This window comes from Solanum dulcamara, chromosome 7 (assembly GCF_947179165.1).
Source record: "Solanum dulcamara chromosome 7, daSolDulc1.2, whole genome shotgun sequence".
Lineage (NCBI taxonomy): Eukaryota > Viridiplantae > Streptophyta > Magnoliopsida > Solanales > Solanaceae > Solanum > Solanum dulcamara.
This window is the reverse complement of record NC_077243.1, coordinates 35,917,268-35,989,356: the sequence shown is the minus strand read 5'-3', so window position 1 is coordinate 35,989,356 and position 72,089 is coordinate 35,917,268. Positions and strand designations below refer to the sequence as shown.

General features: G+C 38.2%; 1 long non-coding RNA gene across 2 annotated transcripts; it reads left to right on the top strand.

Moving 5' to 3' along the window:
- The first annotated feature begins 53,234 nt into the window (after positions 1-53,234).
- Positions 53,235-55,881, top strand: LOC129896629 (uncharacterized). 2 transcript variants are annotated; one of them, XR_008768008.1, is made up of 3 exons: positions 53,235-53,608; positions 54,139-54,183; positions 55,698-55,881. It is a non-coding gene; the product is annotated as an uncharacterized LOC129896629 (long non-coding RNA). The 2 variants fall into 2 exon arrangements; XR_008768007.1 differs by lacking the exon at positions 53,235-53,608 and having other exon boundaries at positions 53,617-54,183.
- The last annotated feature ends 16,208 nt before the right edge of the window (positions 55,882-72,089 follow it).

Genomic DNA, 72,089 nt, shown 5'->3' with positions numbered 1-72,089 from the left:
ATTAGGCAGTACTAGTATTTCGACGATAACTATTCCAGGTTTTCTTGAAGTAGTGGCTTTGTCCCCACCCTATATCCTTTGTTCCTTGAGATGAATGGAAGCTGCACCTTTTATTCCTTGGGGTGAATGTAGGTTACACCAATTATTCCTTAAGTTTGCCATCCTCTTCCCTTAAGGGTTCCACTATTTTTGGGGCGACATTGTGTACACGCATCATTTCTTTGTATCTTAAGCTCCATGCTCTTACTGGGTACTCAACGCAGGCTTTTAACTTAGTCAACGTATACTAAGTGTGCCTTACTAGTGGTCCTACTTTATCCCTGTATAATTGTATCACCCCGTTCAATTCATACTTACATATCCCCCTTTTTGTTCGTACTCATATTCAGTTCCTAACATCTCTTTGTGGTGCTCCTATTCAAAGCTCTTTCCCCCATTAGTCGGTGGAGGACTATAAACTATTATCGTAAACCATTTTCCAACCATTATTTGAAGAGACTAGAATCTCTTAAACATCACAGTACTTCTTTTAATACTTGACCTACCTGGTCTCCTTCTGGGTTTATCCTCGAGTTATGAACAACTTATTTAATTTACAATTAGGAGTTGGGGGCTTGGTACTTTCAAAATGAGGGAAGCTCAATTACTGGACATCTTACCTTTCAAACTGAGCTTTTTTTTTTCTACAGCTTAATTACGGCTGGAGATACTGTGGTCTGAACTGTACTACTCAGACAAACTTTTGTTTTTTCGTAATAAACTTCCCCAAGTAAAATGGATGTCCCTAATCGACGACATGAAGAGTACCTCTTACAGCTTTAATTTGGCATAATATGGGTACTCGGTATCAATTTCCAAGACATGTTATAAAGCTATGTCTTATCCCCTTTTTCTTGTTCTAGGAACATTTCGGCAGAGTTTCCTCTATATTTTTTACTTATCCCAAACCTGCACGCAGAAAATACCAACAATGCCTCACAGGGCCAACACATATATATTTGTATCATATCACAGCCGCATAGGGCTTTCAATATCATCTCATATTATAGCCACACAGGGCTTTCAATGTCAATAATAATATAAAAATACTGGACTTACCTCGTATGTCCAACTTCAAACTGCATCTGTTGCACTTCTTGTCTGCTTTCCTTTCAGGTTTCAACTTTACATTTCAATCACATGTCAATACCTTACAAAACAGATCTCTTTTAGGCATTTACTTTACTTACCAGCGTGCTTCGTAACTTCCCATGTCGTCAATTACTTCCTTTGTTGGTATCGTCCTTCTGTTAAGATCAACGTTAGTATAAGGAATTTTCCTATGACTTGGATCTGAAGCACGATCTCAGATATGGAAGAAAATTAACATCCTAAATGTCCTTTAGCTTCCTGTTTATGGATGTGGCGCGCAACACATCGATAATCAAGAATCTACTAGACACGGTCTACAGACACTCCAAGGACGAACTGCTCTGATACCACTTCTATCACGACCCAACCCCGTAGGCCACGACTGGGGTCGGACCTAGACCCCCCATATACCTAACTATCAGTTGTGGTCAAATTGAACTGTAAATAAAATAATATCATGTAACAGAGCCCCATTGGGCGATAACATTTTCATAACCCTGTAGCTTTTTTCGTTTTTGTCGTAACATAAAAGGGCATGCAAGACGACAAGGCTGACATAACATAATAATATATACCATACATCATGTAGACCCAGTTGAATCAAACTGATATACACAACCCACATATACATGTTTGCAGACCTCTAAAAATATTAACGACAACATGTGGCCGGACAGGGCCTCCGCCGTATCCTTGAATAGACAAAACAATTTTAAACATCAATGGTTAGTATCAAAAACTAGGCTCCGATACAATGGAGCCTCCTCTAGCTGAGCTGAGCGGAATCCTAGGCTGACGGACTCCAAAACCTGTATCTATACCTGCGGGCATGAAATGCAGCCCCCCGAATAAAGGGGGTCAGTACCATATATGTACTGAGTATGTAAAACATAACATAATACAACTGGAAGCATATCTGAGATAGAGGAACAAGAGATAAGATATCAAATCAGAAACTTGTACCTGTACTTTGTGAATTACAAAAACATGCATGTTCGAATCATATCATATAGCCGGCCCTTTCGAGGGTCTAGTGAATCACCTCTGTAAAACCATCATGGCCCCAGTGTCATCACTACCTTATTACAATACATCAACATATATATATACATACGTATCCTAGCCCTCTAGTGAGGGGCTCGGTGGATAATGCAGTGAATTATGCACGATTACTATTCTCGGCCCGGGACTCAGTGAAAGAAGTGCTATAGTATACACGAGTAGAGTAGTGAGTAACTATATGCAATTTAAATCATTATCAGAGACTTGACAAAATAAGATAGATAAGCTTTTGTTTGAGGACCTGAGTAACGCTTTAGTCATCTCGAGTGTCCTCTAAATGCCATTATGGGCTGCCTCAAAAGTAATCTCGGGGACCCTATACATGTATCAACATAGGGACAAATCATTTATGGAATCAAAACACTTAGTCTCGTATAGTCTTTAAGACTTGGGGCCTGTACATTTGGTACCTCTTTAACATATAGAAGTTTCCAGGGAAATAGTTCACTACTATCAAAGTTCGATATTCAAAAGTAAATAGGAGATATTAAGAATGGAGTTACTCTGGAGCTCACATCATATTTAACTTACCACTAAGACATGCCAGAAAAGAAAGAGAGTAAACTCTATATAGTATGTACTTTCCTTCAGGTGGTCATTAAGTACAGATCTCGTACCCAACCCATCCTAGGGCTCGGTGAACAACTATGGCATCATAATCTCATTTTCATACCAAGTACATATCAAGATAAATGAAAGATAGTTTCCCATACACTACTCTTTAGCACGTAGAAGCCTTAACAGGCAATGCTTAATTCTTGTAGGGGTGTAAACACCTAACTGGAGTTAGGGATTATGAGGCGTACCTATAGTTCTGGGAATGGAATTATCCCCACATTCTGCATACAATTCACTTAAGGCTAAGACTTTCCAAAAGGAAAGAAAGATAGTTGTACGTACTTATACCAAAACATGCAAAGAGAAAGCTTTACATACCATTTATGAGTTACTCTTTATCCCGTTTGCCTCGTTGTCCATTGGACCTATTCAACATGGAAGTAATGCGAATATCAACCACTCTAGACTTTCCAGCACCTTCAGTTTCACCTTAGTATTCATGGAATCTATTTCCTTGTTCGTTTCTTTGACTAGTCCTTTAATTAGTTAAGGAGTTAACGAAAATTAGGCAACACCTCCCCTATAACGTGCCCTATCTAAATTTCCAATCACACCCCTAATAACTAAATCCAACCAACAACAACAACCTGCAACATATATACAAGAAATTCACACTAACATTACACAATACAAACCCCAAACAACTCACTCAAAACTATCAAAATGTGAATTTTGGACAGCTTATTGTCTTGCATTGTCGCTTCGTTCCGAAGGGGTAATTGAGGGAAATAGGATTTATATCCTCCATGAAAGTTATAGACATGTGTCTTAGGGTTGCATACAATTTTGAATCACTCCTACATCAATTCCGTATAAAAGGATATACCCAAAATACCAACAGCAGTCCGTGTAAGATTTCCAAAACCAAAACCTAGGCAGTACCTCCTCTATACTTCATCACCCTTTTTTGAGAAGATAAAAGCAAAACTGGATTTTAAAGGCTAAATTAGAGTTATATACCTATGAAATATATTTCCAAACCATATTTAATCACTTAAAATGAAGCTGTACACAAGAAGTTATACCAATATTACTAACAACAGTCCCTTCCAAAAATGGGTTTGTTAACTAGTTCTTAACGTTTTCTCTCTTTGTTCTTTAAACTTTCTCTCAAGTTCCAAGCTGAAGAATTAATTCTGTAGACATCGTAAGATACAAATATACACCTCCATGGGGCTGAGGAACATTGTAGATAACTAATTCACGAAGGAAAAGTGAAGAACTCACCTTTAATTCTTCTATACCATGGTTGCCTCCTTCCCTTCTTCTTCTCCACGTTTTTCTCTCTATGTTTTGGGCTGATTTTTGGATAAATAATGACTTAAGAGTCATTAACATACAGATATATGATTCCTTAGGAAGTGAAACATGTCAGCCCCTAAGGGTGACACGTGTCAAGCCCTTATTGGACTATAAGTCCACACTGCCAATAGGGGGTTGCCACATGGTGGTGGGGTCCACCTCCCCCAAGCAGGTGGGTCACTTACTTGAACCCAAGCAGGTTGGTCACCTATTTGCTTGAGGTGCTGCCATGTGTCACTCTCTCATTGGCTACCACGTATCTTTTTTTTTCCTTCCTCGTGGGTTTGCAATCTCGTCTTATCTTAAGAGCCTATGTAATCCGTGCTATGCAAGCTTGGTACGTACTCAAATAGCTCAAGTGTATAAGACTTCTAAATTAATAGCTTATGTAGGTAAATCGAGTCCTACGACTCATTTCTTGGTCTCCAACTCTTTCTAGACTCTCCTGACTCTATTTCCAACCTTCTCTACTATGGAGTATCACATTCTCCCCTCCTTGGAGTCGTTTTTCTAGTGTCTGGATTGTGCGGATCTCCTGGACACTTTTAAGAAGACTAGGAACACGTTTCAAGGTTTAAAAGTATGGGGTGTAACATTGTTGGACAAGGGTTTTATAAGACCAAGTATTTCACCATAGGGTGCTCTTGTGTTATTTGTTAGGAAAAAAGATGGGTCACTCCGAATGTGTATAGACTACCAGAAATTGAATAAGGTCACCATAAAGAACAAATATCTAATCCCAAGGATATATGACTTCTTTGATCAATTACAAGGAGCAATCTATTTTTCTAAGATTGACCTCCATTCCAGTTATCATCAATTGAGGGTAAGAGAGTGTGATATTTCCAACACGGCCTTTCAGACAAGGTATGATCATTTTGAATTTGTAGTAATATCGTTTGGGTTGACAAATGCTCCAGCTATATTCATGGATTTGATGAATTGCATTTTCAAGCCATATTTGGATATGTTTGTAGTGGTGTTTATTGATGATATGTTGATTTACTCTCGGAATAAGGAAGATCATATGGGTCACTTGAGGATTGTGTTGCAAACATTGAGGGAAAAGAAACTATTCGTTAAATTTAGTAAATGCGAATTTTGGCTATGAGAGGTTGCATTTCTTGGCCATGTGGTGTCCGGTGATGGTATTAAAGTAGATCCAAAGAAAATGGAAGCAGTTAAAAATTAGCCTAGACCATTATCTCTTTCGGACATTAAAAGCTTTTTGGGCTTAGTCGGATACTACATAAGGTTTGTTTAAGGGTTCTCATCTATTGCTTCGCCTTTAACTAAGTTGACATAAAAGAAGGAAAAATTTTAATGGTCGGAAGAATGTGAGAAAAGTTTCCAAATATTGAAAGATCGTCTTACGTAAGCTCCTATTTTGACATTGCCCAAAGGTTTAGATGGGTTTGTTGTTTATTGTGAAACTTCACGTGTTGGTTTGGCATGTCTCTTGATGCAACATGGTAAGGTTATAGCCTATGTCTCTAGGCAACTTAAAGTATATGAAAGAAACTATCCAACCCATAATCTTAAACTTGTTGTGGTTGTGTTCGCATTGAAAATTTGGTGCCATTATCTTTATGGGGTGCATGTTGATGTGTTTACTGACCACAGAAGCTTGCAATATGTGTTTATTCAAAAGGACTTAAACCTCTGACAAAGGAGGTGGCTTGAACTCCTAAAAGATTATGATATGAGCATATTCTACCATCCAGGTAAGGCAAATATTATAGATGATGCTCTTAGTCGGCTGCCTATAGGTAGTGTCGCACATGTTGAGGAAGGTAAAAGGGAATTGGTTAAAGAATTCCATAGATTGGCATCTTTAGGTGTGCGTTTGGTTGATTCCAATGATGCAGGCGTTCTTATACATAATGTTTCAAAATCATCTCTTGCGGCAGAAGTCAAGGCCAAGCAAGACAATGATCCAACTTTGCTCAAATTGAAGAAGTCGGTTGCCGAAAAGTCTGTTGAGTATTTCTCCCTAGGAGAATATGGGGTACTATGTTACCAAGGTCGGTTGTGTGTTCCAAATGTTGATGGAATAAGAGAGTTGATATTGATTGAGGCCCATAGTTCTCGGTATTCAATTCATCCAGGATCCACCAAGATATATCCTGACTTGAGGGAAGTGTATTGGTGGAATGGCATGAAGAAGGACATAGCGAAATTCATGGCTAAGTGTCCTAATTGCCAATAAGTGAAAGTTGAACATCAAAGGCCGAGAGGTCTAGCTCAAGAAATCGAAATTCCTACATGGAAGTGGGAAGATGTGAATATGAACTTTGTCACAGGTTTGCCTCGTACTAGAAGACAACATGATTCTATTTGGGTCATTGTGGACCAAATGACCAAATTGGCGCATTTTCTACCGGTCAAAACTTCTTATGGTGCCAAAGACTTTGCTAAGTTGTACATTTGTGAAATTATGAAACTTCATGGTGTTCCTTTGTCGATTATATCGGATAGAGGAACTTAATTTAGTTTACATATTTGGAAGTCATTTCAAAAAGGTCTTGGCACTAAAGTCAAGCTAAGTACAACTTTTCATCCTCAAATAGATGGGCAAGCCGAGAGAACAATTCAAACCTTAGAGGATATGCTAAGGGCATGTGTGATTGACCTTAGAGGAAGTAGGGATGACCATGTTCCATTGATTGAGTTCGCTTATAATAATAGTTATCACTTTAGTATCCAAATGGCTCCTTTTAAAGCCTTGTACAGTAGAAGATGTAGGTCTCCAGTGGGGTGGTTTGAAGTTGGTGAGATGGCATTGATTAGTCCATAGTTAGTAATTAACGCAAGGGAGAAAGTAAGGATCATAAGAGAAAAATTGAAAATGGTTCAAAGTCGTCAAAAGTCCTATTCAGACACTAGGAGGAGAGAGCTTGAATTTGATGTGGATAATATGGTGTATTTGAAGATTTCACCTATAAAAGGGGTAATGCGGCTTGGTAAGAAAGGGCAGTTGATCCCTCTATATATAGGACCGTATAGGATGTTGAAGCGCATTGGCAAAGTAGTATATGAGATAGACTTACCACTTGAGTTGGCTTTGGTTCATCTGGTATTTTATCTGTCAATGTTGAGGAAGTTTGTGGGTGATCCAAATTCAATTGTACCAAGGGAGAATGTGAGTATTGAAGATAATTTGACTTATGAGGAGGCCCCGATTGAGATTTTAGACCGCCAAGTGAAGAGGCTGAGAAATAAAGACGTTGCATCTATCAAAGTGTTGTGGAGGAATCAACAAGTAGGGAGTGCTACGTGGGAATCAGAATTGGACATGATGAAGCGATATCCTTATCTCTTTTCTTTTACTCAATCCTAAAGGTACTAAGTTTCTCATGATCAAATCGATTAAACTCCTATGCTTCAGTTCCATATGTCATTCATATGCATGCATGAATCATGAAAATGATTTCTCTCAAGGACTATGTTTTATTTTAAGTACGAAGTTTACACGGTCTATGCATTTTTCAAAGTGTCCTCATGTCCATGTTGGGTTCATAAATCCTTTTTCCCATGTCTTTCCTATATTAGTTGAATCTCATTCGAGGACGAATGTTCCCAAAGGGAAGATATTGTAACATTCCTTAAAAATGCCCACAAAATACCTTAAGAATGCCTTGGAAATAGTCTGCTCATGTAATGCATTATCCTTAATCTTTTTGGAAATTCCGAGTTCGGAATATTGATCATGGATCAAAACCTATGGAAAAATGATCTTGGTGGATGTTTAGGACCCGTAGAATGGAAGAAGAATTTTCGAAGAATCCATAAAATAGTGTGGTCCGCGATAGGGCCGCATCGCGAACCTGGGGACAGTTTTTCGGCCGAGTTGGTCCGCGTCGTGGACTTGGGAAGCAATTCTGGCTGAATTGAGTTTTTTTAAAGGGGCATTTTAGACTTTTCCCAAATTATTAGTTAATGAACCTAGACGTTTTTAGGACCTAATTTAACTCTACAAATTAACCTAAACCTCTAATTCTATTCATTCTTCTACAATTAATCTATCAAATATTTTTCTCTCTACAAAAAAGCTCTCAAGGGTTTCCATTGAAGAATTCAAGCAAATTCACTGAATTTCTCCATCAAAATTCTCAAGTTCTTCCAAATTAATTGGTGTTCTCACTCAAGGTATGTGGGTATTGATTCATGGATCCTTTTATCCATGAAGCCCAATCAATTTCTCAAGGTTTTCTATCAAATTAAAGTATGGTATTTTATGGGTTTTGTGATCTCTATTCCAATTGCATGAATTTTGATCTCCATCCAAAGGTGTTGTGGTGAGTCCTCATGGACCGGGGACTAGTTTTAAGTTGGTTACTGTTTCCTTTTCACAAGACTTTTGTTTGTGTTGTATGTTGAAGGTGAGCTAAGGACATGTCTTATCCCCTGCCCATACTCATTGTTTAGAGGCATCTAGGTTGACATATGTTTGAGTCTATGTTGTCACAAAACATTTTCAAATTTGTATTCATGGTTTTAGACTCTCTTATGATGCTTCCACTTTTATATTTTACCTTATGTATGCTTATGATATGTACAAGAGGCTTGGTTGGAGCCCTTCAGAGTTTCGATCGCCGTGTTATGACTATGGCCTAGGTCGGATCGTGACACAACCCAACATGAAAATGATGACATCTTAAAATGCATGGAATGTGAAAACTTCAACTTAACATAAAATCGTAACTTTAAAATCAACTTTTCATGAACATGCATGCATATGAATGACATAGGAGGAACTAAATACATAAGAGTTCAACTGGCTTGAATAAGAACAACTTGCTACTTTAGGCCTGAGTAGACGGAAAGAGGTACGGGTATTATTTCATCATATCTGCCTCTGCCTCCCAAGTAGTACTTTCTACTTGTTGATTCGTCCATAATACTTTGACGGATGCAACTTCTTTGTTCCTTAGCTTCTTAGCTTTACAGTCTAAAATATTTACTGGAACTTCTTCATAAGTCAAATTCTCCTCAGCACTTAAATCTTTTAATGGAACAATGGAGTTTGGATACCCATGAACTTCTTCAACATAGATACATGAAACACCGGGTGAACCATAGCTTACTCAAGTGGAAGATATAACTCATAAGCCACCTGGCCAACACGTCTCAATATTTTGTAAGGTCCAATGTACCTAGGACTCAATTTCCCTTTCTTGTCAAAATGCATTACACCCTTCATGGGTGAAACCTTCAAATAGACCCCATCATCCACTTCAAATTCAAGCTCTCTTTTTCTAACATCGGAATAGGACTTTTGACGAGTTTGAGCCGTCTTCAACCTCTCTCTTATGATTCTTACCTTCTCCATAACATCGATAACCAAATCTGGACCAATCAAGTCTATCTCACCAACTTCAAACCATCCCACCGGGGACCTACATCTCCTCTCATACAATGCTTTGAAAGGAGCCATTTGGATGCTAGAGTGATAACTATTATTATAGAAAAACTCAATCATTGGCAAATGTTCATCCCAGCTCCTTTTGAAATCACTAACACACGCCCTTAGCATATCCTCTAAAGTTTAGATTGTTCTTTTGGCTTGAACGTCGGTTTGTGGGTGAAAAGCGGTATTTAACTTAACCTTTGTACTAAGACTCTTTTGAAATGACCTCCAAAAGTGTAAAGTTAATTATGTACCTCGATTCTATATGATGGAAAAAGTACACCATGAAGTCTTACCAACTCACGAACATACAACTTAGCATAATCTTTGATACCATAGGAAGTCTTAACTGGTAGAAAATAAGACAAATTGGTCATTCGATCTACAACAACCCAAATGGAGTCATGTTTCTTCTTAGTACAAGGCAAACCTGTTACAAAATCCATATTCACATCTTTCCACTTCCAAGTAGGGATCTTATTGTCTTGGGATAGACCTCCTAGTCTTTGATGCTTAACTTTAACTTATTGGAAATTTGGACACATAACTTCAAATTCTGCTATATCCTTCTTCATGCCATTCCACCAATACACCTCTCTCAAATCATGATACATCTTGCTGGAACCCAGATGAATCGAATATTGGGAAATATGGGTCTTTTTTAATATCAACTCTCTCAACCAATCAACATTTGGTACACACAAACGACTGTGATATCGTAGAACACCATCTCTTCCTTAGGATAAAGCCTCAATGGTTTTTTTGGCGATCGATTTCTTTAACTCAACCAACATTGGATCTTGGTCTGGCTTGGACTTAACATCCTCTACAAATGATGATTCCTAGCCATTATGAACGAGAACTCCTCCATTATTAGAATCAACCAAACGCACACCTAACCATGCCAATCTATGAATATCTTTAATCAATTCTTTCTTATCTTTTTCAACATGTGCCACACTACTCATGGAAATTCTACTTAGTGCATCAACAACCACATTTGCCTTACTCGGATGATACAACACACTCGTATCATAATCCTTCAATAATTCAATCCATCTTCTTTGCCGAAGGTTCAAATCTTTTTGCTTAAACACATATTGTAAACTCTTATGGTTGGTGAACACATCCACTTGGACACCATAAAGATAGTGATTCCAAATTTTCAAAGCAAACACAACCACCGCTAGTTCAAGATCATGGGTTGGGTAATTTTGCTCATGCACCTTAAGTTGCCTAGAAGAATAACATATTGAATCAACACACAATCAAGACCAACCCTTGAAGAATCACAACAAACCACAAAACTATCGGATCCTTCCGGTAAGGTCAAAATAGGAGTGGTAGAGAGATGAACCTTCAATTCTTATAAACGTTTTTTACATCTTCCGACCATTAGAGCTTTACCTTATTTTGAGTCAACTTAGTCAAAGGTGACGAGATTGATGAAAACCCTTCCATAAATTTCCTATAGTATCCAGCTACCCCTATGAAACTCCTAATATTTGAAGGAGATATTGGTTTAGGCCAATTCTTGACCACTTCGGTCTTCTTAGAATCAACCATAATCCCTTCACCGGACACAATATGACCAAGGATGGCCACCGCCCTTAACCAAAGCTAATATTTGTTGAACTTTGCAAATAGTTGGTTGCCTCTTAGAGTTTGCAACACAATCCCCCATGATCTTCTTCATTTGTGAGTAAACCAAAATGACATCGATGAATAGAATCACAAATATATCTAGGTATTGCTTGAACACCCTATTCATTAAGTCCATGAAAGTCGTAGAAGCATTGGTCATATTAAATGACATGACTAGGAACTCATAGTGGCCATACCTTGTCCAAAATGCCATTTTGGGAATGTCTCACTCCCTCACCCTCAATTGATGATAACCAGAACGAAGGACTATTTTGGAGAAGTAACTTTCCCCTTGCAATTGATCAAACAAGTTATCTATTCTCGGAAGTGGGTACTTATTCTTGATGGTTACCTTATTCAATTGCCAGTAACCAATGAACATACGTAGTGAACCATCCTTATTTCTAACAAATGATATGGGAGCACCCTAGGGAGAAATACTTGGCCTAATAAAACCCTTGTCCAACAAATCCTTTAGTTGATTCTTCAACTTCTTTAAATCCGCCAGAGCTATGTAGTAAGGAAGAATAGAAATTGGTTGAGTATCCGGTATATGGTCTATACCAAAATCAATCTCCCTTTCAGGAGAGACACTGGGTAAATCATCGGGAAACACATTCGGAAACTCATTTACAATAGGGATCAACTCTAAGATAGGGGCTTCGGAATACTCACCCCTAACTCTCATAAGATGATAAATACAACCCTTAGAAATCATCTTCCGAGCTTTAAGGAACGAAATAAATTGACCTTTAAACATGAAGTTTCTACCCTTCCATTCTAGGACAGGCTAATTTGGGAATTGGAACTTAACCACTAGGGTCATACAATCAGTAAAAGCATAACATGCATATAGCCAATCCATACCAAGGATGATATCAAAATCGTCCATCTCAAGCTCAACTAGATCACATAAGGTAACTTTATGGAAAACCGTTACCGGACAACACCTATAGACTTTTTTAGCCACAACTGACTCTCCTATAGGAGTATAAATGGAGAAAGGATCTAATAATATCTCGGGACTAACATCAAATCGCATGACCACATAAGGGGAAACAAAAGATAAATTTGCACCCGGATCTAGCAAAGCATAAACATCATAGTGAAAGACCTGTAACATACTAGTAAAAACATTAGGCATCTCCTCCACCTCTTGCCTACCATGAAGAACATAGAAACTATTGTTGCGTTGACCACCCTTTGGTTTCCCTTGGCCACCTTGAGAAACTTGGCCTTGAGGACGAGCATCCTTAACCTTGCACTCCTTAGCATAATGACCCAGCTTACCACACTGATAGCACATATTCAACCCGGTTAGACATTCACCCTTGTGGTTTCTACCATACTTCTTGCATGCGGGAGGAGCCTGGCCAATGGGAGCACCTCCTTGAAATTTAGGGTTGGGCACCCCATCTTTGTAAAACCTTGGATTAGTAGCATTAGAATACCCTTGGCCGGAGTACTTTTGGAGAAAACGAGAACGTCCACCACTTTCGGACTTCGAATGAGAGAACTCACCATCATTGGTCCTTATCCTTTTAGACTCCATATTTCTCACCTTTAGCGTCTTACTCTCTACTTTCTCCATGAGTCTAGATATATCTATCTCCTAGATTAATATAGCTATTTTCCACTCCATTGCAACTATATCTGATACACCCGATACAAACTTGCTCATACGAGCTCTTGAGTCGGCAACCATGAATGGGGCATATTTTGACAGTTGAGCAAATTTGAAGGCATACTCCCTCACACTCATACCCCATCACAACCCAACCTAGGACCTATTCATAACACGAAAATCGAAACTCCAAAGGGCTCCAACCAAGCCTCTTATACATATTATAAGCATACATAAGGTGAAATATAAAAGCAAAAACATCATAAGAGAGTCTAAAATCATGAATAAAAATCTAAAAATCTCTTATGATAACATAGACTTAAACATATGTCCAATGAGATTCCTTTAAACATGAGTAAGGGCGGGGGCTAATACATGTCCTTAGCTCACCCTCAATATACAATGCAAAAAAAAGTCTTTTGAAAAGGAAATAGTAAGTAACTTAAAAAAGTCCTCGGTCAATGAGGACACACCACAACACCTTGGGATAGGAATGCCTACTAGTTACGTAGATGATAAGGATCTTCAACCTCAACACCTACATTATGAGACAATGCAGGAAAAAAGTATGCACTAGTACATTGCAATGTACTAAGTATGAGGGCGTGATATGCAACGTAAATCATAGAATGCAAAGGTCAAGTAAAACACATGAAAAGATGGAATACGTAAAGTCATGAGAAAATCATATTGACCAAAGCATTTAAAAATATAAATTCTAAATCATAACATACTTGAGAGATCATACATATGTGGGATAGGAACCATAACTGACAATAAGACCATGCGAGCTATAACATAGAATCCGATAATCCCCACATCGAGAAGGGGGAGGCTACTTTGCTAAGGTAGACTCCTAATCATGAACATATGTTATTTGTGGATCCACTAGCTAGGCCATAAAGGCAACCTACGGTAGCACGTAGTTATGAGACAAAATACTTTATATAAGGACCCCTTGCTTCGAGCCCCCACCTCAAATCCACATTCGGTACACATTCAGTGCTAAGTCAAATCCCATGAAATACATACATAATATAAGATCATAATTTCAAATATCAGAGTCATGATCATAAGCTTCAAATTATAGAGTAGCTCATTTTTATAACATACTTGTAATGTGAGAATTGTCCTTTCATCATTACAATCATTTTTGCATAATTCATATCGCTAGGCCTTAGGTCACCTTGCTTCATAATTTGGATGAAAAACTATAATTTGAAACATACTTATAATTAATGATCATAATGGAAATACATAGTTATAATTCATACTTTGAAAATGCATGACCATAGCTTGGACTTTGAAATTAGGGTATGATATGAATGCATGATCAATTGACTTGAAAACATGCATGATCATAAACTTTATATCAGCCCACACATAATTCATATAGATAATATTCTTTAGAAGTATAAATAAAAATACTCATAATTTACATCATGAATCCTAGAAATCAAACTAGGAGAATTTATGGAAAAACTCTTCAATTTAATTCAATAACCATCAATTTATATCAAAATAGACTCATGATCATACTTCAAATCAAAATTCATGCAATTGAAATAGAAATCACAAAACCCATAAAATTTCATACTTTAATTTGATAGAAAACCTTCAGATAATTGATTGAGCTTCGTGGATGAAAGGATCCATGAATCATTACCCACATACCTTGAGTGAGAACACCAATTAATTTGGAAGAAATTGAGAATTTTAATGGAGAAATTGAGTGAATTTGATTGAAGTCTTCAATGGAAACCCTTGAGAGCCTTTTTATAGAGAGAGAAATATTTGATAGATGAATTGTAGAAGAATGGATAGATTAGAAGTTTAGGTTAATTTATAGAGTTGAATAAGGTCCTAAAAACGTCTAGGTTCATTAACTAATAATTTGAAAAAAGTCTAAAATGCCCTTAAAAAAACTAAATTTGGACAGGAAACCTTTCCAAGTCCGCGATGCAGTCCTGTCGCGGACCACTCAGCTAGAAAACTATCCCCAGGTCCGCGATGCAGTCCTGTCGTGGACCACACTATTTTATGAATTCTTTGAAAATCCTTCTTCCATTCTACAGGTCCTAAAAAATCCATCGAGACCATTTTCCCGTAGGTTTTGACCCCCTGATCAATATTTCGAACTCGGATTTAACAAAAAGATTAAGGATAATGCATTACATGAGTGGCCTATTTTCAAGGCATTCTTAAGGCACTTATGAGAATTTTGTGAGCATTTTTTTTATTTTTTTTATTTTTGAAGGATGTTACAATATCTTCCTCTTGGGAACATTAGTCCTCGAATGAGATTTAACTAATACAGGAAAGACATGGAAAAAGGATTTAGAAACCCGACATGGACATGAGGACACTTTAAAAAAATGCATAGAATGTGTAACCTTCATACTTAAAGTAAAACATAGTCCTTGAGAGAAATCATTTTTCTGAATTATACATGCATATGAATGACATATGGAACTGAAGAGTAGGAGTTTAATCGATTTGATCATGAGCAACTTATTACCTTTAGGCTTGAGTTAAAGGAAAGAGATAGGGATATCGCTTTATCATGTCCGATTCCACTTCCACATAGCACTCTCTACTTGTTGATTCTTCCACAACAGTTTGATAGATGAAACATCTTTATTTCCCAGCCTCTTCACTTGGCAGTCTAAAATCTCAATCGGGACCTCATCATAAGTCAAATTCTCTTCAATACTCATGTTCTACATTGGCATAATAGAATTTGGATCACCCACAAACTTCCTCAACATTGACACATGAAATATCGGATGAACCGAAGCCAACTCAAGTGGCAAGTCTAACTCATATGCTACCTTGCCAATGTGCTTCAATATCCTATATGGTCCTATATATCTAGGGCTCAACTTCTCTTTCTTACCATACCGCATTACTCCTTTTATAGGTGAAATCTGCACATACACCATGTCATACACATCAAATTCAAGCTCTCTCCTCTTAGTGTTCGAATAGGAATTTTAATGACTTTGAGTCATTTTCAATCCTTCTCTTATGAGCCTTACTTTCTCCATTGCATCAATTACAAAATCTGGACTAATCAATGCCATCTCACCAACTTCAAACCACCCTACCTAAGACCTACATCTTCTCCCGTACAAGGCTTCAAAAGGAGCCATTTGGATGCTAGAGTGATAACTATTATTATAAGCGAACTCAATCAATGGAAAATGGTCATCCCAACTTCCTCTAAGGTCAATCACACATGCCCTTAGCATATCCTCCAAAGTTTCAATTGTTCTCTCAGCTTGCCCATCGGTTTGAAGATGAAAAATGGCACTTAGTTTGGCTTTAGTGCCAAGACCTTTCTAAAATGACTTCAAAAAATGTGAACTAAATTGAGTACCTCTATCCGATATAATCGACAAAGCACCATGAAGTTTCACAAGTTCACAAATATACAACTTAGAATAGTCTTCGGCACCATAAGAAGTTTTGACTGATAGAAAATGTGCCGATTTGGTCATTCGGTCCATAATGACCCAAATAGAATTATGTTGTCTTCTAGTATGAGGCAAAACCTTGACAACGTCTATATTCATATCTTCCCACTTCCATGTAGGAATCTCAATTTCTTGAGCTAGACCTCCCTGCCTTTGATGTTCAACTTTCACCTATTGGAAATTAGAAAACTTAGCCACGAACTCCGCTATGTCCTTCTTCATGCCATTTCACTATTACAATTCCCTCAAGTCACGATACATTTTTGTGGATCCCGGATGAATTAAATACCGAGAACTATGGGCCTTATTCAATATCAAGTCTTTTATTCCATCAATATTTGAAACACACAAACAACCTTGGTAATGTAGTACCTCATATTATCCTAGGGAGAAAGTCTCAACGGACTTTTCGACAATCGACTACTTCAATTCGACCAAAGTTGGATCATTTTCTTGCTTGGCCTTGACTTCTGCCATAAGAGATGATTCTGAAACATTCTGTATAAGAACTCCAGCATCATTGGAATCAACCAAACGCACACCTAAATGTGCCAATCTATGGATATCTTTGACCAATTCCTTTTTACCTTCCTTTACATGTGCGACACTACCCATAGACAACCGACTAAGAACATCGGGTACAATATTTGCCTTACCCGGATAGTAGAATACGCTTATGTCATAATCTTTTAGGAGTTCAAGCCACCTCTTTTGCATAAGGTTTAAATCCTTATGACTAAATACATATTTCTAGATTCTGTGGTCGGTAAACAGATCAATGTGCACCCCATAAAGATAATGACGACAAATTTCCAATGCAAACACAACCGTCGCAAGCTCAAGATCATGGGTTGGATAGTTTCTTTCATGTACTTTAAGTTGTCTAAAGGCATAGGCAATAACCTTACCATGTTGCATCAAGACACAACCCAAACCAACACATAAAGCATCACAATAAACAACAAACCCATCTGAACCTTTGGGCAATTTCAAAATAGGAGATGACGTAAGACGATCTTTCAATATTTGGAAACTTTTCTCACATTCTTCCGATAATTGGAATTTTGTCTTCTTTTGTGTCAACTTAGTTAAAGGAGAAGAAATAGATGAAAACCCTTCAACAAACCTTTTATATTATCCGGCTAAGCCCAAAAAGCTTCTAATGTCTGAAGGAGATAATGGTCTAGGCCAATTTTTAATCGCCTCTATTTTCTTTGGATCTACTTTAATCCCATCACCGGACACCACATGGCCAAGAAATGCAACCTCTCTTAGCCAAAATTTTCACTTACTAAATTTAGCGAATAGTTCCTTTTCCCTCAATGTTTGCAACACAATCCTCAAGTAACCCATATGATCTTCCTTGTTTTGAGAGTAAATCAAGATGTCATTAATAAACACCACTACAAATATGTACAAATATGTCTTGAAAATGTGATTCATCAAATCCATGAATATAGCACAAGCATTTGTCAACCCAAATGACATTACTACAAATTCAAAATGACCATACCTTATCCGTAAGGCAGTCTTGGGAATATCACACTCCCTTACCCTCAATTGATGATAACCGGAACGGAGGTCAATCTTAGAAAAATAGCTTACTCCTTGTAATTGATCAAACAAGTCATCCATTCTTGGGATTGGATATTTGTTCTTTATGGTGACATTATTTAATTGCTGGTAGTCTATACACATTAGGAGTGACCCATCTTTCTTCCTAACAAATAACACGGGAGCACCCCAAGGTAAAATACTTGGTCTTATAAAACCCTTATCCAACAGATCCTTTAATTGTTCTTTAAACTCCTTAAGTTCTATTGGATCCATATGATAAGAAGGAATTTTTTTTTATGAAAATGGGAACAGACCCTACACGAGGCTCCCACCTCTCGTGCACAGCCAGGGGTTGAGCCGCACACCCCCAAGCCTTATTATACATAAAACAGAAAAATACACAGAGGGGGACATAAACCTAACCTCCAATCCTATGGTGGTTCATAAGTCGGCCATCCTACTAAGGTCAGCCAACTCATCCCCGATACAAGCACATGAAAAGAAAACCTAGAAACTATGCACCTAAAGAAGAGGACTCCTCTCGATACAAAGAAACTAGGAAAGCATAAATAAGGGAGACTCGCCCTTTACATAAAATAAAGGAAAAATCTAAATAAAACTGGTGATGAATCCTCATAAAAGCTATATACAACAAAATTTTAGCGTCAACGAGGATCATCAAATAACATGGCTAAAAATATAACATGGAGACAAACACTGCAATTGGGCGCTCAATCCAATGCTGCAACACAAGTAGTAGATCATGGAGGTTTTTTAATCCTTTTGGTCTTCCTCCGTCTAAAGCTAGGTAGGCCGGCTCTATCTAGCATGTCATATCCTCGTGTACCCCGAGGTAGCTACTGGAGGGTGGTGTAGTGGCCTGGAGTGGTAAGAGTGTGACTGTGCTTGGAGAGAGCATCCGCAGTGAAGTTTGCCTCCCTGTATACATGCCTGCAAGAAAAGAAAACAAATAATTCGGAAATAACAACAAGGTCATGAGTTACCCGGTGAAGGCTCCACGGAGGTTTCGTCTGATGATTGATCCATTTAGTGATCAACTCCGAGTCAACTTCTAGGATAACGTGCTGAAAGCCCTATTGAATGCACCATTTAAGCCCATAAACTGCCGCCTCTAGTTTGGCTTGATTGTTGGTTCCCTCCCCTAATGGTATGGCATAGGTGAAGATGAATCTACCCATATGATCTCTTAAGATGCCACCCCCCTAATTTCCCCCGGATTACCCAACGTGCTTTCGTCAGTGTTCAACTTAACGAAACCGAGTTGTGGCTTAGTCCACGAGACTTGGGTGATCTTCATTTCATGAGCACACTTATCTATGCAGGAAATAATATGGATCCAGTTCGAAGGCCAATGTATATAGGGGTATGCGACTCTAAGTAGATTAGAGATGTCTTTGAAAACGACAAATTTCACTCTCGTCAGGCTAGAAATCTTTCCCCCGTATTTGCTCGCGCACCTATTCTTCCACAAATTCCAACATATAAATATTGGGGTGGAGTGAAGGATAAGTTTGTGAGCTTCTGTGCGGTACTTGTAAAGTCACCAGCTCATAACAAGAGGTTTGAGGGGTGTGGCTTCATGCTCTATGCCTAAGGAGTCAGAGAAGTAGCACCAAATATTCATAGCGAAGTGGCCCGTGTTGAAAATGTGCTCTATGGTGTCCGGACCTGGGCTGTGGCAGCAATAGCATGGAGTGGAAACATGACCGAATGCAATGATCTTTTCCTCCGTTGGCAGCTTGCCTCTAAAAGCCCTCTACAGCAAAAAAGAGCATTTAAAGGGGATGTTTTTGTGCCAAGTGTAATGGTCGGAAAGTGTCTTGGTCCTATGTTCCCTCACAAGCTGTCATGCCGAGGAGCATGTGAAGTTCCCATTGGTATTCAGCTTCCAAATGGCCTAGTCCGGTGTGTTTCCTTGCAGCTGAAGTGTGGAAGAAGTGATGAGAGGAACGAGTTGCGCTGGTGCCAACTGATTTAGCATATCGATGTTCCATTACCCATCTATAAGAAAATCAGCCACCCTAGCATTGCTTGCTCTTCCCAACTCTTGCCTATAGTTGGCTAAGGGTCCGATACCTAGCCAATCGTCCCACCAAAAACAACATGAACCCGAGTGAATCCTCCATTGAATGTGAGGTTCGGTAATGTGTTTGTTGTGCATCATGTGTTTCCACACAAGCGATTGGTCAGAATGGAATTTTTTGATGATGGGGTTGGCTCTCTGACAGTATTTGGCTCTAAGGAACTCACCCCACAACGTTGGTTTATCTCTCAAGATCTACCATTGCTTTAACTGGAGAGATTTGCACACATCTATAGTTCTCCTTAACCCAATACCTCCTTCGTTATAAGGGTAACAAATTTTTTTCCATGAAGCCCAATGGTATTTTTTCTTGTTATCCTTCCACCCCTAGAAAAAATTAGCGGTGACTCTCTTAATTTGTTTGAGAGTGGTACGGGGGGGAGTAATGGCCGAAAGAAGGTGAATGGGGAGCGACTGAAGTACGTATCTCACGAGTGTAGCTCTACCGCCGTAGCTGAGGATTTTGGAGTGCCACCCTCTAATTCTGTTGACAACCTTAGAGACCATGTCCGTGTAGTACATGACTCTCTGCCTGCTAATGTACAGAGGGCATCCTAAGTAGGAATGGGACTATGCTTCTGAGTGAAACCCGTAACCTATTTCACCGTTTCCACATTGTCTTGGAACGCACTGGGATGCATCATGAAGTGGCTCTTATTCTTGTTTATAAGCTGCCCCGATGTCTTTTCATACAGAGTCAAGGTCTTCATGATAATTTGAAGAATTTCCCTTCTTCCGGAGGAAAAGATGATAATGTCATCCACAAAACTCAAATGATTAATCTGTGGTCCTCTTTTCTCCATATGAAAACCACGGTAGAAGTGGTAACTATGAAGACTATTCAACATTCTTGACAGCACCTCCGCTCCCAAAATAAATAAGGCGGGAGAAAGAGGATCACCCTGTTTGAGCCCTCTGGTGGAGTGGAAAAAACCATGTCTAGACCCATTAACGATAACAGAGTACCAGTTGTTAGACATGATTCGCCAAATCATATCAATAAAGGTCTCACCGAAGCCCATCCTTCTCAGTACCAGACAAGTATAGGACCAGGAGACTCTATCATATACTTTGGCCATGTCTAACTTGATAACCACGTTGTCGCCAATAACAGGCTTTCGGATATCATGGATAATCTCCTGTGCTAGCATGATATTTTTGGAGATGCTTCTTCCTTTTACAAACCCGGACTGATTGGGAGAAATAAAACCGGGGAGAATCGGAGCAAGCCTGAGGCAAATGAGTTTTGATATGATCTTATTGGTGAAGTTACTGAGACTAATGGGTCTATAGTCAGAGAGTGTGTTGGGGTGATATACCTTTGGGAGCAGGATCAAACAGGCATGAGAAAAGAACTTAGGCATAGCATACCCCCCAAAGAAAGAAGTAACCACTGCTAGTAGGTCTTCCGAAATAATCTCCCAACAAGCTTATAAGAATTTTCCATTCATACCATCCGGACCAGCTGCAGAATTAGGATTCATGGAGAAGACCACCTGTTTCAACTTCTCTATGGTAGGCGTGGCTTGAAGGTTTTCATTCTGAGCATCTGTGATCATTCTAGGAACGCAATTTAAGATGTTCTCCGGAATCAGAGACTCATCGCCTGTAAATATTTTCTGAAAATGATCGCATGCTGCTCTAGCAATGTGTTCGTCTCCTTGAATCCAATTCCCCTCTTCGTTGGTAACCTTGTGAATGAACAATCTCCTTCTCCTACCACGGATTAGAGCATGGAAATACTTGGTGTTAGCATCTCCATCCTTGAACCAATGCAGCTGACTTTTTTGTTTGAGAATGTTCTCTTCAATTTTAAGAAATCTGATGTATTCGGCGTTGAGTGCATGCAATTGCATCCTGTTCTCTTCATTATTGGACACTATCAGATTTTCTTCGGCACTTTTCACCAATTCTTCATATTCCTTAACCTTGGCAAAAATGTCGCCGAATTCCACTCGCGACCATTTGCTAAGGGTGGAGGAAAGTCTTTTCATTTTTTGGTGGAAGGACAACATTGGATTCCCTGTCATGGGTCTGCCCCAGCAGGACTCTACAGTTTCGAGAAAAGTAGGGTTATCCACCCAACAATTCAAGAATTTAAAATATTTAATTGCGGAATCCTGCCTAGCATTCATCTCTATTAGTAAAGTGTTATGGTCAGAACCAGTAGAGGGAAGATGGGTAATTAAAGTGTGAGGCATAATGGCTAACCAATTATCGGACACCATAGCTCTATCGAGTCGCTTCTAAATTCTTTTATGCATATCTCGTTGATTACACCAAGTGTAGTCTGAGCCATGATACCCTAAATCTGTAAGGGCACAAGCTTCAATAACGCTGATAAACTCGAAGCTTTTTCGCATGTTATAAGGGATTCCACCTAGTTTCTCATTAGTAGAGGTAATGACATTGAAGTCTCCAACTGTGCACCAAGGAAAGTTAGTGGGAGCGTGGTGAAGGAGCCTATCCCAGAGCGGCCTTCTAAGAGTATCTTTTTATTTTCCATAAACAAATGTCATAAGAAATGCATTTTGATGCTCTACGTGTTTCACCTCGCAAGTGATCTGTTGGTCATCAACATCAATAACTTTACAATCGACATCTTGAGTCCAGAAGATCCAAATCTTGCCATTAGGATTGCAAGAGGACCCATCCATACCAAGGTTGATTCTAAAGCTTTGGAGATGAGCATTGTTAGAAAAAGGTTCTAGGATGGAAATTATGGACATTTGACGGATATGTTTGAGCGACTTTAGTCTATCTATGACTCCTTTGGTATTGATACCTCTTGCATTCCATACAATTGTGTTAATCATTGATGGGATCTAAGGTTGTGGAGCCTAGTGTTTGGTCTGCTAATAGAAGCACGAATAGTTGTAAATTTTGGATTGTGATGAATGCCTCTAGGTGATAAGCCTTACTCACTAGCTAGTTGGTTCATCTCGTCATTCGTGACCTTAGTAGTGGTCTTGGATGGAGCAACTGTTTTAATGGACTATTCAGTAGTCTCTTCTTCATCCTCAAATTCAACCTCACCTTGAAAGTCTTGGTCATATTCATCCTCCGAATGAATAACACCATATTCATCATCACTAGCAGGAGTTGAAGTTTGAGCCTCATTGTTAGTGCATAGGATGTTGGTGGCATTTTCAGGTTGCATAAAAGGAGCTGGCTGAATATTCAAAGGGGTAAGATTAAGGGGATCTTCACAACCAAAATCTGGACTTCTTATTGGAGTGGTCTGATCTAGGAGAACATACTGTGAGCAAGAGTTTGAAACCACCTCACCATTGTTATCTTTTTCACTTGTATGAACAGTGGTTGTAGGGGTGGAGGCTGCAACTTCTTATTGCTTTTCTAGTTTCTTCTTTCTAGCTCTCTTTCTCCTTAGAGTTTTAGAGGTAGCAGGCTGATTAGAATTGCTAGGGGTAGCTGAGAATTTCATATCATTAATGTTGTAAGTGTCTTGTTGTTTGGAGTTTGAATCTTGCACTTGGTGGGAGCAAGGACTAGACACTTGGTCACTTAAGATGGTGCTGAAACTGCAGCCAGTAGCTTGGTCATTTTCAGCCCTCTCAATGTGACCTAAACTTTGCCTTTGGTGCTGAAATAATGTAAGTGTAGGAGCCATAGCTTGCACATTTGTTTCTTTTAACCTAGGAGCTGAACTAGCACCCAAAACCTGCAAATTTTCCTCCAAATCTGCAGTTGAGGCATGTCCCAAAACCTGCAGTTTTTGAGACTGCATATGGGCTGAACAACCTCCCAAACCTTGATGAAGTGAACTTAGTTTAGGGGTCATAGTATGCACTCTATTTTCATTCAAACTAGAAGCTGAATTTGCACCCAAACCATGCATATTTTCCTTTAAACCAGTAGTTGAACTTCCATCGAGTAGATGCATGTTTTGATCCTGAACTGAAGCTGCAATTTGACCAAATTCAATAGCAGTACCAGCAGGTCTGAAATCATGCACCTGAACTACCTGTTGAGGTTGTTTTTGGGGCTGATTTGCTCCCACATCTGCACTCACAGTAGGGGTCAGTTTGGAAGCCATTCTTTGAGCATTAATAAGGTCCATTTTGTCACTTTGCTGGGAAGAAGGATGCTGAAACATATTTGTAGTGGTAGCAGGAGCTCTAAAGTCATTCTTAGGGTCAACCAGAAGATTCTCATGCAAAACATAAGACAAAACCCCCCCTCTGGATACCCCATCCTACAGGTTAGTTGGCTTCTCCTGAAAACCATCCTCACCTCCATCAGCTTCAGAATCAGACAATACAGTTAAAATATTATTCGGGGAGCTATGGGGGATTGGGAGCATTGAGTCAATACCTGGTTGTCGACCGTTTTGTCCTGTTTGCATTTTAGTAACAATATCACAATTAAGATGGGGACTGGGGTCTGGGAGTACTGAGTCAATACCTGTAGTCTTGGCTTGAGTGGGTTTATAGACCTGTTGAGTGTTACTTTGTATCTTTTGGGTGTTTTGCACAGCGTGAGTCTTACCTTTGAATTTTCTTCGCTTTTGGGTTTCCCATTGGTCGTTTGAAACTTCATTCCTGTTTTGATTGGTTGAGTGCTCCTTAGCCTTGCGGCTTCCTTCTTTAGTTCAGGTGGTGGTTTCTTCTAGTGGTACCTGTTGCCTGAAACTTACAGCATTAGTTAAGACAATAGGAGTAGAGATCATACTTGTGTTTTTTGGCGACGCATCTTTCTTTGGCTCTTCTTCCTTGGCTTTGGCCTTGTTTTGTTCTGTATCTCTTCTGCTGACGGGGTAGGCAAGAGAAGTATGACCTTGGTGTTTGCAGTAAGTACAGTAAAGGGGCACATCTTCATATTCGATGTCCTGTCATCTTCCTTCTCCATTTGGATCATCGTTTTCCTCGAATCCAATCCATACACTTTGGATTCTAGGCTTGGTGATATCCATTTGGACTTTTGTTTTTTCTACACTCCCCTTTGTCTTTTGCATGAAGCCCATGTCCAAGTACAACACTTGTCCCACGTCCGCAAGCAAGAGCATAACAAATTCTTTATGGAAACAATGCCAAGGGAGTTCTGGGAGTATGACCCAAACAGGGAGAATGGGGGTTTCATAATTTGGATCGAAAGTAGGGGTCCAAACTTGAAATCTCATGAATACACCGTCTATGTACATTCTCTTACTGTCTAAAATAGTAGATCTATCATGTTCATTGTCAAGATCAATATATATATGTCTAGAATTAAAATGGGTGATCTTGACCTTGCCCCTAAGTTCATTTTGAGTAATGAACTTTTTTCGTATTACCTCCATCTTTGGCATTGGGCTGTAAAACTTGCCTACGAGAGTATACTTACATCATTCAGCCATCTTAATCATGTAGTCTTCTCTCTTAAACATGATAGCCGGACAACCTTATTTTGTCACCCTTTTTGGGGGTGTTAGGTCAATTCTGGTTGTAGGCTCAGCTTGTTTGGCTCTTAGTCTTGTAGCCATGGATTGATTTGCTATATGGGGTAAAGGGTGGTTTGTGGTGGTGGGTTGGTTGGTAGGGGGCTTAGTCTTAGGAGGTAGCGCGGTGGGGGTTAAGGACACTACCGGAATTTTAGAATTTTTCGAGTTGAGTTTTTGGAAATTGGATGAGATGGGAGGGAATTCTGAAATGGGAGGATGGTTGGTACGTTTGGGATTAGTGGAAGTGCTAAGATTGCTTGGGGTGGTGATACAATCAACCAAAACAGATTCGGGCACGAGAAGACTGTTTTCGGCCCTATTTGTGCAAGTTGGAATTTTAGAATTTGAGTTCGGGGTGCCTAAAAATTGGGATTTTTGATTTTTGTCATTCGTAATGGTATGTGGGTCGTTTTGGGATTGCGAATTATTTTGGGCGTTCACCAGAATAGCGATTCCGGTGGGTTTTTCAATAGTTTTGACACTAGTTTCGATGATGGCCTGATCAACATGTTTCCTATTGTTAGGATCCTTAACAGTTTCCTTGTTTTGAATTCCTTGCGACTGATTCTTTTCATGACCACTTTGATTGACAACTAAGGGAGTTTGATTTCTATCATTCTGATCATTTTTTTTGTCATTGGTCATAGCTATAATATTATTCCTAGCAGTAGAACCATAAGCCATTTGTTCGAGTGTATTCACAGGTAGTTGACCATCAACATTATTGTTAACATAATGAAATTGTTCAGATTGAGAGAAATTAGTGGGCTGAGAGGACTTATCTTGAATTTCCGTTGATGACTTACTGTTACATTCCTTCTCCGTACCTTGAATTTCTTGAATTTGTGCTGGAGCATGATCATAGTGATCACACTGTTGTATTCCATTCAATTGTTGTTGTACTTGGTCCTGAAAGTTAATATTTTTCGAAAATTGACCTGTTGAACCTGCAACTTCTTGGCTCCTACTATTCTCAGAGGTCCAAGGGATATTCGAATCCAATGGAGGTGATTCGAAGTGGCGCTCTGAGCTTAGGAGAGGTGCATCAAACTGAGGAATATTCTGGTATAACTTTTGTTTAAAATGGGTCGCCTAAGCCCCTGCGCCGACACCACTTTCTTCACCGGCGATGATTTCTCTGGTAAAGATTGTTCCTACAGCTGCGCCATGACCTTGTGAGCAACCCCCAGTAGGTCCGATGGTTCGAATCTTTCCAGAGCCGCTTCGAATATGAAGGCACGACGGCGGCGACTGTGAGCGGCTTCTTTCTGTGGCTGCCATGTCTTGAATCTTGCCTGAAGTTGTTCGATTTTGGAGGCGCATTTCAGGCGACTCAGATGCAGTTCTCGCATAAATTGCCTGATGATTGCTCCCAATTTGATTGGGAAAATGTTGTGCATTTTGAATCAATCCAACCTCACTTGAAATTGCATTTTCAGTATCTTTTTGCAGATTCAAAGTGGTATTAGCTGGATTAGAGGATGAGGCTTGTTCTGGTGGTCTGGGAAGCTCCACCGGCGGCGGTAAGGCCATTCCGGTAGACCTGATATTGTGAAGGTGTGTTGGATGAACAGTAGAGAGAGAGATTTAGGGTTGATGACCAGATAATAAATTACTTCTTAAAGGTTTTTGATAAGAAGGAATAGAGATAGGTTAGGTATCAGGAAGGAGATTTATGCCAAAGTTAATCTCCCTTTTGGGAGGAATGTCGGGTAAATCATCAGCAAACATATCGAAAAACTCATTAACTATAGGGACCGACTCAAAAGTAGGAGTTTTGGAATCAATGTCCCTAACTTGCACCATATGCTAAATGCACCCTTTGAAAATCATTTTTTTTGCCTTAATACATGAGATAAATCGACCCTTAACCACTTAATCATTTCCTTTCCATTCAAGAATAGCCTTATTAGGGAAGTTAAACTTAACCACACGAGTTCTACAACATATAAATGTGTAAGCGTCATATAACCAATCCATACCAAGAATGATGTCAAAATCAGTCATATCAAGTTCAACAAGGTCACATGGAATAACTTTATGCAAGACCCATACGGGACAATTTCTATAAGTTCTCTTGGCTAAAACCGAACCACCAATGAGAGTATAAAACGAGAAAGGTTCTATTAACACTTAGGGGCACACATCAAACCTCATAGCAATGTAAGGAGTAACAAAAGACAAATTGGCACTCGGATCAAGCAATGTATATATATCAAAGTTAAAAACTCATAACATATCCATGACCATATTGGGGGACTCATCAACCTCTTGCCTAGCATGAAGCATTACAATCGGTTGTTGCGTTGGCCACCCTTAGGTTGAGCTTGGGTGCCTTGTTTCACTTGGCCTCCTATAGGATGACCATCTCCAACCTTGTTGGCTACAAGAGGGCACTCGGATTGCATATGGCCCATCTTTCCACATCCATAAAAAGCATCTGTTCCTATTAAGAACCTTCCTCCATGATGCTTTTCACACTTTGCATACCTTGGAATAGAAGGGTTACTAGTATTCGCACCTCCTTTACCTTGAGCTTTAGGGTATGGAACCCTATCCTTAGAAAACTTCTTACCCGAGATTTGTCCTTGATGAAAGCGTCCATTGCTACCAACGGTCCTAGTATTGGAGAACCCACCTTCATATCAGACCATCTTAGAATCCCTTATCCTTATTTCTTTAAGCTTTTCTCCTTCAATTTGTTTGGCAAAAGTCATAAGCCGAGATATGTCCATCTCTTTAACAAGCATAGTTGTGCGACATTCCTTAGCAACCAAGTCGGACACCTCCGATATAAATTTACTCATTTGGGCACGTGGATCGGCAACCATTTAAGGAGCATATTTTAATAGCTTAGTAAACTTGAGGGCATAGTCCCCATCCCCATATTGCGTTGTCAAAGATTTATAAACTCCAACACTTTAGCCTCTCTTAACTTAAGAGGGAAAAAGTGATCAAGGAAAGCAAGTTTGAAAGCTTCCCATTTGACAGGACCTTTATCCACCCTCTCCAACTTCGATTGACTGTACCATAGTTGAGCAAAACCTTTGAGTTGGTAAGCTGACAACTCTACTATTTCTTCCGAAGTCACTTCCATAATACTTACTGTCTTGTAGACCTCATCAATGAACTCTTTAGGATACTCATCAACCTTTGAGCCATGAAACTCCGGAGGATTTATTCGTGCAAAGTCCCTTACTCTTGAGGCTAGAGTTGGAATATTAGGAGGAGCCACGATACCTTGGTTGGTTACTACTCTGACTAGCATAGTAATAGCAATTCGAAACTCCACATTAGTCACTTGGTATGTTAGAGGACCATTGTCTTAAGGATTTGGAAGAGCTTGGGCTTCATTAACAGTCTCTCCCCTTAGAAATGGTGGTCTTCTTGGAGCCATTTTTCTTAAAATCGCCAAGAAAGACTATTATGGAAAAAAAGTTTTAACATAAACTCTATAGCACGATATGGATCATGAAAGAGATGAGAATTCCTAAAATGACTCATAGCCTCCTACTCATAAGTGTGACGCACTTCACACCCATGAATAAGACTCTACTTGACGCAGCATGTTGGACACCCTAGGACACTTAGAAAACCTTGTTCTCTGATACCAAGTTTGTCATGACCCGACCAAGGGTCTAGTCGTAACAAGGCGATCAAAACACCGAAGCTCTCCAACCAAGACTCTTGTACATATCATAAGCTACATAAGATGAAATATAAAAGTGGCAACATCATAAGAGAGTCTAAAATCATGAATAGAAATCTTAAAATGTCTTATGACAACATAGACTCAAACATATGTCCAACGACATGCCTCTAAATATGAGTAAGGGCGGGAGATAAAAGATGTCCTTAGTCAGCCTCAACATACAACGAAAATAAAAGTCTTTTGAAAAGGAAATAGTAAGTAACTTAAAAAAGTCCTCGGTCAATGAGGACACACCACAACACCTTGGGATAGGAATGCCTACTAGTTACGTAGATGATAAGGATCTTCAACCTCAACACCTACATTATGAGACAATGCAGGAAAAAAGTATGCACTAGTACATTGCAATGTACTAAGTATGAGGGCGTGATATGCAACGTAAATCATAGAATGCAAAGGTCAAGTAAAACACATGAAAAGATGGAATACGTAAAGTCATGAGAAAATCATATTGACCAAAGCATTTAAAAATATAAATTCTAAATCATAACATACTTGAGAGATCATACATATGTGGAATAGGAACCATAACTGACAATAAGACCATGCGAGCTATAATATGAAATCCAATGATCCCCACATCGAGAAGGGGGAGGCTACTTTGCCAAGATAGACTTCTAATCATGAACATGTGCTATTTGTGAATCCACTAGCTAGGCCATAAAGTCAATCCTATGGTGGCACGTAGTTATGAGATAAGAGACTTTATATAAGGACCCCTTGCTTCGAGCCTCCACCTTAAATCTACATTCGGTGCTAAGTCAAATCCCACGGAATACATACATAACATAAGATCATAATTTCATATATCATAGTCATGATCATAAGCTTGAAATCATAGAGTAGCTCATTTTCATAATATACTTGTAATGTGAGAATTAATTCATACTTTGAAAATGCATGACCATAGCTTGGACTATGAAATTAGGGTATGACATGAATGCATGATCAATTGACGTGAACATCATGAAACTAACTTGAAAACATGCATGATCATAAACTTTATATTATTCCATACATAATTCATATAGATAATATCCTTTAGAAGTAGAAATCAAAATACTCATAATTTACATCATGAATCCTAGAAATCAAACTAGAAGAATTTATGGGAAAAGTCTTCAATTTAATTCAATAACTATCAATTTATATCAAAATAGATTCATGATCATACTTTAAATTAAAATTCATGCAATTGGAAAAGAAATCACAAAACCCATAAAATACCATACTTTAATTTGATAGAAAATCTTCAGAAATTGATTGGGCTTCATGGATGAAAGGATCTACGAATCAATACCCACATACCTTGAGTGAGAACACCAATTAATTTTGAAGAACTTGAGAATTTTAATTGAGAAATTGAGTGAATTTGCTTGAAGTATTCAATGGAAACCCTTGAGAGCCTTTTTGTAGAGAGAGAAATATTTGATAGATGAATTGTAGAAGAATGAATAGAATTAGAAGTTTAGGTTAATTTATAGAGTTGAATTAGGTCCTAAAAATATCTAGGATCATTAACTAATAATTTGGAAAATGTCTAAAATGCCTTTAAAAAAACTAAATTCGGCCAGGAAACCTTTCTAGGTCCGCGATGTGGTCCTATCGCGGACCACTCAGCTGGAAAACTATCCCCAGGTCCGCGACGCAGTCCTGTCGCGGACCACACTATTTTGTGAATTCTTAGAAAATCCTTCTTCCATTCTATGGGTCCTAAAAAATCTATTGAGATCATTTTCCCTCAGGTTTTGACCCCCTAATAAATATGTCGAACTCGAATTTTCCAAAAGGATTAAGGATAATGTGTTACATGAGCGACCTATTTTTAAGGCATTCTTAAGCACTTATAACCATTTTGTGAGCATTTTTATTTTATTTTTGGGAGATGTTACATACCACCTTTCTTGAGGTTGATAAACTCTTACACCTTGGCCTCCATCAAATCTAGTGGGAAAAATTAATCAAGAAACACTCCCTTGAACTCATCCCAAGTGATGAGCTCTTCCTTTCTAGGCCCCTCACCTTTCCATTGATCAAATCAAATTTGAGAAACATCCCTCAATTGGTACGTTACCAACTCTACCCTTTCAACCGAGCTAACCCCTATGATCTCAGTAATCTTATGGATGCTATCCACAAACTCTTAGGGATCCTCATCAACTTTAGAACCCCAAAACTCTGGAGGATTTATCCTCATGAAATCTCAAACTCTTGTTGCCGCCATACTAGCAATTGAATTCACGGGAGCAACCACCTCATGATTTACTTGAGCCATAATAACTTGAGCAAGTATGTGAAAGGCCATTCAGAACTCGGCATTGGAAATTTGATCATTCATAGGGTCATTCGAAGCTTGTTTCTCTTTTTCAACCTCGTTCCTTCTTAAGAGGTATCTTCATGGAGGAATATAATAAAAATTTCAAAAAAGAGCATTAGAGGGAAAAGACTTAACCACTCTCTCGTATGACACAGATCATGAAAGAATTGAGACCTTTCCTAAAACATTTTGTATCCTCCTATCCAAGGATGTATCACGTTTCACACCAGTAAATAGGACTTTACTTAACGCGACATGATAGACTCCCTAGGACTCTTATAAACCTTGTGCTCTAATACCAATTTTTTTATGATCCGACCTAAGGCCTAGTCGTAACACGACGATCGGGATGCAAGGGACCCCAACCATAAGACATCTTAGCACTAATTGGATACGTAAGGTAAGAACAACATAAATATAAGCAGAAAAAAGCATAAGTGGGAAAGGGGCCAAGGGGAGTCAACTTTATAAACGTCCAAATAGGACTATACAATAACATCATCTAAATATACCTCTAGTTTAACTTTTGACGGGGGCTTAGGACAAGTACCTATCTCATCCTAGCAATAGCAAAAATGTCTAAGCAAAAGAAACATGAAATAAAGTCTTGTCCTTGAAAGAATGAGGACTTACTAACTCTTAGAACTCTAAAGCAAACTCTAGCCACGAGCGGGGTAATCACGAGTGTCGTTCGTCCCTACATTATGAGATAATGTAGGCAAAATATGTATTAGTACGTTTGAATGTACTAAGTATATGAGGTATGCATGAACAAATGAAAGGGCATATCAATATGTCGTAAGACGCACGACCAAATCATAATTAACATGAGTAAATCTCTAAAGCAATTAGAAAACATAATAAACTCTTGATCAATGCATATCATAAAACTTTATCACGAACTCATAACTTGACATCTTAAAGATTAACTTCAACTTGTGTCTGATAATACCATTAACCGACAAATAAAATCATGTGAGCGACTATATAGAATCGAATGACTCCTCTATTGAGATGGGTCGATGACTCCTACATCAAAACAAGAGAGGCTACCTTGCCCGGGCATACTCCAAATATAACTCAACTCAACTAGGCTCTGTGGATCCACTAGCTAGGCCATGAAGGCAACTAACATAGGCAATGTAGTTTGGGACTTTAGGTTGCTACTAGAATTCCCTTGGATAACCAACTGCGTTATTCGATCGAACTCTACCTAGAAGTCCTCTTGGTGCTTAGTCAATATCCCAATGGAAACTCATAAAACATAATCATATCATAGTAAAGAAGGATAGTAAATGCCTATCAATCCATATTTAAAACATTTAGGAGTAGCTCATATAACTTGGTGATTCATAAGAGTCTATATCGTTGGTGAGAATTGTCCTTTCACCATCTTTAAACGTCTAATGATCTTAACTCTTATCATTATCTCAACTTTAAATTCAAAATCATAATCCCAGTTGTAATTCTTTGGAAACCATCTTTATAAATCATTTAACTCATGATTAACAAATAAATTCATCTTTAACTTTGATCATTATTATATCTTTCATCCTACGATCATAATCTCAACTTTAAACCATGAAAATTTCACTTGTCGATCATTGAACTCATAATCTATTCATGAAAATCATCTTTAACTTCATAATCTTAATTTAGAAATAGCTTCATGAATGGGCATTCATAATTCAATTTAAAAACATGCATATAATGATCATTGATAACATCTAAAAATAGAATTAAATCAGCCCAATGTAATTCATCAAAGCTAGGGTTTATAATCAATTGAAATTGAAAGAAACTTTGAGAAAACCTTGGTACTTCCTGGGTGAAAGGAACCCATGAATCAATCCCCACATACTTTGCTTTAAATCACATAGAATTTTAGAAGAAACGTTGAAGAAATTTGGAAACTCTAGCTTGATCCTTCAATGGAGTTTTGTAGGAGAAGAAGAAAGTCTTGAGAGGATTGTTTTCTAGATTGAGGATTTATGATTTGAGAATTGGGTGGGAATGAGGTCTTCGAAGGTCTTAGGGTCTTTATATGTGTGTATTCTACCCCAAAAATGACACGGTTTTGATTTAAAATGCATGCAACGACTAAAATATCCCCTTAAATATCTAGCCAGAAAAAACTTTATGGGGGCCCTTCATAGTCTGTGGTACTCACCAAGGCCAGTGGTGTGGTCCCGTGGTGTTTGAATTGATAAAATGTTTTGGAAAACTTGCAGGGTAGTCTCTAAAGCTTTTTCATAGATGCCTTGATGGTCTGTGAAACACATCACCGCCCATAAAGTGTGTCCATGGTGCAGGTTCTATGGGAAACCTGCAGGGTATCCACCACGAGGGCATACCATGGTCCATAGAGGATTCTACGACCCATGGTAATTGTCCATTGACCCTATCATAGGAAAAAACCTAAGGATCTAGGGGAGTACTTACCACAGAGGGCTTCACAACCAATTGTGCTTACCACAGTTCGTGGAGGTTTTCGTGATCAGCTTCTGATGCCAATTTCTACAATTTAATGAAAATTTATCCTTGGTTCTATGGTTTAGGATATTTCATATTTCTGGGGTCTTACATATACTAGAAAGGATTACGAAAAGGAAAACTTCTACCCTACATGTGGAAAGTGTGGGAGGAATCACCGAGGCAATTATTTAGCTAGTTCTGGTGTATGTTATGGATGTGGAAATGTGGGTCACCGAGTGAGAAGCTTCCCATTATATATGTTTCGTGGTTGTGGTAAGATGGGTCATAAATTGAGGAATTGGGTAGTGGATTCTAGTAGATGTACAAAGACTCATTAGCAGGTTCAGCCTAGTACTTCTTCAAATCGCTTGACTTAGGAGGGTACTTCATCTGGTATGTTATAAGACTCCTAGTTAATGTTTATGCATTGTTGGATATGGGAAATAATATTTTATTTGTTAGTCCTTATCTTGCTATGGAACTTGATCTTATACCTGAGATTCTGCTAGAACCGTTTTCTATCTATACTCATGTTGGTGATTCTGTTTTGGCTAAAAGAGTCTATAAAAATTTTCTTGTCTCAATTTTCCATAAAGTTACTGCTTTTGATCTTATAGAGCTTAATATGACCGATTTCGATGTTATCCTTGGTATGGATTGACTTCATGCATGTTATGCTTCCATATGTTGTAGGACTCGTGTGGTTAAGTTCCTATTTCCTAATGCTCCAGTCCTAAAATTAAAGGGTAGTGATTCCACATTCAAAGGTTAATTCATTTCAAAGCTCAAAAAATAATTTTTGAAGGTTGCATCTATCATCTAGTACTGATTAGGAATATGAATTCCAAAGCCCTTAACCTTGAGTCAATCCCCATTATTAATGAGTGTTCATAAGTGTTTTCTCGATAATCTACCCAGTATTCCTACTGAAAGGGAAATTGATTTTGGTATTGAACTTCATTTTGTTACCCAACCTATCTCTATTCCTCCTTACTAAATGATTCTAGCGGGACTTAATGAATCAAAATATCAGTTAAAGGATTTGTATACAAGGGTTTTCATCAATTTCTTAGCCTTTGACTATGTTGACTCAAAAGAAAGTGAAAGTCCAATGGTCGTAAGCATGTAAGAGAAGCTTCCAAGAGTTAAAATATAGATTTACCTCCACTCTGGTGTTGACTTTACCAAAAGGGTTCAATGGTTTTGTGGTATATTATGATGCTTCAAGGGTTGGTATCGATTATGCTTCGATGCAAAATGGTAAAGTGATAGCCTATGCTTCTATACAACTTAAGGTGCAAGAAAGGAACTATCCGATTCATGGCTTAGAGTTAACGGGAGTTGTGTTTGCTTTGAAGATCTGGAGATACTATTTTTATGGTGTCTATGTTGATGTATTCACCGTCCATAAGGGTTTGCACTATGTGTTCAATCAAAAGAATTTGAACCTTCGACAAAGGAGATGGCTTGAGTTGTTGATGAATTATGATATGAGTATGTTACCACTCAGGTAAAGAGAATGTGGTCGCCAATTCTTTTAGTAGGTTTTCGAATGAAAGTATTGCCTATGTTGAGGATGAAAAGAAGGATTTAGTTTGTGATATTCATAGACTAGATCATTTGGGTGTTCGCTTGGTTGATTCGAAGGATGGTAGAGTAGTTGTGCAAAATGGTTTTGAATTATCTCTTACGGCGGATGTGAAGGCAAAACAAAAATAGTGATCAAACTTTGGTTGAGTTGAAGATAGCGGTTCCCAAAAGAGTCATTGAGGCTTTCTTCCAAGGGGAAAATAATATGCTTAGATATCAAAGTCGATTGTGTGTACCCGATTTTGATGGCTTAAGAAAAATAATATTGTCTAAAGCTCAGAGTTTGCGGTATTTTATTCATCCGGGTTCCACAAAGATGTATAGAGATTTGAGGAAAGTGTATAAGTGGAATGGCATGAAAAGGGAAATTACGAAATTTGTGGTCAAATGTCCTCATTTTCAATAAGTGAAAATTGAGCATAAAAGACCGAGAGGTTTAGCTCAAGATATTGAGATTCCTACTTGAATGTGGAAGACTTGAATATGGACTTTATTACCATTTTTCCTCATACCCATAGGCGACATGATTTGATTTGGGTGGTTATTGACCGAATGACAAAGTCAGTGAATTTTCTTCTCTTATGACTTCCTATTCAGCCAAGAATTATGCTAGACTTTATATTCATAATTTAATTAAGATTCATGGTGTTTCATTATCTATCATTTTGGAATGTGGCACTCAATTCACATCTCAAATTTAGAGGTCTTTCCAAAGGGTATTGGTACTCAAGTTAAGCTTAGTACATCTTTTGACCCTCAGATTGATGGTCAAGCCGAGTGTACCATTCAAACCTTAGAGGATGTGTTGAGAGCTTGTGTCATTGACTTTAAGGGTAATAAGGCTGATTATTTCCCATTGATCTATTTTTCTTACAACAATAGTTACCATACGAGTATTCGAATGGCTCTATTTGAGGCCTTGTATGATAGGAGATGTAGATCTCCTATTGGTTGGTTTGAAGTTTGTGAAGTTCCCTTGATAGGACCCGAGTTTGTGTATGAGGCTATGGAGAAGTTTAGACTCATTAGAGAAATATTAAAGACTGCCCAAATTCGACAAAAATCTTATTCGAATGTGAGAAGGAGAGAACTTGAATTCAAGATGGATGATTAGGTTTACTTGAAAATCTCACCCATGAAGGGTTTGATACATTTTGGAAAGAAGAGGAAGCTTAGTGCCTGATATGTAGGCACTTATCATATTTTAAGGTGAATTAGAAAGGTGGCATATGAGTTAAATTTACCGTAAGAGTTAGCATCAGTGCATCCGGTGTTTTATGTTTCATTGTTGAAAAAGTGTGTTGGTGATCCTAGCTAAATTGTGCCTTTGTAAATCATTGGTGTAAAGGAGAGTTTATCCTATGAGAAGATTCCAATTGAAATTCTAGATCGGCAAGTTAGACGGTTGAGGAACAAAGAAGTGGCATCCATTAAGGTGTTGTGAAGGAACAAGAGGTTGAAGGTGCTTTGTGGGAGGCCGAAGCTAACATGATGACATGTTATCCCCATCCCTTTCCTTCTGTTCCAAGTTGAGGTATTAATTTCCTTTATGATCATTATTTTGAATTCATGCATTTCAATCATTCTCATGTTTTCATATGCATGGATGTTCAAGAAATGAGTTTCAAAATCATGTTTTAACTTGGGATTGAATATTCTATGTTTTTATGCATTTTGACGTATCATTGCATTCATGTTGGGTTGATAGTCTCCTTTCCCACTCTATTCATGTTGACTTGAGTCTCATTCGACGATAAATATTTCTAAGGGAGAGATATTATAAAACCCCAGAAGTTGGAAAGCCTAGTGAAAAGAAAAGTTGCAGAAAATTTTATGTTGCAGGCTTCTACGATCTTACCTATGAGCCGTAGGAAGTCTTACTATCCATAGGAAGGGATTGTACAAGGCCCAGACACTTGGGAAAATCTTGGGTTCTGAGACAAGTCAAGTTCACGATTCGTAGAAATATTGATGAGGAGTGGGAAAGGCTCATAGAAAAAGTTCTAAGGAATGAAAACTTCCCAAGTACGAACCCACTCTACTAAAGGGGCTCCTACAGACCATAGGAGTTCCTACGACCCATAGGATGGACTCGTAGATGAGGTTCAAAAACTTGATATTTTGGATTTGGAAAAGTTGGTAGGACAAGATGGGTCTACGACCCATAGGATCTTTGACGAACCATATACTAGAGTCATAAGTTGGGTCTTGAGATAAGGAAATATGGCTAAATGTTTGGATGTTTAACAAAACCATTAGACAGCCCGTAGACCTTTCGATCATCTGTAGAACCTAGTCATAGGGTTAGTGTTCAATTATAGTTGCTTAAGTTTTGTGCACTAAGTTCGATGATAGGTCATATGACCAGTAATAATTTCTACAACCCATAAACTTTGATATTAGTCCATACTAATATTTAGTAGAGTGACCAGTTATCAAAGAACTTTACATGCTGATCTTCACAGCTTTCCCTTACCTTAGCTGGCCAAGTGACTGGAAGGAGCTAATAATTATGGTGGAAAGCTGCAGTCAGGAGCTAAAAATCACCCAAGTTAGTTGGCACAAACCAACTTACAATGTGGTTAAATTTAACACTGATGGAAGTGCTTTGAATAATCCTGGGAAAATTGGAGCTGGGGGCATCCTAAGAGACCACAAAGGAAACCTCCTTTATGCATTTGCTGCACCACTTGGAGTTGGTTCTAACAACCAAGCTGAGGTACAGGCTGCACTTCTGGGCATCACTTGGTGCATTCAACATGGCTACAGCAGGGTCCTACTGGAGGTTGACTCTGAATTACTTGTGAAATGGCTAAAACAAGAGATTACACCACCCTGGAATATCAGGAATTACATCACAGACCTGCAGGAGCTGATCATAATGCTGGATTTCTTTCAATGCAAGCACATCTATAGGGAAGCTAACTTTGTTGCAGATACACTTTCCAAGCATAGCCACAGTGTAGACAGCATGGTTCAATTCTACAGTGCTCAACAGCTTCCTAAGGAAACAAGAGGATACTACATCCTAGACAAAATGGGGATGCCAAATTTTAGGAGGATAAAACTGAAGAGGATCAAACAACCTCCTTGAATTGTATACCATTAATAGTAGTACAGAACTCCCTATGTATAAATTCACAGTTAGGAGTTTTGTAAAGGGGAGAGTCTCCCTTGTTTATTGCCTTTCTATAGCAATCAACCTACCCCTAGAGGTAAGGATTAGAGTAGATAGTTTCTTTTTTCTTTTCATGCTTGATTGTGTAGGTACCAGCAGATTTGGAAAAAGGGAACAAACAACTGCAAGCCAGGTGAGGTTTGCTTCTTGGCACAGCAGCTGCAAAATGAACCAATGGATAACTTGGAGATGGCCTTGGAGCTGCAAGAATGCTGTAGAGATGCAGCACAGGAATCAGCAAAGGGATTTTTCCTTTTGTTTGTTTATCTAGTGCAGGTATCATGAAGCTTTGAGCCTGGTATTGGAGTTTCAGCAGCTGAGATTGGAATTCTTGGACCAACAACCTACCATAGACCTGCAGCATCTCAGCAACATCACTTGCATATGCTACACTACAGCAGCAACAGTGAATGTAACTGAGCCACAGCAGCAGCAAATCAACAAATGCATCATGACACATCAAAAGGCCTCCAAACTTTGCAGGATTGCAGAAAATACTATAGGGATAAGGTCCAAGAAGTTTCATCACAAACGGACAATTGGAGACGTTAGGCGAGCGACCTTGAAAAAGTTAGCCGACTTAAGTCTCCAAATGGAGCACTCCACAACTTGGAGCTTCCAGCTTGTCAAACAGGCCTCCAAATATTGCAAAAACATAGAAAGTACTGTAATTACAAATCCCAAGAAGTTTCATCCCAAACGGATAATTGGAGACGTTAGTCGAGCGACCTTGAAAATGTTAGCCGACTTAAGTCTTCAAATGGAGCAATTCACTACTTGGAGCTTCCAGCTTGTCTAAAAGGCCTCCAAATGTTGCAAGAACACAGAAAATACAGTAACTACAAGGCCCAAGAAGTTCCACCTCAAATGGATAATTGGAAACGTTAGTCGAGCGACCTTGAAAAAGTTAGCTGACGTAAGCATAATGAGGAGGTTGGTGTCTATTTGTTTTTGGTCTTGTTGGCTTGTCTCTATGCATTTGCAGGTATCTGGAGATACATTAAAGCATGTTATAGTTGGGGACATGTTTACAAGCCACAACACACAAAAACTCCAACAACATGCAACATACAAGGATAAACTACAAGTCCACAATGGACCTGCAGAACCACAGCACAGTGTTTGCTGTACAGGAGTATTGGATGTACTTTTCTTCTTGTTCTTTTACTTGTGCAGGTACAATACACAACTACAATCCCCAAGAACAAGTACTTCATCATACAACCACTCACTAGAACATAAAGCAACATCAATACAGACCTGCAACAGATGGGCTACAACTGCAGCAACAGCAGTGGCAACAGGGTTGTTTTTCTTTGCAGATGCAGGGATTACAAAGTGCATGGTTGCACTTGTAGATGCAGCCAACAGCTACCATGCTACAACATCTGCAACAGCCCTCCTAGATTCTGTGTAGGCACACAAGAACCCTCCAATATCCAAGGCACCATCTGTTAAACCTCCTGGCAGCAGCAACACCCATCAACACTCATTATGGGAGTCTAATCTGGGAGGCCATTGTTCTTGTTTGTGTGGTTGTTTATTTGTGTATGCAGGCTGCTAGAACATCAGAAGCTGCAAATTCCATGAAGCTGCAGTTGCAGATATCATGCCACAGAGTGCTGAAGCTGAATTTGATTAGAAGCAACAACAACTTCACAGCTGTGCAGTGCAGCAACTATCAACAAAAGGAGTTGCAACCAACCACAGCACCTTGGAATTCAGAAGCTACAGCAGCAACCATACAACTACAACAATCCAACACCAACAATCTTCAACTTCCATCTACTTGCAATTGAGGAGCCCTCCAATGGGCACTACAGAACCACCACACACTGGTTTGCTTCCTTGGCTACTTCCTTGTGCAGGTCCACAAAGAATCAAACAAAGGGAGACAGCAACCATTCATGTAGGGGCCTTCTTGCAGCAGTTCCAAGTTACTTTGAGCTCCTTGACACCCAAGCAACTGCTCATGCCATGGCTGCATCACCTACAAGTTACAATTTGCTGCTCTTCAGTCACTAGTTTTCTCAACACCAACTCCAACGTTGCTGGTTATTATAGCTCTATATACTTCCTCTCGTTTCATCCTCCTTAGCGGATAATCATGATTGCAATGCTGTTGCATACTTCCCTTGGACTTACTTGGTACGACAAGACGAAAAAGGGCAAAGATAAAAAGAGCTTCTTCACCCCATGCGAGATAGAAGGTTCATATACTTGTTCTTCCTCAATTTAGCTATGTATGGTACGTAGCATAGTTGAATAGGACTAGTGTAGGTTACTTTCTTGTCTTCTCATGGAAGGGGGGAGTCTCCCTCATTTATGCTTTCTTAGTCGACTTGTATCGGGAGGAGTCCTCTCATAGGTTTACTGCTTTCTAGTTATAGATAGCTCCTTTTGCTATGGGGATGAGTTAGCCGACCTTAATAGGTTAGCCGACTTATGAACCAACATAGGATCGGAGGTAAAGTTTATGTCCCCCTCCTTGTAATTTTCTATTTTATTTTATGTTAAGGCTTGGGGGTGATGCTCAACCCCTGACTGTGCACGAGAGGTGGGAGCCTCGTGTAGGGTCTGTTCCCATAAAAAAAAAAAGTCCATACTTCAGATATCATGGTTTAGAGGTCTAATTCTACAATCTCAATCCCACGACCTATCAAAGGACCTATGACCTATAGGTCCAAGCGAAGGTCCACTTTGACAGTTTTTAATGAACGATATTTTAGGTATTTCCTATCTCTCCTACACCTATACTATGTTATTTTGGAAGATTTTACTAAGCCTATAAAAATCCAATTCCTTCAAAATTACCCTATTCCCTCCAAAATTACTTCAAGCAATAATTCTCTCTCTAAAAATTCTCCCAAGGATCAAGTCTTCTAATCCAAGAAAGATCTAGGATTTCAAGATCAAGTCAATTGTCTATTACTTAGAGATTTCTTTTGGTCTTTAATTATCGAGGTATGTGGCAATTCATCCATGGATTCTTTCCATCCATGAAGTCCCAAAGATTTCTCCCTATTTCTATATCAATTTCAATCCATTGATTCTAGAGTTTTGATCAAATTGCATTGGGTCAATTCAATCATGCTTTTACGTAATTTTAATGGTGTATTCATACATGATTTAAGTTCAATTACATGTTTTCAACAAGGTTTACAAGGATCCATGCATTATTCTATGAATTTCAAGTTTTTAACCATCAATTTATGATAAAAAATTTATGAATGATTTATTAAAATTATGAACTATTTTTTCAAGTATGTTTCAAGAAAGTAACCATGAATTGTGAAAGGCTTTCTCACAATATGAATGAAGTTATAATTTGGATGCTTAGAAAGGTAAGTGTCCACATATTATGTTATGATCATGGTTTTCAAAGAGCTATTCCCATTATGTTATTTTATGAATGTGAATTGACATTTATTTGCCTTTCCTAATGGTTTTTTTTTCATGTATTCCTTTGGAATTGACTTAGCACCGAGTGAAATTTGAGGTGGGGATCCACGAGGGAACTATATAATAACCGTTAGTTCCAAAAGTATGTGCCACCATAGGTGCCTTTATGGCTTAGTGGATCCATAAATAGATCTCATGTTGTTACTTTCAGAGTCTACCTTGGCAAATAGCCTCTTTTTTCTCGATATAGGAGTTATATCGGACTCCATGTTATTGCTCACATGGTACTAAATTTTGATTAAGATTAATATCCCACAAAATGACTATATTTTCTTACAAGCTTTTAAATAGTGTCTTATGATGCATTGACCTTATGATATGTTTTCAAGTTTCATTCATGTTTCAAGATATTGGTATGTTCATATTGACTATATTCGATCATCATTGTTCATGCATGTTTCTCATAAAGTTAGTACATTTCGTGTACTAATGCATATATTTTGCCTACATTGTATCATAATGTAGGGTCCGAAGATCATCACTCATATCCGTTTGTGGCTAGAGATTGAATTACCATTTTTCTATTATTGGTGAGTCCTTATGTTTCAGGGACGCAACATTTATGATATATCATGTTCCTTATGACTTTTATTCTTTATGTTGGTGAGCTAAGAACTTGTCTTATGCCTCTTCTAGATTAGTAGAGGCATGTTAGAGTTTGGATATGTCTATGTCATCATTGTCATTCGGAATTTGAGTTTAATTTCTCGTTTATTGAGACATTCATATTGAGACTTATATTCAGCTTTCATGTTTTAAAATTGTCATTTCTATTTACCTTATGTATGCTCATGTATGATATTAAGAGGCTTGGTTGGGGTCTCTCGGGATCCTAATCGTCATGTCATGTATAAGGCCTAGCTTGGGTCGTGACTAGTTTTGAAAGCTTTAAGTTATTAAAAGTTATTCTAGCCGTCATCTAAAGCTATGAGTCTCGGAATGAAATTTTTTTTATTCTATAAATTTTAGCATATGGAATTTAGTCTAAGAGAGTTGTTGTTTTTAGTTCCAAGGCTTTTTTGTGATTTGGAACCTTAAGTTGTGATTTTACTAGAATTTAAAAAGTTAGTTAAATTGTGGCTTACACAGGTGCTTGGTCAAGGAGACCTCGGATCCATGTTTTGATGGTCCTATTGGATCCGAAACATCGAGTTTAGTAGAGTAGCATAATTAGTTTGTATGCTATGGGTTCCAATTATATCTTAAGGTTTTCACTTATCATAGGAGCCTTTCATACATATTCAGTTAGAGGGATTTAAATTTAAGTCAGCGAAGGTGGTTGGATTTATTGAAAGACTATGACATAACTATTCTATATCATCCTGGTAAGGAAAATGTAGTAGTTGATGCTTTAATTAAGAAGTCTTCTAGTATGGAAAGTCTTTCCTCGATTCGAGTTGAGGAGCGACCATTGACTAAAGATATCCATAGGTTAGCTAATAGCCTTGTTCGGTTGCAGATTTCAGAAGATAGTGGTGTTCTTACCTTTGTGGAGGCACGATCTTGCTTGGATGATCATATTAAGGAGAGTCAGTTTAAGGATGAGAAGTTGTGTATTATTCTAGACAAAGTGTAGAGTGGTGAAGCTAAGGAAGCGGTACTTGATTCTGAGGGTTTATTGAGGATTAGAGGTAGGGTTTGTGTTCCTAAGGTCGTTAGTTTGACTAGATTGATTTAGGAGGAGGGACATTGTTCAAGGTACTTTATTCACCCAGGAGCGGCTAAAATGTACCATAATTTGAGTCAGCATTATTAGTGGTGTGGTATGAGAAATGATATGGTTGAGTTTGTATCAAGTGTTTGACTTGTAAATAGGTCAAGTACGATCATCAGCGACCTACTGATGTGTCTCATAAGATGCTAATTCCTTCTTGGAAGTGGTAGCATATTCAATTTGGGTGATTGTTGATAGATTGACCAAGTTCGCCTATTTCATTCAGGTTAATGTGAAGTAAACGGCTGAGAAGTTGTCTTAGATCTATCAGAGTCAGATAGTTCAATTGCATGGGGTGCATGTTTCCATTATTTCTAACCAATGTTCTCTCTTTACTGTGCACTTTTGGAGGACATTACAACATGGGCTAAGCACTTAGTTAGAAATAAGTATAGCCTTTCACCCCTAGATAGATAGGCAGTCCGAGCAGATCATTCAGGTATTAGAGGACATACTTTGAGCATGTTTGATTGATTTTGGTGCCCGCTAGGATCAACATTTTCCTTTATCAGAGTTTGACTACAACAAAAGCTACCACTCCAATATTCATATGGCTCTATTTAAGGCATTATATGGTATAAAATGTAGATCTCCATTGGGTGGTTTGATAAAGTGGAGGTGAGCACTTTGAACACAAATTTTCTTAGAGATGCTATAGAGAAAATTCATTTTATTCAGAGTAGATTATTGTCCACCCAGAGCAGGCAGAAGAGTTATGCTGATGGGAGGGTTGGAGCATTAGAGTTTATGAAGGATGATCATGTTTGGATCAAGGTATCACCCATGAAGGGTGTGATAAGATTTGGGAAAAAGGGAAAGCCTAGCCCTAGGTTCATTAGTCATTTTGAGATCTTGGAGTCAGTTGGAGAGGTGGCCTATAAGTTTTTCTTTCTACTTAGCTTGTCTGTCGTTCATCCTGTTTTCCTTATTTCCATGCTTCGGAAGTATGTTATTGATGAGTCCCATGTAATTTTGAATGATTTTTTGGCTTGGATCAGGACTTGACATTAGAGGAGGAGCCCACAGTTATTCTAGATAGGAAGGTATGAAAGCTAAGGACTAAGAAGATAGCTTCTGTGAAGGTCTAGTGGAAGCACCATCCGATTGGGGTGGCTACTAAGGAGATTGAGTTTGATATGTGTACCAGATATCCACTATGTTTTAAGGTTTCATGTACTTTCTTTCACTTTATGTTCGAGGACGAATATGGGTTTTAGTAGTGGATAACGTAATGACCTACAGGTTATTTTTGGAAACTCTTGCAAAAATTATTATTTTATCCCTCCAATAGTTTTCTCCAGTCATGTTTGATCAGTATTTGAAGTTAAAAATTAGAACCGGATAGAAAAGTTGAGATTTTTAGAAATTTGAGAATTTTGAAAGCTTTAAGTTGTTAAAACTGATCCTAGCTGTCATCCAGAGTTACAAGTTTCAGAATAAAATTATGTCAATTCCATCAGCTCCAAAATGCAAAATTCGGTCTAAGGGAACTATCGTTTTCATTTCCAAGCCTTTTATGGTTATTTGGACCCTTGAGATGTGATTTTAAAGGAATTTAAGGCTAAAGTTTGACTTTTGTCAACATTCAGAGTTTGAATGCTTGAATTGGAATTTTGTCAATTTCGTTGGATTCAAAAGGTAATTTTTGGCCTAGGAAAAGCTTCAATTTATTTTTTGGAGGTTCTGAGGGTATTTTGGTCTTTTTGAGTGAAAGTTAAATTATGGCTTACACGAGTGCCAGGTGAAGGAGACCTCGGATCTATATTTTGATGGTTTTATTGGGTCTGAAACATCGAGTTTCGTGGGATAGCATAATTAGTTTGTGTGCTCAGGATTCTGAATGAATCCTGAGGGTCCATTCAGTTAATTTTTTTGCTTTGGTGTTGTTGTTGTTATGTTTCTGATGCGTGGTGACTAGTTCATCGCGATCGCAAGGCCTCTTACTGCGATAGTGTAGGTGTGAATTATTGTACATTGCAATCATGTGAGCCTTGCTGCGATCGCATAGGTCAAAATACCTAAGGCATCGTGATTGTGTGAGTCTATGTCGAGATCGCAAAGGTCAATAATAAGTTGATCTAGATAATTATCGAAATCACGTGGAGAGAGTCATGATCGCGTAGAGTAGTTGTGACCTAGACAAAATTAATTCCCAAATCGGGGTTTCATCCCTATTTCTCCATTTTAGATCGTGGGAGTTTGGTAGGAGAAATTTTAAAGAGGCTTTTCAAGATTCATCGATTGGGTAGCGATTTTAACTCCACATCTTCATTATTCATCATTTATTTAATAATTTTAACATCTAATTGTTGATTTCGAATCCAAACCTTGTGAGTTTTCTCAAGAACTTGAAGTTTTTGTAAAATTGGAATTTAAGTTTGATTTCAACTTCTTTTTCGATATGATTTTCACTTATGAGTTTCAAAAACTTTGGGTATCATGATTTCTATAAAAGTTTCAGAATTTTCCCTAGCCCTCGGGTTTGATTTTTAGGTATATTTAGACCAGATTTTAAAAATAACAAAATGGGTATCATTGTTCATGTTTTCATATGGGGATGTCATATTTGATTCACTTTTGTAGATTCAAAATCTCGATGCAAAGGGAAGGATCAAGTTCTGAGTTGATTTTACTCTCTTTTAAGGCAAGTGGACCTCTTTGACCTTATATAAGTGTATTGAACCTTGTCTAACTTGGTGTGTGTTTGGAAGTAATGGGAAATGATGAGGGTACTCGTAGATTATACGTGTTATATTTTGTTGTCAGATTATCATTAAAGTTTTGATAGGAATAACAAAATGAACTTATTGATGTGATAATGTGTGATATGCTACGAATGACCTAAATAGGTATATTGATTCACTTTTGATGATGTGTCATTAGTGTGTTTATGAATTGAGTACTTATGTGGAACTTGTCATTTTCTAATTATACATATATACAAATGTGCTTATTTGCCTTAGTTTTGAACCATTATCATGGGATCTGGATTCTTGATTTTAATACCTATAGGAAATGGTTCCGATGAGTGATATTTATGTTGATGAAAAATAGTTCCTGTAAGTAATGTTTATGCCAATGGGAAATAGTTTTGACAAGTGATGTTTATCTCAATGTAAAATGGTTCCGACGAATGCATTGACTAGTATACTCCTCCTGGGTCCTATCCTGCTATTGAGCAAGTGTGCGCACTGGTGCATGAAAAAATATGTCCCTCATGTGTCCAGATCTGCTAGTCAGCGAGTGTGTAATAATAGGACAGACATGCATTATTCTATATGACATCCGCATTGCATTGTATTTTCCATCCCATTATCAACTTTGACTTGTATGATTGGGATGTTATATTTTGTGATTACCATACTTGGAAAAGCTGTGAGGAAGTTATGTAGATTTTGATGTATGATTTATGATGTATTAATTATGTCGTGACTGTTAGGTTGGGCTGATCTAATTTCTATGCAAGTTGTAGTATGTGGAGGTTCGGATGGTGTGTTAGGGTATTTGTGTTCAATAATACTTTACTTAAGGTTATATAGGAAAGCTTGTTGAGTACCGTTGTTGTTTGGTACTCACTCACTTTCTTTCTATATTTGTGTAGGTTACGAGCCCGAATCGGTTTGATCATCTTTCTCACATCTTCATCAGAGGCTTAACTTTGGATTTGGTGAGGTAGTTGTTAGTCATTCTGACAGATATCACAGTCTTTATTATGTCTTTCTACTATTCTAGCATTGTGGACATTCAATCTTATGTTTTCTTTAAATCTGTTAAAGTACATTAGAGGCTTATACACATGTGTAATATCCCATTTCATTAGAAATTACTTTTGTGTGTGAATTAATCATTTTGTTGTTCTCCTTAGCATTTTCATGCTTATTATATGTTGCGGGAATTGTTAGTTTGGTCCCCGAAGCGGTTGTGTAAGATTTTGGTGATTTTGAGCCTTTTGAGTTGAGTTATATTGAGATAGTTTACTTTGGTCAATATCATGAGATCCAATCATCGGATGGTGATTCTGAGAGCTCCATTGCGTCTAAAATATTGAGTTTGGTCTAGTATGGTGCTTGGTTAGAGCCCCGAGATAATAGGTTGTATTTTGGGTGTTTAGGTGAGAAGTTGGAAGTTTAGGTTTTAAGAGAGGTGTGAGAAGGTATTTTTGTCATACCAATCTTTTTTTTTAAATCCGACAATTTCATTGAGCTCAAAATATCAAATTTAATAGGATAGCATATCTAATTTATTTTTGGGCGGACCTAGAATGAATCTCGAGGGTCCGATTGAAGGCTTTGTGAACCTTGCATTTTATACTTTCAGGTTTTTGGTGTAGGTATATTTCTCTTCACGATCACGGCCAAGAGTCCTATGTTCACGAAGAGTTGACCTGGCATGTGCTTTGCGATTGCGGCATGCCAGCCCACTTTCACGAGGAGTGAGTTCCCATTTCTCCGTGATCGAGGCAATGCTCCTGTGTTCGCGATGCATTGTCCCCATACACTCTGTGGTCGTGGGGGTTAGTGGACCATGATTGCGATCGATAAATCGTACCTAAACAGTGTCAACTTTGGGAATTCTCCCCATTTTTCATATCCAACCATTTTCAATCAATTTGAGCTTAGGTGAGGCAATTTGTGAAGTAATCTTTGAGAAAAACTTGTGTGGGTAAGTTTATTTATCAATTCAAAATCAATTCCTACCATTTTCATCCTCCAAAACACTTTAAAAATCAAGATTTCAATGTGGGTTTTGGGTTTTTTTTTCCCAAATTGAAAATTTATGATTCTTTGATTTTATAATCAATTCTTACTTATTTTTAATGGATGTTTCAACCACGAACTCTTTTTTACTTATAGAGCATGATTTTCAAATAAAATTTTAATTTTAACTTTCTTAATTTCGGAAAGATTTTTGGATGATTTTAACCCCGATTCCTAGCTTTACCAATATGAGTATCGTTGAAATTCTTTTGAAGAATACTTTCCATTCTTGATAGTTGTGGATTGTTTCAGAGTCGGTGTTCGAGAAAAAAGCTTTGGTAAAGTGGTTCGTGTAAAGTTTTTGACCTTTGACGTGGGTTTGTCTTATCATTTTTCTAGACTAGGTTGGATAGTTAATCGTTCTTATGAATTAGGCTATGGAATGGGATCGTATTATGAGATTGAGATATTGTAAATTGTGAACTTTGTTATTTTGCCGTGTGGGGGCTTGTTTATTATTTTTGCTCATGTGAGGGCTGATTTATTGTAATTAGCCTGTGTGGGGCGTATGTGATATCATTATTCTCTTTGAGAGCATATGATCCATGAGATTACCCATCAGGGTAGACTAGTGCATGGAACGATTTAAGGTACAAATAGTGGTTGTTGACCCAGGCTTGGTCAGACTAGTCACGATGCGCATAGTGGTTCTTTTTGTCAAAGAGGACGTGCAAACTCTTCAGGTTATCCTCTGCAAGGTTCAGGTCCTCAAGGATGGTTTGATTGTGATGAGTTTGGACATAAGGCAAAGGATTGCCCCAGATGTATTTTTTCTACTATTCATCTAGGGTCACAGGTATTTGTGCTACTCTAGTTTCAGCTACTAGAGATGCTTCACAGAGTACTAGAGGTAGAACTAAGGGTACCAAGGATAGATCTCAAGGAGCTTGTGGTTGTTCCCAAGCTAGTGGTGATCATAGACTATGTTATGCTATATCGGAAAGATTTGAGGATGAGGCCTTAGATGCAGTGGTCATAGGTATCGTCCCAGTCTGCCTTCGCTTTACTACAATGTTATTTAATGCTAGGTCTACCTATTCTTATGTGTCTACTTACTTTACCGCGGGTATTGATTTTGTGTGTAAGCCCCTTGTAGTGCCTATTAGTGTCTCTACCCTAGTAGGTGAGTCTTTAGTGGTAGATCGAGTGTACCGAGGGTGTGTATTGACATTTTTAGGTAGTAAGACTCGGAAAAACTTGATTTTATTAGATATGCTTGATTTTGATATGATATTGGGTATGTAATGGTTATCTCTCTATCATGTTATTCTAGATTGTTATGCTAAGATAGTGAATTTAGCTTATCCCTATTTACTTCGATTGGAGTGGAAAGGTACTCCGAGTTCGTAACCAAAGGGAGTAATATCTTTTATTCGTGCTCGTCATATGATGGAGAAGGGTTTCTTATCTTATTTGGACCATGTCCATGATCTTACCATGGATTCGTCTCTTTTAGGTACCACGAGAGTGGTGAGAGAGTTCATGGATGTGTTTCCTATAGACTTATCGGGTATTCCTTCGGACCGCAATATTGATTTTGTGATTGATTTAAAGTTGGGAACTAAGCCCATTTCCATTTCTCCTTATCAGATGGCTCTGGTCGAGTTGAAGTAATTGAAGGAACAATTCAAAGATTTGTTGAAAAAAAGGTTTATTCAACCTAGTGTTTCATCGTAGGGCACACTGGTCTTATTTATGAAGAAGAAAGATGGTACTATAAGAATGTATATCAAGTATCAATAGTTGAAGAAGGTTACAATAAAGAATAAGTATCCTATTCCTTGCATTGGTGATTTATTTGATCAGCTTTAGGGTGCATCGATGTTTTCTAAGATTGACTTGAGGTCGGGCTACCTAAATTTGAGAGTTCGAGATTCTAATTTTCTGAAGACCGCTTTTAGGACTCATTTTGGACATTATGAGTTTGTGGTCATGTCCTTTGGGCTGACTAATGCCCTGGCTGCTTTTATGGAGTTGATGAACCTGGTGTTTCAGCATTATTTGGATTTCTTCATAATTGTATTTATTGATGACATTTGGTTTACTCCAATAATGAGGTTGATCATGTTCTTCACTTGAGGATCGTACTTCAGAGATTGAGAGTGGAGAAATTATATACAAAGTTCTCCAAGTGTTAGTTTTGGCTTGAGTCCATGGCCTTCTTGGGTCATGTGGTGACCAAGGAAGGAATTATGGTTAATCTAGCCAAGGTTACAGCAGTTTTGATAGGGTTAGACCTACTTATGCTATAGAGATTTGGAGTTTCATTGGGTTAGCGAGCTATTATCGTCGGTTTGTTAAGAGTTTCTACTCTATCACAGCTCCATTGACTAAGTTGACTCAAAAGACTATGGCATTTCAGTGTACAGATGAGTGCGAGGCGATCTAAGCTCAATGAGTTATTAACCTCAGTACCTATTTTAGCACTACTCAAGGAGGGTGTCACGTTTGTTGTATATTGTGATGCTTCGAGTGTTGATTTGGGTGGTATGTTGATGTAAAAGGAGAGAGTTATAGCTTATTCTTCTCGACAACTGAAGGTGCATGAAAATAATTACCTTACTCGTGATTTGGAGTTAGCGGTGGTGGTCTTTGTTTTGAAGTTGTGGAGATATTACATCTATGATGGAAATTGTGATTTAACGACCATCATAGCGTTAAGTATCTCTTTTCTCAAATGAACTTAAACATGAGATAGTGCAGATAATTGAAGTTGTTGAAAGACTATGATATTACCATCCTTTATCATCCGACCAAGGCAAATATGGTTGCGGATGCATTGGATCGGAAAACACCTAGCATGGGTTGGCTAGAAAGTTACTCCGGCTTGATATTTCAGCACCTCATTGTATTTTACCTACTTTGATGGATCAGATTCATGACCATCAGTTTGATGATAACAAGTTGAGAGTGATTTGGGACAAAGTATTAAGAGGTGAAGCTAAGTCGGCTTTTCTTGATCCCATTGAGGATTGGTGGTCGTATTTGTATGCTTAGAGTTGGTAGTTGGGTGTGTATGATATTGGAGGAGTCTCATTGTTGGGAGTATTCTATTTACCCGGGGAAAGCAAAGATGTTTCATAACTTAAAACAACAGTATTTATGGTGTAGTATAAAGAGGGAAATCGTGGATTTTGTGTAAAAATGTTTGAATTGCCAGAAAATGAAGTATGAGCATCAAAATCGAGTGGTACGATGCAGAGGATGATCATTCCCCAGTGGAGGTGGGAGCGCATCACTATAGACATCGTAGCTGGATTACCCTTGACTTTGGGTAAGTATGACTCTGTTTGGGTGATTGTAGATAAGTTGACCAAATTGGCTCATTTCATTCAGGTAAAGACTAGCTACAATGGAGAGTAGTTTGCTACGATCTACATTTGTGAGATTGTTCGGTTAGATGGGGTTGTTGACACCCAATTTTAACCGACCTATAACCCATTTTTCGAACTGCTATTTAATTAAATATGTATTTTAAAACTTAACTCTTTTATTGTATGTTTAATTTTATATTTAGTTTAATATTCGTTATTTACAAAATAATAATAATAATAATTATTATTATAATAAATACTACTATTATTACTATTATTATTATTATTATTACTATTATTATTATTATTATTATTATTATTATTATTATTATTATTATTATTATTATTATTATTATTATGAGTTCTTAATTTGGAATAATGATTTTCATACTTTCAAAATATAAAAATATCTATTTAGGACATAATATACGTATAATATATAGCGAAATGTATTTCTTTTATATGAAAAACTATTATTTATTTATTATTTTATATGTGTAGTATTTTTTTATTAATTAAGTAGCAATTTATTAACTTTCCTCCAAATTATTTAAATCTTAGCATTTTCAATTCAATTTCTATATCAATTCTAGCCAAGTCATACTCAATTCATGTCTCCTAGTCAATGTAAATTCAATGTGGTCTAATTTTACATCCTATTTTTAATCTCATTCATTCATTTTGTATTGATCAATGACCATGATTTAATTCCCATTACTTTCCTATTTTTAATATACTAACCCAAAAACCCTACAAATCCTTAATAGCTTGTTTGGATGGTGGTTTTTCGTGGTATGGTATATTATAGTTAGTAAAAGAAACATGTTTGTTTTGATTGTTTCTTTGATTACATGGTATGATATGATTTAGTTTTATGGTTTTGTAATCATGAAAACCCTCACTTTTTGAAACCACAAATTTGGTAGTATCCATTGCTTACTTATTTTTTTTCCAATTATATCCTTAATTTTAAATAATTATAATTTGCCCTTTATTCTTTATTAAATATTATCCGAATATATCTACTGTTTTCACCGTCATATTACTTATTCTCCTCCACAACAATTTTTGAAGCTTTTAGGGATTTCAAATTTAAATTCTCTCTTCAATTGTACTCATTATCTCTTTAATTGAAGCTTCTAAAAATTTCAAATTGAAATTCTCTCTTCAACTATTATTAATATTTATAATAATTAAGAGCATTTTCATAAATTCATTAGTTGCAATACAGTATCATACAGTCAAATCAAATAATAAAATTATCATTAAACAATAACAAACTATATATTCTATCCAAATACAGTAACATATCATACCATAAATTATTGTACAAACCATAAAAACCACCATCCAAACACACTGTAAATCATTTTCTTTTCCCTCTTGGACAAACGACACCGCCACTCTCTCTACCCTCTCTCCGTCCTCTCCTTTCCCTCCACTATCTCTCCCGCCGGAGAAACCACCAGACAACCACCTGTGTCTACTTCTCCACTCTCTGGTGAAAACCCCTTCCCTCTCCTCGCCGTAGCTCCTCTTCTCTCCTCCGATGAGACAGCAGCTAGGAGACTGCCGCTTCCTCCCCTCGCCTTTGTCTCTCCGTCTCTTCGTCTCCTTCATCTCCTCTCCAGCCGCTCATCTCCGGGGAATAGAGACCGGCGAGGCCATGAGACACTAGCCAACAAGTTTCAAAGATTCATGGAAAATCCTTATGGATCTAGGTATGTTTTTCTAGTGTTCTTTCTATGTTCACATTAAACTCCACTTCCAGATTTTGGTTTCATGCATGAGGTAATATTATAGCAAATCTTTGTTATTTGTGATAACTTGTTGATTCTGGTTAGTTCGTACATATATCCCTGTTTAATTTTAATTTATTTCATACAAAAACTGTGGTATTTAACTGTTCAATAGTAACACAAGCCTATTCTATATTTGTTTTGCCTAATACTCATATGTTTGACTGTTCTCCACCTCGAATCATTTTTGGGCAGACTTAATCAACTGCGAGTACTTGTTGATTTTGGTAATTTCAATACGTAACTCTCTGATTATTGCATACTGCATTACCCTTATTTAATTCTGCCTCTCATTTAAATTGGAACAACTTGTATATAATTAGCTTGATAATGCTTGAACTTTGGGATTTGTAGTAGGTCCTGTTAAGCTATTGATTTTGTCTTTGAGTCATTACCTCCATCTCCTTTCTCGAATTATACACTGGTTTTGATGAGACTCTAATCATATTCAGGCATCTATTTGGTTAGGTAATTATGGAAGATTTCATGAATCAGTGGTATGATTTTCTCTCTATGTTACCCAAATTTTATTTTAGTTTTGGACAGATTGTGAGACTCCATATTGTTGTAAAACTAGTGTTTAGTTCTTATTTTTGGAACTTGTCCACTCATGTGTCTTTGCTTGTGTGATATTTATCCATAATGGTTACTGATTTTGATGCTTTGTTACTGTATTCACATGCTACACATATGAATTACTTGCTCATATTAGTGTTAGTAATATTATTCTGTACAGAGAAAGTACTATTCTTTGTTTAGAATTCATATACTACTTATATTTGTGTTTCCTTTCCTTAGAGCTAATTACATGGTGCCTTTGCATAATTTAGATTCAAACAACTTTCTTTATGTGATAATTATGGAAATTGTTGTAGTATTGTATCATTTGGTTCACAACAGCCTTAACACTTTGTGGTTTATGGTAAGCTGACTGATTTTATGCCTAAATTGGGATTGATTCTAATTGATCCCTCCCATTCTTTTCCTTGATTAATTGAGACAGCCATAGTACCTGCTTATATATGGTAATGCTGCATTCTACCTTATTACATTCTGTTAATTTGATACATCTTTTCCTTAATTGATCTCCCTGCCTTAATTTAGTGTGGAACAATCTTTACCATCTATTATTTATGGTAAAGTATAGCATGTTAATTGATTTCCCGGCCTTACTAATTTTTGGGCAGATTTTACCTATTCTAAAATGGTAAACTTTGACTGATTACTTCCTTTCATCCCTTATTTAAAGTTCTTCCTTTAATTAAATAGAACAGACTTATTTTATAGATAGTAATTTTGGCCTAATTACTGCTGCTGATCGTTGGAATATATCTTATAAAAGGAAAAACTTTTCCTTGATTTATGGAGTTGAATATTTGCCTACCATATGATATCATGATTTGGTCCAAGTTCCTTACTATATAAGCAGTACATCTACTCACTTTTTGAACAACTTTTTATACTCTACAGGCCCTACACACTAAGAAAGATCAGAACTTACATTTTTATTAATTGAGTACTTTTCATACATTTGAACATCAATATTCATAACACTTTGGCCTACTTTAAGTTTTGCCTACTCATTGTTGGCCTAATTCGATCTAAAATACATCCTATTTGACACAAGCACTGCTCAGAATCCTTGAAATTCTTGTGAACTTGATGTGTTAAAGATTGGGTGTTGGTTCTACAAACTTGATTACTATTCTTTATTGCTATCTCTGCACCTAACAGATTAGTTCTCTTAAACGATGCATCTCATAATCTATATGGTAGTTCTTTGTGCCTTCTGTATTATTTAAATAATTGGAAAGCTCGAATGCCTTGAGCATTCTGTGGAAAGCATCTGAGTCAGTTCTCATTCCCTCTCTTGGTATATGAGTCTAAGTTTGTTATATTGTTGTTTGAGTTTCGTGGATCTGCCTTTGAATAAGTTTGTTGTTTATGTTTCTGCTTATTCAGTTAACTATATGTTGTATAGCGTGCTCGTGTTTCTTTATACATTTAGCAGGTTCTTGAACATGGAAGTTCAAAATGTCAAAGAGTGCCTGGGTTGGGGATACATCGGAAAGAGTGTTTACATAGAGTTTTCTTTATGTTGTATTTCTTTAAAGTATTACTTTTATTCAGCCATGTAATAATTGTATAAGCATTGCTCTCTATATAATAAAAGAACTTGGGGATTGTTTAAGGAAGAGGGGAACTAACGTGCTATTTGTATTCATTTTATTTTTTTAATTTATGTGTATGTGTGTGCTAGATAAGTACTTTGTCACAATCCAAAATTGGGCCATGATGGTGCCTACTACAACCTACTACGTAGGCAAGCCTAAACATAAGGACACAAATTTGCCGAAGAACACAATTTAAGTATGCTAGTAATAATAAAGGATGCCTGGAATAACATATAGGAAATGAGCCATATCATAAATCTGTAGTTCAATACAAAATATACAAACAAGGCTTGAAAGTGACCAGGAAGACAAACTAAAACAAGACCAAACCCTTCGGATCTGGCGTCACCTATACATGAGCTACTAAGTACAAAAAGGCTATATATATATAGGAGAATTGACTAAGCAAAATACAAAACATAAGCTAGTTCAAAATAGGGAAAGAAGAAAGTCTCTAGACATCAGGAGCTCACCACAATCCAAGCGGTGACAACCAAGGAAGATCCAACGCTCAGAGAGGGGGGCTCGAAGTTGGAGCTGCATCAGAAAAGAAGTAGAAATGTAGTATGAGTATTAAAACATGCGGTACTCAGTAGGTATCATAGGCCGACCGAGCTCAGAAAGATCATATATATAAATAAGCAGCATGATAGAGATAACAGAGTCTAATAAAGGTTAAAGGCAGTCCCAACTAACAACAGACATAATCAAGAACACAAACTACCACCACCACAACAACTCAATCCACAACTCACACAAACACAAGTGCAATGCATATGTGGCCAATGAAGAATGAACACAAAACATTTCGGAGTTGTCTCACCGTCTGTCCCATGGACCCCCGAGATAACTATGAAACCCCGCCTCAGCTTATCAGTAAAGTAAAATGCGGAATTTAGTCTACAAGTTGCTGGAGCTTATAATTATATGCATTATAAAAATTTTTAAAAAATGGTGCAATTCCTCCAAAAACCAAGTCTCCATCAATAAAATCAATCAAAAATCAATATCCCGCTCCCTTGGAGCTCAAATCCATAGAAAAGTGTAGTATAGCCCAAAATAGCTCAAAAAGCTCTTTACTTTCAGAAATTAGATGAAAATATGCCACGAACATGCTTATGCACCAATGCAATCAAATCAATATCTCAAAATAATCCAACTCATGCATATAACCAGGTAAAACACCCATTACAGCTCAAAGGTACTAATCTGAAACTCCGACAGTCCAAGCTCACGACCTTAGGACCAACAATTCAATGAAAATAGAGAAGTAAACTTAAAGATAGCACAAAAATGGCACACAACTCAACTAAGAAAAAAAAATATACACAAGCTAAGTTCCACACCACCTAAGGGCGGTCTAAGGATCTAAGCGACAACCATGCCAAGAATCAACCAAAACTAAGTTTCAATGATAAAAAGCTAGGCAAAATAACTCGAATTGACCAATGAATCTCACTAAGGATCAAGCATACCTATCACCTAGTCCTAACACCAACCTAGATATCAAACTACTCAAATATATAGACGATCAAACTAAGACAAGTCTAAAAAAGGGAAACTAAACTTACCTCGAGGCCGAAACCGCACTCAATCCGTTACTCGGGTGCTTTTCCTTTCTGAAGTGTCTTGGATTGCTGCCAAGCTATTAAGAATGGAATAAGAAAGTCAACGAATCTAACGATACCCATATTACAATTACAAAAAATTCAGATAAAAATGGGTCAAAAATTGACCTCGAATCAACGTTATAGATATACGAAACAAAAACTGTCATAATGTTCTACTTGAGGTAAGGATCACATGACCGAAAGTTAGATGGAAACAAGATTCAATTCGGACCTCAAATGGTCCAAATCCCATTCTTTGAAGACTAGAATTTGAGGTTAAGCATGGAAATAAAACACAGAATTGAAGCTAGGATCAAGTTAGGAAAAGGTAATGGGAGAGAATTACCTTTGAACCACCTAAATTGGTCAAGAAATGAGGGGAAAAGCCTTGGTCCGAGCACTCCAAATGTGGGTCTTCGTCTTTGAAGAATAAAGAAAGAATAGGGAATAAGTCCACGTGTGGGTGTCACTAAAGCGACATCCAAGCCACAAAAGAAAACCACGCCACAAGGGTGGCCTCCACTAAAGCGACCCCTTGGTCATAAAAGCGACCATCGCTTAGCGACCAAGGGTCGCAAAATTGACTGCACCAGTGGCCTGTAACTTCAGTTTTAAGTCTTTGGCTCAAGACTTCAAACGGAACCTCAAAAATTATTCGAAGTCCAAACGACACAAAATAAAAGTGCAAACCACTTCTAAACGACATTCTGGACTCAATGGAATTGACAAAACACCCAACTGAGGTCTTATCATCCTAATGTTGACAAAAGTCAACCCTAATTCAAAAAAACACATAAAACACACAAATGGACAAATCACCTCTAAATTCAACCTAACACCTTGGGAAGCATGCCACACATCCCAACAATACACAAATGCTACAAGAAAGCTATAAAAATGGGGAAAATAGTAAAAACACATAAAAATGCAAAAATAACCCCAAGGGTCATTACAACATCCACGACTTAAAGGACTTTCTTCCTCGAAAGTAAAAGAGAATAAGGTACCTAAAGGCTCAAAAAGATGAGGATATAGGGTCCGCATATTAAGCTCAGTCTCCCAAGTCGCCTCCACGATCGGACAATATCTCCACTCGACTTTCACTGATGGAATCTTCTTAGTTCTCAACTTCCTAACCTGGCTATCTAGAAATGACTGACTGAAGATAGAGAGAGATCACCTCCATTCTCATGGCTACAGGATCTTCCTCAAATGCCAAGGACTCATCCAACTGAACCTAATCCAACTGAAGCACGTGAGACTCATCTTGTCATGATCCAACCCCGTAGGCCGTGATTGGGTTCCGACATGGACCTCCATATATGTATCTATCGGCTATAGTCAATTTGAACTTTGTATAATGTGATACTACACATAAAAACCCCAATGGGTCAAAACCTTTTCATGTACATGTAGCCTCTTTCCTTCGTACCATATCATGGAAGGGCATGCAAGCCGACAAGGTTGTCCTGACATAAAAATATTTACAATGCGTCGCATAGGCGCAATTGAAATAAACTTACAAATAACTCATATGCACATGTCTACAGACCTCTTAGAGTATTAACTGTATCATATGGCGGGACATGGCGCCCGCCATACCCCTGAATAAACAAATATATACACTAGAAGAGTAATACCAAAAACTAGGCTCCGATACAATGGAGCTTTTCCCCAAAACAGCTGAGTGGAGTCCTAGGCTGGTAGATCCCCAAAGCGCGCGTCTGTACCTGCGGGCATGAAATGCAGCCCCCCCTAAAAAAAAGAGGGGGTTAGTATAACATATGTATTGAGTAAGTAAAGTACAAAACATCATAAGGAGATCACAACTGATATAGGGATGCAGGGGGAAAGTATAACATCTAACATAGTACTGTACTTGCATCTTACAAAATAAAGTCATGTATACAATTATCACATACCACACCCGGTCCATTCGAGGACTCGGTGTTACAAATGCATCACTTTATCATCACAGGCATATGTATACTATTAGTATTGTGGAACATACAGCCCGATCCATGCATATAGTAAGTTAGTGCCGAGGAACGTCCGGCCCGATCCCTATACATATAACACGTTAGTGCCGAGGAACGTCCGGCCTAATCCCTATATATATAACACGTTAGTGCCGAGGAATGTCCCCTATACATATAACACGTTAGTGCCAAGGAACGATCGACCTGATCTCTATACATATAATACGTTAGTGTCGAGGAATATCCGACCTGATCCCTATACATATAATACATTAGTGCCGAGGAACGTCAGGCTCGATCCCTATATAATATAATAATGCATATATGTGCATGTAAAACTTGGTAACATATCAAACATCCCTTAACGCATTATCATAAAGTATGTCCAAGAGCCTCTAGGTCTAGGAGCTTACACATCCAATCATTATTCAGTATATAGAAGGCTCGAGGGTCGTAGTTCAACTACTTTAAGACCTTTACCATTCAAAGGTGAGTACAAGTCATGAGTTATGCCCGGAACCTACAAAGGGAATTACCTTTAACTCATATCATATATTGCTTAACTTACATTAAACATTTCAAGAGAGGGAAGGGATAGGCTTCACGTGTACTACTTTTCATCCTGTCGATGACTTATAAGGCCATAACTCAACTATCGTAGGAGTTCGAACATCGAGAAGTGAATAAGATTTATGAACCATACTCGGGGTTCTATGAATGGAATTATTCCCACATTACATATATAATCCACTTAAGACTAAGACATGCCAAAAGAAAGGAAAGGGTAGCTTCACATACCTCTTATCGATTGCTTTTAACCCAACTTGTCTCGTCGTCCTCTGGACCTATTTAACATAAAGGTAATACTAATATTAATAACCTTTAACTTTTCATCTTCTAAATCCACAACTAAGCACCCATAGAAATTAATTCCTTATTCGCCTTTCTTGACTAGTCTCGACTAGTTTATTAGTTAGTTAGAAGTTAACGGAATTCGGGAAACATCTCCTCTATAACTTGCTCTATCCAAACTTCCCATTAAATTTTCAATTAGACAGATAACCAACAACAACAACCAGTAGACAACACATAATTATACCACCTCAACATCACACCAAACAAGTCCCAAATAGCCCGCTCAAAACTACGACTCCAAAATACGGTTTTCAATCTTTATTTTATAAAATCTTAACCACACAAAATGAGGTGTCATGTGGATGAAATCAGCAGAACTTATACCCATATTTAGAAATGTTTCCATCCCTGCAACACCACAAAACAATTCCCAATACGACACTACATTAACAACGACACTTATTACATTTTAAGCCACTAGAATATGTCAAAATAGTCCCTACACGACCTGCAACTTCCTTTACCCATAACATCCATATTTTTATGTTTCCAATCTATATTTATACATTCATAACATGTCCAAACCCTTACTAAAACACGGGAAAAGAGAATCACACCATACCTTAACAAACCGCTTCCCAAACTTGCTGACAATTGGCTTCAGAAGTTCCTTAACGTGCTGAAACCTTAGCGGACTGTATATATTCTTTTGGTGCTGATATACATTACTAACACCTTCATTTCATCATGGTATACCCTAGATAAATAATTCATGGAATGAAAATTGGAGCCTTACCTTGAAGGATCCAATCTGTAGCTCTTTCTTTATTCCTTCAACGTTTTTCTCTTTTTTTTCCAAGGATAAATATGCTAAAATGAAATATATTTTAGCATAACATACATATATACACCTCCTTAGGAGGTGACACATGGCAGCCCCCTAGGGGTGACATGTGGAATCCCCCCTAGAGCGCCACCTCATCCATGCGGCCACTCGCATGCTGCCACATGGCAGTAGGGTCCACCCCAAGCAGGTGAGTCACCTACTTGTCACCTGCTTGCTTCCTTTTTATGGGTTCGTAATCTCATCTTACTTTAAGAGCCTACGTATTCTTTGCTACTTAAGCTCGACGTGTACTCAAGTAGCTTAATTACGTAGGACATCCAAGTTGGTAGCTTACGCAAGTAGATCGGGTCCTGCGACTCATTACTTGGCCTCCAACTCCTTCCGGATTCTTATAACCCCATTTCCAATCTTCTTTATTATGGGGTATCTCATTTTCCTTTCCTTAGGGTTATTTGATAGCGTGGTAGATAATCTAGGTCACGTGGCAACTTTTAAGAAGCTTAAGAAAGAGTTCTGAAGTACAAAACTATGGGGCATAACATCCTTCCCCCCTTTAGAACATTCGTCCTCGAATGTTAACTAAGCTCATTAGGTCTCATGAGGACCTTAGGAATTATCCATAATAGTTGTCATCCATAGACCTTTTATTCATCAATTCAACTAACCCAGGAGTTTAGACTTCCTGTAGACATAGGGAGCACGTACAAATATTTCTTTTCCATCTCTTCTTCGGCCTCCCAGGTCAACCCTTTGTTATTCTTATTTCACTACAAGACTTTGACGGAAGCCACATCCCTAGTTCGCAACCTTCTAATATGCCAATCCATGATGGCAATAGGTTGCTCCTCATAGGATAACTCCTTGTTACTTAGATCTCCTCCACAGGAAATATTCTGGAAGGGTCGCCTACACATTCGAAACCTCAACATATAAGAGACTGGGGGTATTGCTCCCAAATACGATGGGAGGTCCAACTTATAGGCAACTCTGCCTATCCTACGGTGATCAGATAAGGGCCAATGTACCTCATCTCAAGTTTCTTTTTTTTTTCGAGTCTTATTACATCTTTCACTGGTGACGCTTTCAAGAATACCCAATCCTCAACTTCAAACCTTAAATGTCGATGTTGATTATCTGCGTATGACTTCTATCGACTCCAAAGTCTACTAAGGCATGCTTGGGCTTGTCAATTGTGTTTCACTAAGCAATTTCACTAAGTGGCAAATAGTCATCCCAACTACTACTGTAGTCAGTAATGCAGGCCTGCAACATACCTTCTAGCATCTGGATAGTATGCTAGGCCTGCCCATTAGTCTGGGGTGAAATACTGTACCGAGATTCACCTAGGTTCCCAATCCCTTCTGAAATAATCTTTAGAAGTTATCCATAAATTGAATTTCCCTATCCGAGATAATAGATGTGGGAACTTCGTGAAATCTTACTATTTCCTTAATATATCATCTCGCATAACCCTCAGCTGAATATATCTTCCTAACTGAAAGAAAATGGGTTGATTCTGTCAGCCTATCTACCATAAACCATATGCACTCATACTTCCGTAGAATGCGAGGTCAGCCTGTACTATAATCCCATATTAACTGCTTTCCATTTTTGAGTCGGGATTTCCATTTCCTGTAATAGGCTATCAAGCTTCTGATGCTCAATTTTGTTTAAGCTATTGTACAATTCCTCTTAATCCAACTTGTAACACTTTAGGTATATTATACTGCGCTTTTACTCAGATCTTCTCTCCAGTTCTCTTATGAAACATCATATTATAATCTTTACACAAACGTGTGTAGGTGCTTAAAGCAGTCCAGAAAATGCCTTAGCACCTGTATACTAGTCTCTTACCTCCTTCAGTCGATGTTAGGGCTCCACTATGGCTTTTGTCCTTAATACTGACTATATCTTAATAGTTCTGCCTTGAACCATCTTACACTTTTCTCTAATAGATTCTAAATATAGCAATCACATTGCTATAACCGACTTCTTTTTATCGATTAATCACTTGATCTTACTCTTAGTATACCAATGTTCGTAGGCCGTACAACTATTCTTTTACAATTTGCATAAAGTGCGTTCAATTTTAGTCATAGTCTTTCCTTCTCTTGGCTTACTCTACTCTACATGTGTCCTTGTACTAACACACACGTACAGTCTCTTTTATCACACTTGTTTTACTTTCTTTATGTACTCTTAAGTTCTCTTATATTCTACCTTAGGAGAAACTTCTTATCCTTCCTCTTATGCTACTTGTATGTCTCTATATCAATAGCCAATAACTCTATTGCCAACATCCTGACCTTTAGTCAGGTATAGCCTTGCTATCCTTTAAAATACCTTTAAGTTACTCAGTGTTATTCTCTTGTCGTATTCATCTCACCCATTCTATGATGTCATACCGTTCGAGGTCTTTACCAATAATTTCCCAGCACTGTCTCAGATATCACCTTGGCTTCTATCCATTTATTACTGGCTTTTAGATCTCGTTAGCTCGTGCCAGTATGGGGTCCCACTTGAAGTTTAAGTATTCACATTAACATGCTGTAATGTCAGTTGATTTCATCTCACGCTTGTATTTCTCATATCCGCTTCCCCTTTTAGGGTGTATCCATGACATTGGCTGTTTATTTTCAAGTTGTCAGATGCATATGAGTCTTTTCCCCATATATTTGGTATACTGTCCCATATTCATATCTTCCTCTCTACCACCTATACTTTAGGTTACCCATATATGAAATCTTAACACAATTAGGAGGTACTTAAAAATTCTCGATATACAAACACTGGTACTCGAGTAGTATCCTTAGGGTAGCAATGCATTTAAGCCACATTACATTTATCCCAATCAGTAATTACCTAGTGTTTATAATCGTATCAAATTCTCCATTCAGGAGCATTTACACTCTGATGACCTATGCTTCGAGCTTCATCATAACACTAGCCTTATCCCATCGGTATCAGCTTCCAAAGCATACTATGAACTTATAGCTCATTCTCTTTTCTTTTTTTTTTCTATTTCAGGGAAAATTTGGGCAGAATTTCCTCTGTATGTCTTACTATCTCAACACCTACACGCAGAAAATGCCAACAGTGCCTAACAGGGCCAACATATATATTTAGGTCATATTACATCGTATCCACACAAGGCGCCCAATATCAATAACAGTATGAAATGATGGACTTACCTTGTATGCCCAACTCAAACTGCCCTGTCTAATTTTTCTTACCATTTTTAACTTTACATGCCAATCGCACTTCGATACCTCACCTAACATATCACCTTCGTTCCTTTGCTTACCTTCGTGCTTTGTAACTTCCAATATAGTCAGTTACTTTCTTCTATCAATGTTTTCCTCCTGCTGAAATCATAGGTTAATATGAGGAATTTCATTCCCTATGACTCGGCTCTATCGCACGATCTTAGATATGAAAGAAAGGTAACATCCTAAATGTCCTGTAGCCTCCTATTTATAGATGTGGTGCACAACACACTGATAAATAAGACTCTACTAGACATGATCTATAGATACTCCAAGGATGAATTGCTCTAATACCACTTCTGTCACGACTCAACCCCATAGGCCGCGACTGGGTTCCGACCTAGACCCCCATATACGTATCTATCAGCTATAGTCAAGTTGAACTCTATATAATGTGATACTACATGTAAACACCCCAATGGGTCAAAACCTTTTTATGTACATGTAGCCTCTTTCCTTTATACCATATCATGAAAAAGCATGCAAGCCGACAAGGCTTCCCTGACATAAAAGCATTTACAATGCATCGCATAGGTGCAATTGAAACAAACTTACAAATAACCCATAGGCACATGTATACAGACCTCTAAGAGTATTAGCTGTATCATATGGAGGGACAGAGCCCCCGCCATACCCCTGAATAAACAAATATATACACTGGAAGAGTAGTACCAAAAACTAGGCTCCGATACAATAGAGCTTTTCCCCAAAACTGCTGAGTGGAGTCCTAAGCTAGCAGATCCCCAAAGCGCGCATCTGTACCTGTGGGCATAAAATGAACCCCTCCCTCCAAAAAGAGGGGGTCAGTACGACATATGTACTGAGTAAGTAAAGTACAAAACATCATAAGGAGATCACAACTGATATAGGGATGCAGGAGGAAAGTATAAAATCTAACAAAGTACTGTACCTACATCTTACAAAATAAAGCCATGTATACCATTGTCACATACCACAGCTGGCCCGCTCGAGGACTCTATTTACAAATGCATCACTTTATCATCACAGGCATATGTATACTATTAGCGTTGTAGAACGTACAGCCCAAACCATGCATAAAGTAAGTTAGTGCCGAGGAACGTTCGGCCCGATCCTTATACATATAACATGTTAGTGCCGAGGAACACCCGGCCCGATCCCTATACATATAACACATTAGTACCGAGGAACGTCCGGCCTGATCCCTATACATATAATATGTTAGTGCCGAGGAACATCCTGCCCGATCCCTATACATATAATACGTTAGTGCCGAGGAACGTCCGGCCCGATCCCTATATAATATAATAATGCATATACGTGCACGTAAAACTTGGTAACATATCAAACATCCCTCAACATATTATCATAAAGTATGTCTAAGAGCTTCTAGGTCTAGGAGCTTACACATCCAATCATTATTCAGTATGTAGAAGGCTCAAAGGTCATAGTTCAACTACTTTAAGACCCTTACCTATCAAAGGTGAGTACAAGTCATGAGTTATACCCGGAACCTAAAAAGGGAATTACCTCTAACTCATATCATATATCGCTTCACTTATATTAAACTATTTCAATAGAGGGAAGGGATAGGCTTCACGTGTACTACTTTTCGTCGTGTCGACGACTTACAAGGCCATAACTCAACTATTGCAGGAGTTCGAACATCGAGAAGTGAATAATATTTATGAACCATACTCGGGGTTCTATGAATGGAATTATTCCCACATTACATATACAATCCACTTAAGACTAAGACATGCTAAAAGAAAGGAAAGGGTAGCTTCACATACCTCTTATCGATTGCTTTTAACCCAGCTTGTCTCATCGTCCTTTGGACCTATTTAACACGAAGGTAACACTAATATTAATAACCTTTAACTTTACATATTCTAAATCCACAACTAAGCATCCATAGAAATCAATTCCTTATTCACCTTTCTTGACTAGTCTCGACTAGTCTATTAATTAGTTAGAAGTTAACAGAATTCGGGCAGCATCTCCTCTATAACTTGCCCTATCCGAACTTCCCATTAAATTTTCAATTAGTAGAGACAAACAACAACAAAAAACAGTAGCCAATACACAATTAAACCACCTCAACATCACACCAAACAGGTCCCAAATAGCCCGCTCAAAACTACGACTCCAAAATACGGTTTTCAATCTTTATTTCGTAAACTCTTAACCACACAAAATGAGGTGTCATGTGGATGAAATCAGTAGAACTTATACCCATATTTAGAAATGTTTCCAGACCTGCAACACCACAAAACAATTCCCAATACGACACTACATTAACAACAACACTAATTATATTTTAAGCCACTAGAGTATGTCAAAATAGTCCCTACATGACCTGCATTTTCCTTTAGCCATAATGTCCATATTTTCATGTTTCTAATCCATATTTATAAATTCATAACATGTCCAAACCCTTACTAAAACGTGGGAAAAGATAATCACACCATAACTTAACAAATGGCTTCCCAAACTTGCTGAAAATTGGCTTCGGAAGTTCCTTAACGTGCTAAAACTTTAGCGGACTATTTGTATCCTTTTGGTGCTGCTCCAAACCATAAATTTACATTACTAACCCCTTTATTTCATCATGGTATACCCTAGATAATTAATTCATGGACTGAAAATCGGAGCCTTACCTTGAAAGAGCCAATCCATAGCTCTCTTTTTATGCCTTCAACGTTTTTCTCTTCTTTTTTCCATGGATAAATATCCTGAAATGAAATATATTTTAGCATAACATACATATATACACCTCCTTAGGAGGTGACATGTGGAATCCCCCTAGGGGTAACACGTGGCAGCCCCTAGGGCGCCACCTCATCCATGCAGCCATTCACATGCTGTCACATGACAGTGGGGTCCACCCCAAGTTGGTAAGTCACCTACTTGGTCCAAGTAGGTGCATCACCTACTTTTCACCTGCTTTTTTCCTTTTCGTGGGTTTGTAATCTCGTCTTACTTTAAGACCCTACGTATTCTTTGCTACTTAAGCTCGACGTGTACTCAAGTAGCTTAATTATGTAGGACATCCAAGTTGGTATCTTATGCAAGTAGATCGGGTCCTGCGACTCATTACTTGGCCTCCAACTCCTTCCGAATTCTTATAGCCCCATTTCTAATCTTTCTTATTATGGGGTATCTCATTTTCCTTTCCTTAGGGTTATTTGATAGCGTGGTAGATAATCTAGGTCACGTGGCAAATTTTAAGAAGCTTAAGAAAGCGTTCTAAAGTACAAAACTATGGGGCATAACACATCTGGAACATCTCAGCATAGAAATAAGGAAAATAGGTGAACACTCGAAAGAGCTGGAGGTAATACTATATCATAGGCCACCTTTCCTACCCGCCTCAGAATCTCAAACGACTGATGAACCTAAGGCTAAGCTTTCCCTTCCTCCCGAATCTCATCACGCCCTTCGTGGGCGATACCCGCAGAAATACTTTGTCACCAATCATGAACTCCAAAGGTCGTAACCTCTAGTCAGCGTAGCTCTTCTGCCTACTCTGGGCAGTACGGAGTCTCTCCTAGATCACTCGGACACTATCTATTGAATCATGCAGCAATTCGGTATCACACAGCCGAACCTCAAAAGCAGCAAACCAGCCTATAGGAGAACGTCACCTCCTACCATACAACGCCTCGAATAGAGCCCTCTGAATACTTAAATTGTAGTTGTTATTATATGTAAACTCTGTCAAAGCCAAGAATTGATCCCACTACCCTCCAAACTAAATAACACATGCCCGAAGTATGTCCCCCAAGACCTTAATGGTCCACTCAGACTGACCATCGGTCTGAGAGTGGAAGGATATGCTAAGCTCAACCTTAGTGCCTAACTGTCTATAAATATACCTCCAGAAGTGTGAAGTGAAATGAGTACCATGATCTGAAATAATAGACACCGACACACCATGCAAATGGGCAATCTCTCGAATGTAGATCTAAGCTAACCTATCTGAACTATAGGAAATATAAATTGACAGAAAGTGAGCAAACTTAGTCAATCAATCCACGATGACCCAAATAGAATAAAACCCTCGAAAGTTATATGGAAAGTATAGCACAAAGTCTATAGTTATCTGCTCCCACTTCCACTCTGGAATGGGTAGTTACTGTGTCAAACCACCTGGCCTCTGATGCTCGTACTTCACCTGCTGACAGTTCAAGCACCTAGATGCAAAATCTAAAATATCTCTCTTCATCCCACACTACGAATAGTGTTTCCTTAGATCACGATACATCTTCGCCACACTAGGATGAATGGAATATCTAAAATAATGGGACTCATCTAGAATCATCCTAACCAAGTTTCCAACTCTAGAAAAGCAGATACGACCCTCAATCCTCAGAACATCCTCTGATCTAAGATCTCCTTCCTAACCTCGCCATAAAGCACCTTATCTCAATTCACCCTCAACTACGGATCATCAAAATTTTATGCCCAAATCTTCTCCATCAAAGAAGATCTAGCCTCCACACAAGCAAGTACCCTGCCTGGCTCTAAAATATCAAGCCTAACCAATTAGTTGGCTAAAGACTGGATGTATGAAGCCATAGGTCTCTCCTCTACAGCTAAGAAATCCAAACTCCTCATGCTTACTGCCTTCTATCTCAAGGCATCCGCTACCACATTAGCCTTGCTTGGATGTTAAAGAATCGAGATGTCATAGCCTTTCAGCAACTCCAACCACCTGCGCTGCCTCAGATTAAGTTCCCTATGGATAAAGATATACTAAAGACTACGATGGTCAGTGAACACCTCACAGCGAACACCATATTGATAGTGCCTCTAAATCTTCAATGCGAAGATTACTGCCGCCAACTCTAAGTCATAAGTGGGGTAGTTCTTCTCATAAAGCTTCAACTGCCTAAAAGTGTAAGGAATAACCCTACCCTACTGCATCAACACATATCCTAGGCCAACACCAGAAGTATCACAATGGACTATAAACCCATGGCCCTCAATTGGAAAAGTCAAAAACAGGCCTGAAGTCAACAAGGCCTTGAGCCTCGGAAAGCTCACCTCACACTAGTCAGACCACTAGAAAGGAATATTTTCTGAGTCAATCTTGTAAAAGGTTCCGCTATCGAAGAAAACCCCTCCACAAACTGCTTGTAGTAGCCTACTAAGCCGATGAAACTATGAACCTCAGTGGGAGAAATAGGTCTACCAATTCACGAACTTCAACAATCTTCGTCGGATCTACTATAATCCCATCCTTGGATACCATGTGCCCCAAGAATATCATAGATTCAAGCCAAAATTCACAGTTAGTGAATTTGGCATACAATTGTTGATCCCATAAGGTTTGGATTACAATCCTTAGATGCTGCTCATGCTGCTCCATACTCCTGGAGTACACTAGAATGTTGTCGATGAAAACTATCATGAAAGAATCCAAATAGGGCCTGAACACACAATTCATCAACTCCATAAATGTTGTTGGGGCATTAGTCAACCCAAAAGACATACTAAGAACTCATAATGGTCGTATCAAGTCCTAAAGGCAGTCTTAGGGATGTATGCTGCCTTAATCCTCAACTGTGGTTGCCTGATCTCAAGTCTATCTTAGAGAACACTGCTACACCCTGAAGCTAGTCAAATAAGTCATCAATCCATGACATATGATACTTATTCTTGATGGTCACCTTGTTTAGCAGCCTGTAGTCAATGCACATACGTAAGGTACCATCCTTATCAATGTACATATGCAAGGTACCATCCTTCTTCTTCACGAACAGGATAGGAGCACCCCAGAAAGACACATTGGGCCTAATAAACCCCTTACTCAGAAGGTCCTAGAGTTCTGCCTTAAGGTCTTTTAACTCATTTAGAGCCATTCGATAAGGTGGAAAAGAAATTGGTTGCATACCCGGTTCAAGATCTATGACAAAATCAATATCAAGATTAGGAGGGAGACTAGGTAGATTGGTAGGAAACACATCAGGATACTCTCTAACCACTGGAACTGACTCAGGTGAAAGAGTGTTCGCACTAGTATCACGAACATAAGCAAGATAAATAAGACACCCCTTCCCTATCATCCTTTGCGCCATGAGAAAAGATATCACACCCCAGGCATATGGCTAACCATATCCATCCATATGATTAGAGGAATGTCGGGCATATACGTATTGGCATAGGCAAAGGCTCAAACAACACATAAAAATACATAACATAATAGGTAGATATATATGAGTAGGTAAACCTCAGATCGAATAAAGCATATGCAGGCTGATGAGAGACGGAGATCGTACCTATAAAAAGGGCACCCAAAGCCTCTGCCTTTTGCCCTCCAAAAAAAGATACATATGACATCCACCGCAGCCATCCGACCTGCCAGATTGAGGACCACTTCGAGCATCCTGAGACCAACCTTGCCTCCCTGACCACCACCTCTGGTAGATTAAACTAGAGACTTGGGTTCCTGAACCTGATGACCATGTTGGCCCTGCTGTCTGAAAGGTCAGCCCCCTGGCACTTTATCATGACCTAAGCTTAGGGCCTAAAAGTAATATGGAGAATAAGACACCCGGAGGTACCTTACTCAAGCCTCTTAGCATTCATTAAGCTTTTTATAGGTAATGATATACAATAAATCGCGAAAGAAAAAGGAATAAAGGGACTAAGGGAAATAACATAGAATAGAAATCATAGGCAACATCAAACATCGCCTATTTGTCCAATAATACCTCTACTTGTTTTAGACCTGGCAGGGGCAAAGACATATCTCTAGCTCACCCTCATAATAAACATCCAAAATTACCACACGATAACTAAAAGTCTATACATGTAAATAGAAATAAAAGGAAACAAAATGTTGTTCTCAAAACATGGGAACTCACCAACTAAGTAGCCTTCAGCGATTAAACTAGCCATGCGGAGGAGAATATGGAGCAACATCGATCCCCACATGGTGATATCATGTAGGCAAAAGTATGCGTTAGTACTTTGAATGTACTAAGTATTTGAGCATGCAATGCAATATATCATTATACAATAAGGTGATGCAATGGACCATGCTAGAACCTTGCAATTATTTGAAATACCATTTAGAGTTATGATGCTTAGTCAATGAAATATAGAAACCATCATGAATCATAAAAGAAACATAAATATTATAGAGGTAATCATTAGTTATTATAAGAAATCCTATACTTGAAAAGTACCATGAATCGTAAATAAGTATACCATAAACCTTTTGAAAGGGATCTTTAAACTTTGTGAGATCATATACTTTACTTTATGCTAGATATCATAGACATCATATGTTATATCTTAAACACTGGAAGAGGCACCTTGTACCTTTGTGAGAGCGACTGTTAACTGACATAAAACATGTGAGCTATAACATGGAATCCTGATGTTAATCCTACATAGGAGGAAAAGGGGGAGACTACTTGCCAAGGTAGACTCTGTCATGACTAAGTGGATCCACTAAGCTATTGTATGAACCGGGTGATCACCCCTAGTTCTCAGACTTAGATACTCACTTCCAAGCCTTGATATTTCGGGTACTCACCTCTTAGAGATTTGGTTATTCGCCTATATCTCCTTTTTATCTACGCTGGCATATAGATATGGGACATGAGTATTCGCCCCTAGTCTAGCTCGGTGCTATGTACACTCTCAACAGAATAAAATTTAAATATCATAATAACATAAT